Consider the following 69118-nt stretch of genomic DNA (forward strand, 5'->3'; position numbering starts at 1 on the left):
CTTCAGCCCAGGGTGGATCGAATACCATGTCAGGCTCCCTGCATGGAGCCTGCTTCTCTCTCTGCCTGTGTCTCTGTCTCTGTCTCTCTCTCTCATAAATAAATAAAATATTTAAAACAAAATAAATTTAAAAATAATAAAAAAATAAAACACAAGCTAAATTTGAATTTTGAAAAAGAATTTTCAGTATCAGTATATCCCATGTAACATGTGGGATATACTTATACTAGAAACAACTCATTGAACATCCAGAGAGGGGCATCCAGGAGGCCTTTGGCAACTCAAGCCTAGAATTCAGAGAGAAGGCTGTGTGATACGCAGAATCCTGACCCCCAAGAAATACCCACATCCTAATCCCTGGAACTCATGAATGTTATGCTCCGTGGCAAAAGAAAAAGAATGTGCGGCTATGTTTAAATTAAGGCTAGTGGATATGGAGAGATTTTTTTGGGATTATCTGCGTGGGTGGGCCCATTTCCACCACGATGGAGGCAGAGAGCATAGTTAAGCAGCCACAAGCAAGAGACCCCAAGGCCACCCCTGGAAGCTGGAAGCTGGAAAGCCTGCTGAAGAAGCAAAGAAAAGCCCTGTGGGCACTTCAGTTTTGAACTTCCTTTTTTTTTTTAAGATATTTATTTATTTGTTTGTTTGTTTATAAGAGGCACAGAGAGAGAGGCAGAGAGACAGAGGGAGAAGCAGGCTCCTTGCAGGGAGCCCAATGTGGGACTCAATCCCTGGACTAGGATCACACCCTGAGCCAAAGGCAGATGCTCAACCACTGAGCCATCCAGGCGTCCCTGGTTTTGAACTTCTAACCTCCAGAACCATGAGACAAGGCACTTCTTTTGTCTCAAACCAGCCGGTTTGTGGTACGTGGTGGTTACAGTAGCCCTAGAGAACCAATATGATAAGGAAACAAGGGTACAGGGTGGGGGGGTGATGAGGGAAGCAGAGGCCGGAGAGGAAGATGCCACCCTGCTGGCTTTGCAGGTGGAGAGACCACTGGCCAAGAAGGAAAGCAGGTGCCTCTGGAAGCTGGAACAGGTTAAGAGGTGCATTCTCCCCTGGGGCTTCCAGAAGCAACAAGGCCCTGGCAGCAGCTAAAATAAGCTCCCCACGACCCGTGACCGATTGCTATGCTCCCGAACTGTAATAATACCTATGCGTTGTTTTAAGCCGCCACATTTGTCACAGGAACCACGGGAAATGAACACAGCAGGCTGAGGACCAGGGTGCAGACAGGAAGGGGCAGGTATGAGAGAGAGAAGCGTAGGGGGGAGTGTCATCAGGCGGAAGGGTAAAGTGGCATCAGGGCCTGGTCCCAGGGCACTAGCCACAGAGGAGCCAAAGCAATCAGAGAGATAACACAGACATGAGGGATAAGACCCAGGGGGCTGACACCTGTCACTCATTAGGCAGCACAGAGCTCTCACTTCTCAAAGCCACCTCTGTGCCGATGGCTTCCCGTGGCGCTCTCCCGCCCAGCCCCGTCACCATCACCGTCACTGTCACTGTCACCAGAGCCCCAAATTCCATCAGGCCTTGGCTGCGCTTACACAGAAACCACAGGCTGCAGGTTCCAAAGGTATAACCGACCAGGAGACGTGAATGGAGAGGCAGGGGACACTGTGTCCCCCAGGATGATGTGATAAATGTGCTGGTTCGACTGTGAAAATGTAAAATCCACAAGACCAGCACTTGTCTGCTTAACTCACCCCTGGGTTCCTAGAGCCTAGAACCGTAGGTCTCAAACTGGGTGATCATTCCAGGACAAATTCGACAGTAAGAGCTTTCTGGTTGTGATGGTTGGGGTCAAGGGCAGGGCTACTGTCATCTAGTGGGTGGGGGCCAGGGATGATGCTTAGTACACACACACACACACACACACACACACGAGAATAACCCCGCAGAACAACAGCCCTATAGATGTCCGAGTCCTAGTCCCCAGAATTTAGGAATTTGTTAGGTGACACAGAGAAGTGCTTAAGGTCGCAGACAAAATGAAAGCCTGCTGAATCAACTGACCTTGGTACTGAGGTCATCCCGGACCACCCAAGGGTGCGCAGTACCCTCTCGAGGGCCTTCAGCTGCCGAGACCTAATGGGAAGAGGGAGAACCAGATGGGCAGCAGGAAAAGGTTCGAGCCCACTGTTGCTGCTTTGAGGATGTGGGAAGGTGCCACGGGCTGAGGAAAGCATGAGGCTTCTAGAACCTGGAAAAGACAAGGAGACAGATTCTCCACTAGAGGCCCCTCAGAAGGAATATAGCCCCACCGACACCTTGATCTTAGCTCATGAAGGCCCATTTTGGATTTCTGACCTTTACAAGTGGAAGGGAGGGGCACCCAGGTAGGTCAGTGGTTGAGCATCTGCCTTTGGCTCAGATCGTGATCCAGGGGGCATGGGATCGAGTCCACATCAGGCTCCCCACGGGGAGCCTGCTTCTCCCTCTGCCTGTGTCTCCGCCTCTCTCCCTGTGTCTCTCATGAATAAATAAATTTTTAAAATCTAAAAATAAATAAAAGTGGAAGAGAGGGGCACCTGGGTGGTTCAGATGGTTGGGCATCTGTCTTCAGCCCAGGTTATGATCTCCCGGTCCTGGGATTGAGCCCCACATCAGTCTCCCAGCTTAGTGGGGAGTCTGCTTCTCCCTCTCCCTCTGCCTCTCCTTGTGCTCATGTCCTCTCTCTCTCTCTTTCTCTCTCTATCCCTGTCTCAAATAAATAAATAAAATCTTTTTTAAAAAATAAAAATAAAAGTGGAAGAGAATAGAGTCACCACCCTCCATCTGTGGCAGACACATTCCAAGACAGCCCCCAGCGGATGCCAGAAAACACAGATAGTACTGAACCCCAGATATACTGTTTCTTCCTATCCATACATACCTGTAATCAAGTTTAACTTATGAATTAGACACAGTAAGAGATGAACAGCAATAAGTAACAATAAAGTAGGACAATTACAACAACATTCTGTAATAAGGGACGCCTGGGTGGCTCAGCAGTTGAGCGTCTGCCTTCGGCTCAAGGCCTGATCCGGAGTCCCGGAATCAATTCTCACATTAGGCTTCAGGCTTCCTGCATGGAGCCTGCTTCTCCCTCTGCCTGTGTCTCTGCCTCTCTCTGTGTGTTTCTCATGAATAAATAAATAAAATCTTTTTTTTAACTCTGTAATAAAAGTTATGCAAATGTGGTCTCTCTCAAAATATCTTTTTTTTTAAAGATTTTATTTATTCATGAAAGACAGAGAGAGGCAGAGACACAAGCAGAGGGAGAAGCAGGCTCTGCTTCTTATTGTACTGGACTTACTCTTCCTCTTTTGTGTGTGGGTGTTCCAATAAAAAAGTATTTGTGAACACTGAAGTTTGGATTTCATATAATTTTCTCATCACAGAATATTCTTCTGTTTTTTTCCGAGCACTTAAAAACAGATAACCATTCTTTGTTCCTGGGCAGTAAAAAAAACAGGCAGCAAGCCAGATTTGGCCTGTGAGCTATGGCTTTCTGACCCCTGACCTAGGATATTAAGTATCAAGAAGGCAGGAACCTCGCTCATTATATCTATTATTATTATTATTATTATTATTATTATTATTATTATTATTGGTTTTTTCAGGCGGGGGAGGAGCAGAAAGGGAGAATCTCAAGAAGGCTCCATGCCAAGCGTGGAGCCTGATGTGGAGCTCTATCTCATGATCCTGAGATCATAACTTGAGCTGGACACTTAACCGACTGAGCCACCCAGGCATCACTCCCCCATCCTTTAAGTTTTTTATTTTAATTCCAGTAGAGTTAACATACAGGGTTATATTAGTTTCAAAAGTATCACTCTTCCTCCTCTTGGGATGACGTGAGCCAATAAAATGTCCAGGTGATGAGACGAAGTGAAGGGGAATGAGCTAGGCACGTGATGTAATGTTAGGCTACTCTTGACCTCCGACAACACATCAGAAGGAGGATCATCTGCTTCTGGGTAAGAGGGGACTGCTGTAAACTGGTGTTGCTCCAAACCAGTGAATTTGTGGTCATTTGTCATAGCAGCCATAGGAAACTAATACAGGCCCCAAATGTCAACAGAGTCGGGAGTGAGAAAGTCTGTCCTAGAGTGGCACCCGGCACACAGAAAGATCCCCAAAGGCATGGATGATTGAAAGCTGGATCTGTACAAATGATTTCATTTTTGTGCCCAAATATGCTTCCCGGCTGGTCTTTTAGCCAATGGCTTGTCAGTAAGAGGTGCCACCCACCATAGTCACCCTGCTGGCATTTCATCTTTGACCTTGAGGCCAAGGACACCACAAAACTTGCCTCACACGTGTGCTACAGGGAGGGGTGTTTCATTATTGTGCGGTTTTGACAGGGACTAGAATTTATTCCTCCAGCTTGTAAGATTTAAGCCCTGATGGTATCATCACTAATCCAGTTATAATTAACTTGCCGCTCGCAGAAATGGTGGAGAAGCTCCTGGAATTAAGTAAAGAACCCCTGAGCTGTCCTCCCCCGCCCCCTGCCCCATTATCAGTTTATGTAAGGAAACATGAACTTATGTTAAAGCAGTTTCAGGTTCATTGTCAGGTTTTATGGAGATACAACTCGGGTCACTTGGGTGGCTCAGCGGTTGAGTGTCTGCCTTCAGCTGGGGGCGTGATCCCGGGGTCCTGGGATCGAGTCCCACATCGGGCTTCTTGCAGGGGGCCTGCTTCTCCCTGTGCCTGTGTCTCTGCCTCTCTCTGTGTGTCTCTCATGAATAAATAAATAAATAATATTTTTTAAAAAAGAGATACAACTCACATCCCGTACAACCCACCCTTTGAACATGTACTACTCGATGGTTTGGGGGTATACTCACTAAGTCGTGTAACCATCACAATCCATTTGAAAACATTTTTACCACCCCAAGCAGAAATGCCAAAGTATTCCAACAAAAACTGCAAATGTCCATGTTCTTAGAGGCATTATGCACGATGGCCAAAAGGTAGAAACAACTGAGATGTCCATCAATGGGTAAATATATAAATAAAGTGTGGTGCATTCACACAATGAAATATTATTAGGCCATAAAAAGGAGTGAGGCACTGCCACACGTGGCAAGTAGATGAATCTTGAAAACATTACACTAAGTGAAATAAGACATACACGGGGAGCCTGGGTGGCTCAGTCCGTTAAGTCTGCCTTCGGCTCAGGTCATGACCCCGGGGTCCTGGGGTACAAGCCCCACATTGGGCTCCCTGCTCAGCGAGAAGCCTGCTTCTCCCTCTCCCTCTGCCTGCCACTCCCCTTATTGTGTTCTCTCTCTCTCTCTCCCTCTGTCAAATAAATAAATAAAGTCTTAAAAAAAAAAAAAGAAAGAAAGAAGACAGACACAAAAGACCACGTAACACATTATTCCACCTACATGAAAAATCCAGAATAGGCAAATAATCCATAGAGACAGAGCACAAGTAAATTAGTGCTTGCTAAGGGCTGGGGGAGGTGGGATGGGATGTGACGACTTCGTGGGTACAGGGGTTTTGGGTAGGAGTGAAGAGAATGTTCTAGAATGAGATAACAGTGAAGGTCATCTCAAATTGTACTGAATGACACTGAACTTACGCTTTAAAATGGTTAAAATGGTACATTTTGTGTCCTGTCGGCCTTCCCACTATACAACAGAGAAACGCTGCAGTAATTAGCAGTCCCTCCCCCACTGACCCCCACGGGTCTCCCACAGTCCCAGCCAACCACTAATCTACTTCCTGTCTTAACAGCAGTTTCATTTTTAACCACAGGGCAGAGCCTGGCACTCGGTAAATTCTACATAAGCTGGGGCTGCAGTTCTTGCCATGATTTTCATTTGTATTCTAACCAAAGGCACTCCTTCGGGAAGCTTTCAGCACCCACAGTGGCTGGAGATGGGAGGAACCCTTCCCAACATGGGAACTGGCTTTTCAAATCCAGTCGGATCTAGGGTGTTCTGGTTTCCTGCCTTTGCCTGGAAATTCCAGTGCAGCCCCTACCAGAGGCTCCCCCTTCTAATGAAAAGCCACACATTGCAGCCTCATGCACCAGAGCTGGCCCACAGAGGGGTTTTCTTTGCCCATGCAGTGTTTTAATTTTTTTTTTTTAATTTCAAGATTGGGAGATGTCTCTAAAATGGGAAGACCTGCAACCTCCCAGTTAATTCAAGTACTCAGCTGGAGCAGCTGTAAACGAAACATGACTTCACTGTTAGCAAAATTGCTTCACTGTCTCCTGGCCTCTAGAAATCATCCCCCCTCCTTTTTTTAAGATTTTATTTATTATTCATGAGAGACACACAGAGAGAGACAGAAACACAGGCAGAGGGAGAAGCAGGCTCCCTGCAGGGAGCCTGGTGCAGGACCCAATCCCAGGATTCCAGGATCACAACCTGAGCCAAAGGCAGATGCTCAACCACTGAGCCACCTAGGTGCCCCTTACCGCCACTTTTTCTCCCCCTTCCCCACCCCGACATCCTTTTCTCGCTCTTGCTCCATCAGCCCTCCCAACACTGTTGTAATAAATTCCCTGTGTTAAATTCCCTCTGTTTGAAATACCTAGACTAGCTTCTGTTCAGATGCTGTGGCTCCACAGAACCCAGCTTCTGGGTGAGGATCTCTGTTCTGGGTGGCTGTTCTGATTGCCACAACCAAGGAAGAATTCTAGGCAAACAGGATGTTTATCTCAACCCTGCCCACTCAGGCTGATCTGGGACAACCTGGTTCCAGGCTGTGTAGGGGATGGCGGTGGAGGAGCTCTGAGCCCATAGGCAGAAGAAGGGGACCCAAGTCTTAGTCTTAGTAATAAAATACAATAGGCCAGGGGCCTTAGACAACAGATATTTATTTTCTCACCATTCTGGAAGCTGAGAAGTCTAAGATGTTGGCAAATTTGGTTCCCAGTGAGGTCTCGCTTCCTGGCTTACAGACGGCTGCCTTCTCACCATGTGCTGGGGGGGGGGGGGGTGTTAACCGTGGTGTCTCTTTCTCCTCTTATAAGGACACCAATCCCATCTGGGGATCCCTGCCCTCGTGACCTTATTTATACCAAATTACCTCCCAAAGGCCTCACCTCCAAATACCATCATGTTGGGAGTTAAGGCTTCAACCTATGAATTTGGGTAGAGTGGGAGGTGGGACACAAAACTTCAATCCATAACATTCAGGCAAATAGAAAGTAGTAATAATGATAATTATTGTTCAGTATGCCCAGACACTTCATGTATATGATCTCACTGATCACAGTCCTGAGTTGTGTGTCAGCGATCTCTTGCTATGTTACAAATCAGCCCGAGACTGGGCACTTCAGAGTAACAGCAGCAAGCATTTATTATATTTCTCAGAGTCTGTAGGCAGGAATTCAGAAGCAGCTCATTAAGGCAGATCCAGCTCAAGAGCTCTCACGAGGCTGCAGTCAGGTGGTGGCTCAGGCTAGGACTGTCTTGAAGCTTTCTTAATCCACCTATCTGGTGCCAGAGGCTCCCTGGCGTCTCTCTTCTGTTCCCCATGAGGTGTCTCCAGTATAGCAGGGCTCCGAAGGCATAAGTCCTGAGAGAGAGAGAGAGACCCAGGTGTGACTGTGTCACCTTCTCTAACCTAGCCTCAGAAATAGAGCAATCCTTTCTACTGCATTCTCTTTTTTAAAAAGATTTTATTTAAATGAGAGGGAGGGAGGGAGAATGAGGGCGGAGAGACACAGGGAGAGGGAGAAGCAGACTCCCCACTGAGCAGAGAGCCCAACACAGGGCTCGATCCCAGGAGCCCAGGATCACAACGTGAGCTGAAGGCAGCTGCTTAACTGATTGAGCCACCCAGGCATGCTCCCCAACACTGCATTCTATTCATGACAAACAAGTGAGTAGGGCCAGCCCATATTCAAGAGCATGGGGATCTTAGAGTCTGCCTTCTTATGAGAGGACTGTAAAGAATCTGTGAGCATGTTCTAAAATCCTCACAAAAAGGTACTATTTTATGCCCACTTTATAGATGAGCAAACTGAGGCCTAGAGAAGTTAAGTAACTTGCCCGATGTCACACAGCCCGGGATTCACATCATGAATCACACTGTGGCTCCAGATCCCACATTCTGTGGCATCTCACGTTATCTGGCACCTCTGCCTGTGGCCACGCTGAGCAGAGCTCTTCTAAGGAACAGTGAAGACAGTGAGGAATGACTGCATGGATATCTATAAACTGTTGAAAGAAAATGCTCAAAGGTCTGCCAGTAAAAGTGAGCTCCCCGGGCCTGCCTTTTTGCCTGTGATGCTAACAAGGAAATTCAGAAGGAGCTCTTTAAAATGCAAGACTCCAACTGTTACTAAAGGGAGAGCTACAAAGTGACTAAAAGGGTTCTTTTTAACAAAAATAATTTTTTAAATGTACAAAAGAGAGGGCACCTGGGTGGCTCAGTGGTTGAGCGTCTGCCTTCCGCTCAGGTCGAGATCCCAGGGCCCTGGGATCTAGTCCCGCATCCGGCTCCCCAAAGGGAGCCTGCTTCTCCCTCTGCCTGTGTCTCTGCCTCTCTCTGTGTGTTTCTCATGAATAAATAAATAAAATCTTTTTAAAAAAATAAAATAAAATGTAAAAGAGAAGTGAAGGTGTTCTGTGTTCCCTGCAGCTACACACGACATACTATCGTGCATAATCAATCTCTTCCAAAAAAAAAAAAAAATCTGCCTCCTAAAGTAACAAACTGAGGACATTCCCAGCAACACCCATCTTGTGTTCCCGTGCAGTCCTCGGGGCTCGCGTTCCTGGCACCAGCCTGGTCTGTTCATCTAAGACTGTCCTTTGAAAGGCCCATTTGAACAAGAGAGTCTGGGAGAGTCTCCTAGAAATTGTTGCTATCTCTTGAGAAAAATAACTCCCGGAGAAGCCCGCAATTCTGATTGGTTGTCCTCTTTGATCATTTGTTGCCATGGTGATAACATCATCTTTCTATTATTAAAAGGCATAGATGCTTGTCGGGCCTTCCCCGCCCCCCCTTTCTTTCTCTCTCTCAGTCGGAAGAGGATCGTTGCACGTTTCTCCCACAAACACAATGGAAATAAGAGCCTGCGACTCTGCTCGATTTCTTATTTTTAACAAAGAGGGTGAGAGCCCTGTGTCGTTTAAAGCAACCGAAGCCCTCAGTCCTGAGCACAGTCAGATCCGCACAAAAGGTGCGAGGAGCTGCGATCTTACCGTCGCCAGAGCGCCCACTGGTGGGAGATGAGAGAACGACAGGGCTGGCTCTCCCAGGACTGCGCTTCCCTCCCTTCCTCTCTGGGCGACTCGCCGCCGCCACCCACCTGGCCCGGCTTGGGGTGGAAGGAAGCCGGGGACAGAGATGCCTGGGAATTCTGCAGACAGTGGGGGAATATTCACTCCCTCTCCCAGCACACATTATGGACACGGACTGTATGGCGGGCACTGTGCTTTGCCCTCTACGCTGTTTCCATCCTCCAGAAACAAAGAGGTTGTCTCTTCTTGCCCAGGATCACACAGCCAGAAACTGGAGTTATTTAAACCCAGGTGTCTCTTGGGATGCCTTGGGTGGCTCAGCAGTTAAGCGTCTGCCTTCAGCTCAGAGTGTGATCCTGGAATCCTGGGATCGAATCCCACATCTGGCTACCTGCATGGAGCCTGCTTCTCCCTCTGCCTATGTCTCTGCCTCTCTCTCTCTCTCTCTCTCTCTCTGTCTCTCATGAATAAATAAAATCTTTAAAAATAAAAAAATAAAAATAAATAAAGCCAGGTGTCTCTAGGCAGAGAAATTTAGCATAAGCCAAGTGTGGGGGAACCCAGAAGTCTTCTAATCTTCTTTCAAGAGGGGACTATCCAGTACTGATTGGATTTATCAATCCAATATTTTATTTATTTATTATCAATCCAGTATTTTATTACTGATGGGGTTTATCAGCAAGAGACTCTCAACATCCAGCTATATCACAGTCAGGGTAAATCACGGTGAATAGTTACCGAGCTTTTTCCCCGTGTTCGTGGCCAAGCACTTTAGATGTATATCTCACTAAATCCTCTGGACAAGTTTAGGGAGAAAAATATTATAAATGTGTCAGTTTCACAGAGGAGGAGACAGAGAGTCAGAGAGGCCCTTTACATTGCCGAAGGTCTCACCACCAGAAAGTACTGGAACCAGGATTGTGAACTCCTGTCTTCCTGGCTGTAAAGTCTCTGCTTTTCTGCAAAATACTATTTAGGAAGAGAGGCAGGATATGAGGTTGGCCCTGACTCAGTGCAGAAAGTGTTTTCTGGGCCGGGGCAAGAGCTGTGCCATTTTCTGATGAAGCTACTTTGGGGGCTTTCTTCCCATCTGTTGCTGCATCACAATTCACCCCCAAAACCTGGTGGCTTATAACACCATTATTTATTTGACTCACAAATCTGCAATTTGGAGAAGTCAGTGATAGTTCTCTGCTCTGTGTGGTGTCAGCTGGAGAGCATCAGAATCCACTTCCCAGGGGTGTCTGGGTGGCTCAGTGGGTTAAGTGTCTGCCCTCAGCTCAGGTCATGACCTCAGAGTCCTAGGATGGAGCCCCACAGTGAGGGCTCTGCTCAGCAGGGAGCCTGCTTCTCCCTCTGCCCCTCCCCCTGCTTGTGCTTACTTTCTCGTGCTCACTCTCTCTCAAATAAATAAGATCTTTTTTTTTTAATTTTAAAAATAGAGACACCTGGGTGGCTCAGTGGTTGAGCATCTGCCTTCGTCTCAGGATATGATCCAGAGTCCAGGGATCGAGTCCCACATCGGGCTCCCAGCAAGGAGCCTGCTTCTCCCTCTCTGCCTGTATCTCTGCCTCTCTCTGTGTGTCTCTCATGAATAAATAAATAAAATCTCTTTTTTTAAGTTTTTAAAAAATAAAATCTTAAAAAATAAAAATCAAAATATTTTAAAAAATAAATAAAGGCAGCACTAGTTAGAGAGAAACTGACCACTCAGTTTCTCCTTACCCATTTTCTGGGAGGAGGATAGGAGGCTGAATCCCCTGCATAGCCTTGGCCTCAGAGCTCTAGGAATACAAAAATCTAAGAATTGTTTTGGGAACAGAAAGTATCATTTGGGGAGAGAGTATCTCTTTGGGGGAGGTATTTAAGGATCCATAGGCTGGACCAGCCTTTTATTGGGTGACTTACCAAAGATCTTGTTAACTCAGTGGGTAATTCTGGAGGCAGAATGACACAAACCCAAGCTCTCAGCCTTTGGGGCCAAACAGGCCAGTGTCCAAATCCCAGCTTTGTCACTATCTGTGTATCCTTGGTCCATTGCAATTGCAGATTCCTCATCTGTAAAGTGAGAATCAAAATAACATCCAGTGGGAGTCAGGTGATGCCTGCAGAGCCAGATGTATGGACCAGAGCAGGATCCGGAACAGGACACAGAATCAGTGTTGCTGGAAGATGCCTCAGGCCCACTGTGGCTGGCATCTATTTCCACTGGTGCCAGAGCCACTACCTACCCCTGTGGGCACACGAGCTACTACAACTGGGTCACCCAGGCTCACAGTCCCTGTCCCCATCAGAACTGCCCACAAGCTGGGACTGACACACTGTGAATGGTATAAACTACATTAGTGTAACCCAGAACAGCACACGCCCCAAGGTGGAACACACACAGTGAGCTCACAGAATACAAAGCCGATCTCTCCAGAGAGCTGGCATCTGTGACACCCTTTCTAGAAAGGAATAGGCAGGTAGCGGAAATCTGCACCACAGCCTCCTGGTCACAGACACCCATGGGGAGCCCTAGAGGCATCTTTGCTGACCACAGTCCCTGCCACCTGTGTGCGGGGAGAGGGTCATAAGGGGGTTGAGATGAGGTCGTCCTACATTTCTGGATGAAAAAGATATGATTGAGGGTTACAATTTATATAAAGTCAGAAAGGCACTAATGAGAGTCCTGACTTTGAAGAGCTCTGTATATTGGAGAACACTGTGGTTTAGACTGGCTGCTTCTGGAGTAGCAATCTGTACAAGAATGAAGTCATCTGAAGTTAGCAGATGAAGGTTTGGTGAGAACTGATATTTGCACAGGGTTGGAGCACCCTCACAGATGACTTATAAAGTACAAAAGGATAAAGAATAACTTTAAGCAGAGAAGCTCACCGTCATCAGTAACGAGACAAAGTGACATCAACTGCCTGCTGATAAGATACAGTGAGGACTGAGTTATTTCTAGGATATTCTTTTTTTAAAAATGTATCAGCTGAATCTGGTCCTGAGAAAACACCAGACAAACGCAAATTGATGGACAGGCTACAAAGTAACTGGTATAAGATTTTCAAAACTGTCAATTTCATAAAACACAACAAAAGATTGAAGAACTGCTCCAAACTAAGGCAATATGACAGTTAAATGGAACAAGTGATCCTGGCTGGAGAAGAAGAAGAAGAAAGGAAGAAGAAGAAGAAGAAGAAGAAGAAGAAGAAGAAGAAGAGAAGAAGAAGAAGGAGGGGGAGGAAGAGGAGGAGGAGGGGAGGGGGAGGGGAGGGGGAGGAGAGGAAGAAGGAGAAGAAGAAGAAAAAAGAAGAAGAAGAAGAAGAAGAAGAAGAAGAAGAAGAAGAAGAAGGAAGAAGAAGAAGAAGAAGAAGAAGAAGAAGAAGAAGAGAAGAAGAAGAAGGAGGGGGAGGAAGAGGAGGAGGAGGGGAGGGGGAGGGGGAGGGGAGGGGGAGGAGAGGAAGAAGGAGAAGAAGAAGAAAAAAGAAGAAGAAGAAGAAGAAGAAGAAGAAGAAGAAGAAGAAGAAGAAGAAGAAGAAGAAGAAGAAGAAGAAGAAGAAGAAGAAGAAGAAGAAGAAGAAGAAAGAAAGAAAGAAAGAAAGAAAGAAAGAAAGAAAGAAAGAAAGAAAGAAAGAAAGAAAGAAAGAAAGAGGGGCGCCTGGATGGCTCAGCGGTTTGGCGCCTGCCTTCAGCCCAGGTTGTGATCCTGGAGTCCCAGAATCGAGTCCGATATTGGGCTCCCTGCATGGAGCCTGCTTCTCCTTCTGCCTGTGTCTCTGCCTCTGTGTGTGTGTCTTTCATGAATAAATAAATTAATTTTTTTTAAAAAAAAAAAGGAAGATAGAAAGAAAGAATTCCTTTTCCTGTAAAGGACAGGGTTGGCACAGCTAGCAGACGTTGAATAGGCTTGTATGTTAGATTGTTATATCAGTGTTAAATTTTATGATTGTGATTATTGTACTGCCATTTGATAGGTGAATGTATTTGTTCTCAAGAAATTCATGTATAAGTACCTAGAGGTAACGTGGCCATGAGGTCTGCAACTTATTCGCAAATGATTCAGAAAACCTGATACGTCATCATATATATGGTTGATAGTGCCATATGTACTCAGTTCTCAGCTACTAGTTTTAGCATACCTGCTGGGGCAGAAATTATCCAACACTCATCAAATCTCACTTCCTCCCCCCCTTCTTTTTTTCTAAGATTTTATTTTTTTATTTGTCAGAGAGAGACAGAACAAGCAGGGGGAGGGACAGAGGGAAAGGGAAAAGCAGGCTCCCGGCTGAGCAAGGAGCCCCATGTGGGACTCTATCCCAGCACCCTGGAATCACAACCAGAGCCAAAGGCAGACACTTAACTGACTGAACCACCCAAGTGTCCCTCATTTCCTCTTCTTGGACAAACAGCTAGTTACATTCCCCAGCCTCTCTCACAGTTATAACTGGCCATGGAGCTGGGTTCTGGATTACAATCTGCAATTAAAATGCATGCTCAAAAAAACAAAACAAAACAAAACAAAACAAAAAAAAAAAAACGCATGCTCTACATCCAGACAATTCACCCACATGGTCCTCGGATGTTCTTTCTTCCCCCAGGTTCTCACTAGACCATGGATCCAGAAGAGAATTCTGAGTATGCGGGGGACCGCAGAACCACAAGAGAAAAGGAAACTGGATCCCCAAAGGCCATCTGTGTAAAAGGAACCACGAATAGACATTGTGTGAGTGAGATATGCACACTTCTTCGCTGTGGTAAGCCACGGAGATTGGGGAGCTTATTTGTTACAACAGCTCACATCACTTCTGTAAGTAGTGACAACAGTAAGTGTCCTTCTTCCTTACTTTCTTTTTTCTTTTTCTTTTTTAAAGATTTTTCTTGGGATGCCTGGGTGGCTCAGTGGTTGAGCGTCTGCCTTCAGTTCGGGGCGTGATCCTGGAGTTCTGGGATCGAGTCCTACGTTGGGCTCCCTGCATGGAGTCTGCTTCTCCCTCTGCTTGTGTCTGCCACTCTCTCTGTGTCTCTCATGAATAAATAAATTAAATATATTTTTTAAAGATTTTTATGTATTTATTCATGAGAGACACAGAGGAAGAGAGAGAGTCAGAGACAGAGGCAGAGGGAGAAGCAGGCTCCAAGCAGGAGCCTGATGTGGGACTCTATCCTGGGTCTCCAGGATCAGGCCCTGGGCTGAAGGCAGCGCTAAACTGCTGAGCCACCGGGCTGCCCTAAAATATTTTTTTAAAAAGATTTTTCTTATTTATTTGAGAGAAAGCATGAGTGGGAGGGGTAGAAGGGGAGGGAGAGGGAGAAGCAGACTCTACACGGAGTGTGTAGCCCGACTTAAGACAATCCCAGGACCCTAACATAATGACTTGGACCCTGGGATCATGACCTGAGCAGAAACCAAGAGTCAAAAGCTCAACTATCTGAGCCACCCAGGCACCCCTCGTGTTTGATCTGCCAGTGGGAAGTGGCTACAGCTGTAGCAGCTGCTTGGATGCGGACATGGAAACCACATGTGGAAGATGGCAGGGCCAAGCCACCAGCCCCGGATGACCTCCCTGAGCAATGCTGGTGCAGGATCTGCTGCAGGAAACGACTAGAAATCATTATAGGAGAAAGGTGAGGTTTGAGGAAACTGCTTTTCAAGAAAAACTTGGGAGAAAGAATAGAAATGTGAAAAGAGAAGGGGATTAAGAATGGTTTTCCAGGGATGCCTGGGTGGCTCAGCAGTTGAGCATCTTCCTTTGGCTCAGATCATGATCCCGGGGTCCTGGGATCAAGTCCCACATCTGGCTCCCTGCAGGGAGCCTGCTTCTCCCTCTACCTATGTCTCTATCTCTCTCAGTGCTCTCATGAATAAATAAATAAATAAATAAATAAATAAATAAATAAATAAATAAAATCTTGTTTAATAAATAAATAAATATAAATGATCTAAACACTCTGATTAAAATACAGAGATTGGGGATCCCTGGGTGGCGCACGGGATCCCTGGGTGGCGCAGCGGTTTGGCGCCTGCCTTTGGCCCAGGGCGCGATCCGGGAGACCCGGGATCGAATCCCACATCAGGCTCCCGGTGCATGGAGCCTGCTTCTCCCTCCGCCTGTGTCTCTGCCTCTCTCTCTCTCTCTCTGTGACTATCATAAATAAATAAAAATTAAAAAAAAAAAAAAAGAAAAAAAAATACAGAGATTGTCAGACAGGATAAAAGAGCAAGACCCAACTACATGCTGTCCATAAGAAACACACTCTAAATATAGAGTCACATCAAAAATAAAAGGGTATGGGCAGCCTGGGTGGCTCAGCAGTTTAGTGCCACCTTCAGCCCAGGGCCTGATCCTGAAGATCGGGGATCGAGTCCCACGTCAGGCTCCCTGCATGGAACCTTCTTCTCCCTCTGCCTCTGTCTCTGCCTCTCTCTTTCTGTGTGTGTCTCTCATGAATGAATAAATAAAATATTTTTTAAAAATAAAACAAAATGGTAGGGACGCCTGGGCACCCAATAAAAGCAGTTGAGCACCTGCCTTCGGCTCAGGTTGTGATCTCAGGATCCGGGATCGAGTCCCACATCGGGCTCCCTGTGAGGGGCCTGCTTCTCCCTCTGCTTGTGTCTCTGCCTTTCTCTCTCAGTCTGTGTCTCTCATGAATAAATAAATAAATCTTAAAAAATAATAAAAATTAAAAAATAAAAGGGTAGAAAAAAATATACCATGCAAGGAGAAAATAAGAACCTGGAGTGGAAAATAAGAACCTGAGTCAGACCAAGCAGACTTCAGAAAAAGGAATATTCCCCAAAATAAAGAGGGTCACTTCAATACTTATGAAATCATTTGTCAGGAAGACATAACAATCATAAATGTAGATGTAGATGTACCAAATAACAGAATTTCAAAATACATGCAGCAAAATTTGACAGGTCTAGATAGGAAAATAGACAAACTCACAATTACAATTGGAAATGTTAACACTGCTCTCTCAGTAGTTGTTAGAATAAGTAGGCAAGAAAACAATAAAGACATAGAAGACTTGAGCAACACTGTCACCCAATTTTACCTAATTGACATTTATAGACTACTCCACACAACCACATTCTTTTCAAGTGCTCATAGAATATTAACCAATATATGCCATATATTGGTGACCCATAAAACAAGCCTCAATAAAGTTCAAAGATTGAAGAGTATATTCTCTAATCATCATGGATTTTTTTAAAGATTTTATTTATTTATTTGAGAGAGAGAGACAGAGAGCACAAGTAGTGGGAGGGGCAGAGAGAGAGGGAGAAACAGATTCCCCTGCTGAGCAGGGAGCCTGATTAAGCCTGGCTTAATCCCAGGACCCTGGGATCACGATCTGAGCTGAAGGCAGACACTTAACCCACTGAGCCCCCAGGCGCCCGTCATCGTGGAATTAAATTAGAAATCAATAAAAGATACATGGGAAAACCCCAAATATCTGAAAATTACACGCAATAATAAATAATCTAGATATCAAAGAAGAAATCACAAGGGAAATTAGGAAGTGTCTTGAATTTGATAATACAACATGTATTAACATTTAAAATACAACATGCCAAAATTTGGAGGATGCAGCTAAAACAATGCTTAGAGGGAAATTTTATTTTATTTTTTAATTTTTATTTATTTACTCATGAGAGACACAGAGAGAGAGGCAGAGAGAGAAGCAGGCTCCATGCAGGGATCCTGATGCGGGACTCGATCCTGGGACTCCAGGATTACGCCCTGGGTGGAAGGCAGGCGCTAAACTGCTAAGCCATCCTGGGATCCTGAAATTTAATTTTAAATGCTTATCTTAAACAAAAACCTACCGTGGCTGGAAGTATAATGTAGTATTTATGAGCATGGAATCTGAAACCAAGCTCTCTGGTTCAAATACTGTTTATATTACTACCTAGCTGTATGACCTTAGGCAAATAACTCCTCTGTGCCTCTGTTCCTTCTTCTTTGGAATGGAGATTTTAATAGTACCTATCTCATAGGGTGAATATGTAGATTTAATTCATTTATATCTTCAGAGCAGTGCTAACAATGGAAATATAATGCAGCCACATGTGTTGTATTAAGTTTACTAGGAGTCACATTAAAAAGTAAAACAAGAGCACCTGAGTGGCTCAGTGGTTGAGTATGCCTTTGGCTCGGGTCATGATCCCAGGGTCCTGGGATCAAGTCCCATATCAGGCTCCCCATAGGGAAACTACTTCTCCCTCTGCCCCTCTCTCTGTGTCTCTCATGAATAAATAAAATCTTTTAAAAAAAAACCCAGTAAAACAAAATACATGAAAGTAAATATAACAATATATCTTATTTAACCTAGTATGTACAAAATAATATATTTTCATTATGTAGCACTAGCGCCATTTCAAGAGATCAGTGACAAGGTGTGGTTAGTGGCTACCATATTGGACCCAGAGCTCTAAAGTACTTGAATAATCCTGGGCACATTGGAAAAGCTTTGTGTTTGTTAAATAAATATCAAGAAAGATGGGGGCACCTGCCTGACTCAGTTGGAGAAGCATGGGACTCTTGTTCGTGGCGTTGTGAGTTCAAACCCCATGTTGAGTGTTAGAGATTACTTAAAAATAAGACCTTTAAAAAATAAATAAAAACTTGAGACGCCTAGTTGGCTCAGTGGTTGAGCATCTGCCTTCAGCTCAGGTCATGATCCTGAGGTCTCAGGATTGAGTCCCATATCAGGTCCCCTGCAAGGAGTCTGCTTCTCCCTCTGCTTCTCTCTCTCTGTGTCTCTCGTGAATAAATAAATAAAACCTTAAAAATAAGTAAATAAATAAATAAATACAAAAGTTCTCCTTCCTCTACATCTCAAAAAAAAATGAAAAATAAAGAATGGGACACCTGGGTGGCTCAGCAGTTGAGCACCTTCGGCTCAGGGCGTGATCCCAGGATCCAGGATTGAGTCCCACATGGAGCTCCCTGCAAGGGGCCTGCTTCTCCCTCTGCCTGTTTCTCTGCTTCTCTCTCTCTCTCTCTCTCTCTCTCTCTCTCATGAATAAATAAATAGATCTTAAAAAAAAAAGAGTAAGTTCTGCTTCTGAAATATTTGTTTCACTATTTATATTCGTATGTAAAATGCATATATTAAGTATACATACATATTAATTATATGGTGGGTTACTATGCCAATGTAGTTCTTATTGTGAACCTCATTCAAAAAAAGCCTGAAAATGGGGATCCCTGGGTGGCTCAGTGGTTTAGCATCTGCCTTCGGCCCAGGGTGTGGTCCTGGAGTCCTGGGATCGAGTCCCACATCAGGCTCCCTGCATGGAACCTGCTTCTCCCTCTGCCTGTGTCTCTGCCTCTCTCTCTCTGTGTGTCTCTCATGAATAAATAAATAAAATCTTAAAAAAAAAAAAAAAAAAAAGCCTGAAAGTGACTGATCAGGATACATTTAAGAGTAGAATTGCTAGGTTTTAGCAAATGTACATGTTTGGCTTCCCTGGAGAAATTGCCAAATGGTTCTGTGACCAAGACCATGGTGTGGTCATCAAATTCTGTTTCCTGTGTCTTCTTCTGGGGCACATGAGAAAATATACTTTCCTATCCCCCAACAGTGACATAGGAACATGTAGCTGGTTCTGGACAGTGACATGTGAGCTGAAATGAGAGGTGTCACTTCCAGACCAAGTAAGTCCATGAAAACTCCCTGGGAAATTCTCTGATCCCTTTCTTCCCCAACTGTGGCAACTCTTCTGAGGTTCCTCAGAAACCTTGGGATGAGACAAAAGAGCCCATTCTACTGAGTCACCACATGGAGGACCCACAGTAGAGTGGGTGAGTGAAAAAGAAACTTTAATTGTGTTAACTGAGATTTTTGCAGTTCTTACTGCACTGTAACCTAGTTACACCATAACCTAGTCTAACCTATACATTACACTCACTAAAATGATTCTATCAACCTATACTCCCACCAACAGTGTAGGAGAGTTTCCATCTCCTCCTTTTTTATTTATTCAAAACATATTTCTTGAGCATCTAATACTTCCTGGCTTTAGTTTGGACACTGCAGATAACAAGAGTGAACACAAAAGACAGGAAGAGGGCAGACTGGGTGGCTCAGTGGTTTAGCACCACCTTCAGCCCAGGGCGTGATCCCAGGTCTCTGGGATCCAGTCCCATGTGGGGCTCCCTGTAGGGAGCCTGCTTCCCCCTCTGCCTGTGTCTCTACCTCTCTCTGTGTGTCTCTCAAGAATAAATAAATAAAATCTTAAAAAAAAAAAAAAAGACAGGAAGATCTAACCTCATGGAGCTTATATTCCAGTGGAAGATTCAAACTATAAAAATAATAACATACCATATTTGAGAAGGTGGTCCCTCCTGTGTGAAAGCCATGAAGTCAGGTAAAAGGGATTGGGAGCACTGGGTTACAATATTAAATGGGACTATCAGGATCATGTCATTTGGGACACCTAGGTGGCTCAGTGGTTGAGTGTCTACCTTGGCCTCGGGTCATGATCTCGGGGTCCTGGGATCTTGTCCCGCATTAGGCTTCCTACAGGGAGCCTGCTTCTCCCTCTGCCTATGTCTCTGCCTCTCTGTGTCATAAATAAATAAATAAATAAATAAATAAATAAATAAATAAATAAATAAATAAACAAATAAAATCTTTTTTAAAAAAGAACGTGTCATTTACTAGAAAAAAAAACTTTTTTTTTTTTAGTCTCCATGCCGGGGGCGTGGGGTTTGGACTCAAGATCCTGAGATTAAGTGTCACATGCTCTACTGATGGAGCCAGCCAGGAGCCCCGAGAATGTGTCAAAGACTTGAACAAAGGAAGACTTTGAACAAATACTTGAAGCTAAGGAAGAGTTAATACCCTGTGGCTATTGTGAGATGAACATCTGAAGAAGAGGAAATAATACAAAAGCCCTGAAGGAGAAGCCAGACACAAGTGTTCAAGGAACAGCAAAGAGGCTAGTGTGGCTAGAACTGAGAGACTGAGGGGGAAAGCACAGGGAGGTGAAGTCAAAGAAATCACAATCGCCAACTTGTGGCATGGGTCCACTGGACTCAGTGTGAAAATCTTTTTTTTTTTTAAGATTTTATTTATCCATTCATGGGAGACACAGAGAGAGATACAGAGAGAGAGAGAGAGAGAGGCAGAGACACAGGCAGAGGGAGAAGCAGGCTCCATGCAGTGAGCCCAATGTGGGACTCCATCCCAGGTCTCCAGGATCAGGCCCCGGGCCGAGGGTGACGCTAAATGGCTGAGCCACCCGGGCTGCCCCTCAGTGTGAAAATCATTAAAAGAAAACCACACTTGATAGGATGAGCACTGGGTGTAATGCTATATGTTGGCAAACTGAATTTAAATAAAATATTAAATAAATTAAAAATGAAATGAAATGAAATGAAATGAAATAAAATAAAATAAAATAAGGTCCAGAGGCCAGAAGGGGGAGATCCTACTCCTTACCACTCTAATTGCGGACCTCATCAGAAAGTGAGTACTTTGCATTCCCAGCAGCCAGAAGCTTGTCTCACAACAGCAACCAGGAGAGGAAGAAAGATTCTCTCCTGCCCAGCAACAGCCCAGCCAATGAGAGCGCTCACACTCAGCTCATGAACAGCCTCTACACTTCAAACTCCTAGATTACTCCAATGGACTTTGAGGTTATAACAACCCCCCTCCCTCTATAAGAGAGTAGTCCTCTCTTTTGTTCACAGGATGTGCCAAAACCATTTTGCTGAAGCTCCTACCTGGTAGCAATGCTGTGTTATTCCCAAAGAAACCCATTTTTGCTGTTAAAATAGCTGACAGTTTTAAGGTTAACATGGCATTTGCCTAGATGATGGATGTGAACTGGTGTGTTTTGATTTTAATTTGACTTCCCCTGATAATAATGAGGTTGACCCTTGGTTTATTGATCATATTTTTTTTTTTATCATTACTTTTTTAAAAGATTTTATCCGTTTGTTTATATGAGAGAGTGAGAGGTGAGAGAGCACAAGCAGGGTGAGGGGCAGAGGGAGACTGAGAGGTAGGCTCTTCGCAGAGCAGGGAGCCCAATGCAGGGCTTGATCCCAGGACTCCAGGACCATGACCTAAGCCAAAGGCAGATGCTTAACCACCTGAGCCACCAGACACCCCTACTGATCATTCCTAAAGCTCAGGAGATTTGAAGCCATGACCCAGACAGTGTCTAGCCTGGCTGTAGCATAAGACAACCTGAGGCCTGGAAGCCAGGAAAATTCCTATAAAGTCACTAAGATCATTTACCAAGCCTGGAAAGGAGATGCTTTGAGACTAGGACCACCAAACTTATCAAACAGAAATACAGGATCCTTGGATGAATTTGAATTTCAAGTAAATAATAAAAAATATGCATTTTAGCCTAAGTATCTCCCATGCGACTTTTTTTTTTTTTTAAGATTTTGTTTATTTATTCATGAGAGACACAGAGAGAGAGGCAGAGACACAGGCAGAGGGAGAAGCAGGCTCCATGCAGGGAGCCTGACATGGGACTCCATCCCAGGTCTCCAGGATCACACCCTGGGCTGAAGGTGGCGCTAAACCACTGAGCCACCCGGGCTGCCCTCCCATGCAACTTTTGCTCGAAAACATTGCATTGAGCAAAAGAAGCCCAAGATTAAAAAAAAAAAAAAAAAAAAATTACATGCTATATGATTCCATTTCTATAAAACTCTAGAACAGGCAAAATTAATCTGTAATGACAGGAGCCAGAACAGTGGTTGCTTGAAGGGGACAGGGATTGACTGGGAAGGTCCACAAGGGAGCTAACTTCTGGGGTGATGGAAATGTTCTATAGTTTGTCTTGAGTAGTGGTTACTCATGTGTATGCAATTGTCAGAACTCATTGAACTAGTTCTTAAGATCTGTGGCATTTTATTGAACATAAATTATGCCATACATGAAAAAAAAAAAAAAGGTCACACAATCAGAGCTATCTGATTGGTTCAGAGGCAGGACAGTAGGACCCCCTGAGTGGCTTATGCCTGAATCACACTGTGGGCATTAGAGTCAGCTTCCACCAAAGCAAGGACAGTCACCTGGTGGAGGCGGAGGGGGCGCTGTAAGCAAGGGAGCATGGAGATGTGAGGCAACTGTGTGTTTGACTGCTGTAACAAAGTGACCCAAAATAACAGTGGTTTAAGTGATACAGAAGCTTATTTCTGGGGATCCGTGGGTGGCGCAGTGGTTTGGCGCCTGCCTTTGGCCCAGGCGCGATCCTGGAGACCCGGGATCGAATCCCACATCAGGCTCCCGGTGCATGGAGCCTGCTTCTCCCTCCGCCTGTGTCTCTGCCTCTCTCTCTCTCTGTGACTATCATAAATTAAAAAAAAAAAAAAAAAAGCTTATTTCTGTTTTATTTTTTTTTTTAAGATTTATTTATTTATCTATTTTATGATAGAGAGAGAGAGAGAGAGAGAGAGGCAGAGACACAGGAGGAGGGAGAAGCAGGCTCCATGTCGGGACTCCAGGATCGTGCCCTGGGCGGAAGGCAGGCGCCAAACCGCTGAGCCACCCAGGGATCCCTTTATTTCTGTTTTAAATAAAAGTCTGGCAGTGGGAAAAGAAGGATGAGCTCTGCTCCAGGAAATTATCAAGATCCCAGCTCACCATTGGTCTTGAGTTAAGGACAAAAGGGCTAGGGATCCCTGGGTGGCGCAGCGGTTTGGCGCCTGCCTTTGGCCCAGGGTGCGATCCTGGAGATCCCGGATCGAATCCCACGTCGGGCTCCCGGTGCATGGAGCCTGCTTCTTCTTCCGCCTGTGTCTCTGCCTCTCTCTCTCTGTGACTATCATAAATAAATAAAAATTAAAAAAAAAAAAAAAGGACAAAAGGGCTAGGTAGGGAGAGATAGGTAGGGGGCCAGGAAATCAGGCTCACAAAGATCCCAGAAATGCTGAGGTGTAAGGAAACCAGAGATAAGGGGTCAAGCCAGACCACCCTGCCCTAGGTGTGGGCGGGGAGGGTGTCTTTTTTATGATAGTCGTCTGTGACCAACAAAGAATAACCAGAATCCCAAAGAAGAAGTAAGCCATTGAAGGTGTTATCACTAGTCCTTACTCAACGGTGATATCAATAGATAATGTTAAAAGGATTTTGGTTCTCTGGCTAGCTTTCAATAAAAGACCAACCCTACAAGCCCCTAGTGGCAACCCTGTCCGGACCCCTCTACTCCTGAGAGCTTTCTCTGTATCTTTGCTTAATAAACTTCCATCACTTTACTCACTCTCCTTTGTCCCTGAGATTCATTCTTTGACTCTGAGACAAGAACCAAGCTGTCCCTTATCAGTATCTCATCTAACACCCACAATGGCTGCTCCACCAGAAGGCAAGAGAGAAGGAGGGCATGTGCCCTCCCTTTAAGAGTATACTCCAAAGTTGCATGCATCATTTCTGCTCACATCCTTTTTGGTCTTAATTCAATCAGATGACCACCCCTAAACGCAAGGAAGATTGGGAAATGCAGTTTTTATTTGGGGTGGCAATGTGCCCAGCTAAGCTTCTATTACTCTGGAAGAGAGGAAGCATGGATAATCGAAGACAAATACAATCTCTCCCACTGGTAGTGTAATAGTATTTAAGAGTGTGGGCTTTTCAACCAAATTGCTTGGGTTCAAATCCTGATTCTACATCCTCCTGTGTGACCACGGGCAAGCTACTTTAGTTCTGTTCTTGGTCAAGGCTTCATATTTCTCTGGCTTCTCATTTAATTTCTGTGGTAATAAAACAGTTTCATCAAGTCAAAAAATGGAAGTAACAAATCCATAGAGAGGCTGAGAATTAAATGAGCTAATGCACACAAAGTGCTTGGAATGGTGCGTGGAACAGAGTTAAGTGCTCAAGGTGTTAGTATTAGTTACTATATCATAACCCCAGGCAATTCAGGAGCTAAGATCTGCCAGGTAGAAATCCAGAGTCAAGAGACAGAGAGTCAGAGAAAAGGAGGAGAGAGCATGAACCTGCCTTCATTTTGCTTATTTATTCAGTAAATGTTGACTGAGGTCCTTGGCCTTCTGTTTCAGGGCCAGTGCTAATGACCAAGACAGAGTTTAGCCCAGCTCATATCCATCTGGAATTCTTTGGATGCGAGTGATAAAAATTGAACTCAAACTCCATTTGGGATAAGGGGGAAATTTTAATAGCTCATGTACTCGAAATCCTGACATGATGGTGTGCAGCTGGCCTCAAGAGTACTGGAACCAGGGAAGTAAATGTCAGCAGGACTCTCACCCCATCACTTATTTGCTTCTTCCTGGTGTCAGTTTTATTCTCTCCTCCAGGAATGGCAAAATAGCCACAGATAGCTCTGGACCTATTCCTTCAAAGCGTCACAACCTATAAAGAAAGACTTTTTTTTTAAGATTTTATTTTTTTAAGATCTTATTTATTTGAGAGAGAGAATATGAACTGGGAGGAGGCGCAGAGGGAGAGGAAGCAGACTTCCTGCTGAGCAGGGAGCTCTACATTGGGCTGGATCCCAGGACCCCAGGATCACGACCTGAGCCGAAGGCAAACGCTTAATCAACTGAGCCACCCAGTCACCCCTAAGATTTTGTTTTTAAGATTTTATTTATTTATTCATGAGAGACACAGAGAGACAGAGAGAGAGAGAGGCAGAGACACAGGCTAGCCAGATGCCCCCATAAGGAAAAGACTTCTTGCCCCAGACTCCAGATCCAAAAAACCCAGGGAAAGACTCTCACTGATTCAACCTACACCTAAAGGAACAGCAGCTCCAGGATCCCTGGGTGGCACAGCGGTTTGGCGCCTGCCTTTGGCCCAGGGCGCGATCCTGGAGACCCGGGATCGAATCCCACGTCAGGCTCCCGGTGCATGGAGCCTGCTTCTCCCTCTGCCTATGTCTCTGCCTCTCTTTCTCTCTGTGACTATCATAAATAAATAAAAAATTTAAAAAAAAAAAAAAAGGAACGGCAGCTCCTATTCTTTTTACTCATTTTTTACTTTTATTTATTTCTTTTTACTTATTTTTTACTTTTATTTATTTACGATAGTCACACAGAGAGAGGCTGAGACACAAGCAGAGGGAGAAGCAGGTTCCATGCACCGGGAGCCCGATGGGGGATTCGATCCCAGGTCTCCAGGATTGCGCCCTGGGTCAAAGGCAAGCGCTAAACCGCTGCGCCACCCAGGGATCCCGGCAGCTCCTATTCTAAACAAAATAAGCTTGTTTCTGAGCTCCAGTAAACAATTTTCACCTAACCTTCCTACTCTTTTTCTTCCTATGGCTGGAACCTGGGAACAAGAAGTGCAAGAATCAGGTGGGTCTAGGAGATACTAGGAGAATGGTTGGGAAGTATGGCCTCCCGAGCCCAGGCCAGCCCAGCCCAATACAGGTCCCTGCATACAGCAGGCGCCCCATTCATGCTTTTTGAATGAATGAGTGAATGAATGAATGAATGAATGAATGAGTGCCCTGTTCCCAGAGGCTGTCCTGTGACGGCCCCAATTGCACAGACTCTGAGCTGATCGAGCGTGAAGCGGGGACCGGAGTCCCGCACACCTGCGGAGTCTCTCAGGGCGCAGACACCCGCCTGGACAGGTGGAAACCTCCCTGGAGGAGCAGAACCTTGAAGACCCCGCCACCTCCTAGGGCCCAGTTGGGGGCGGGGCTTCCAGACCCCAGAATTTTGGATCGCACCATCTTCCATCTGTTAGAGGGGAGAGCCCGGATAGTCCTCCTGCATCTTCCGCCAGCCCTTTTACCACCCCCCGACCACCGAGACGATATATTTGCATCTCTAACAGCCACAAAGCGTCTCCCTTCGCCTCGTTACACCTCACGGCTTCTCGCAGCCACACACCTCGGGCTTCCCCACCACCACCACGCAGTGGCTCGCCCCAGTTTGACGCATTGCAGGGAAGGCCGGACCAATCGGCGCCGCGCTCTCATTTCCTCCGCGGCGCGGACCCAATAGCGGCGCGGCTCACACAGGGACGCGTCACGAGGCCGCCGAGAGGTGCCCCTCCGCCGGGGAGGCGAGTGGAGGGGACGCAGGGGGCGGGGCGCGCGGCGACGGAAAGTAGTCCCGCGGCGGGGACGCGCGCGCGCGGGAGGGAGGGACTGAGGGGGGCAGGGAAGGGGGGTGCGCGCGCGGCCGGAGGCAAAGCCCAGCCCCGCGTGGAGCGGGCGCGAGAGATCCGCGGGCCCGCCGGTGCGCAGCGGGGCGCGGAGGGATCCGCGGGACCGCAGTGCGGCGGCACGCGGGCAGGGCGGGGCGGGGCCGGGCGAGGCGGGGCGCGCGCGCGGCGGCCGTTGAAGGACCGTTGGGGCGGGCGGCGGCGGCGGCGGCGCGCGCTGCGGGCAGTGAGTGTGGAGGCGCGGACGCGCGGCGGAGCTCGAGCTGCTGCAGCTGCTGCCGCCGCCGGAGGAACCTTGATCCCCGCGCTCCGGACACCCCGGCCTCGCCATGGTGAGTGAGGCTGGGGGCCACCCAGGCTGGGGGCTCTGAGGCGGGCACGGCGGGCAGGACTCCCGAGAGGGCGAGCGGACCCGGCGTGGGGGTGTCGCGGCCCCGGCGAGCGCCCCCGGATCCCTCGCGGCCCCCCAGTCGGAGGGCAAGGCGTTCGAACCCAGAGCGGGACGTTTGGATCCCAGAAGAGGGTTAGGGGCTTCAAAAGCGACTTTTACTACCAGGTGGGGTGTCCAGACCCCAAAATGGGCACGCGAGCTCTCAGAGGGGGCATCTGAAGCCAGGATGGGGCATCGGGACCCTCAGAAAGGGCTTTTGGACGCAGGGTGGGGCGTTCGGTCTCTGAGGTGCGGTGTTTGCACCCCTTGAGAGGCGAGATAGGAAGCACTGGCCGGGGAAGGGGGTATTCGAGCCCTAATGAAGACTTTGGGTCCTAAAAGGATGCGGGGAATGGGGATCCGAGGGAGGCCAGGCTGCCGGGGAGCTCCCCAGAGGGCGCCGCGTGTAGCTGGACCTGGGTGGGGAGAGGGGCAGGGATGGGGGCGACTTCTGCAGATCAGACCCTGGAGAGGAGGGGGGGTGGTTCTCAGAAAGACCAGCATTGCAGAGGAAGGAGGAGGAGGGTGAGGTGCAAGCTCAGGGAGGAAAAGCCCGGGGTGGGTGGCAGTGGAGGTTAGAAGATGCTCTGGAAGCCTGCAGGGACTGAAAAGGATTGGGGTCGGGGAGGTGGTTAAGAGGGAAGGGCGAGACTGGTGTTCGCCAGTGGTGGGGGAACAGGAGGCCTCGTGGTTGATTTGGGGGGCAGCCAGAAAAGGTTCTGAGGTTACTAGTAGGGTTGAGGCTGTTGAACTAGGGAGGTTGGTTTTCGTGGGAGAGGGCTGGGACTGAGTGTGGTGTTGGGTCCATGAGAAGGTAGGGGTAGGAGAGGACTCACTGGCTTGGGTGGTGGGAGGTGAAGTGGAAGGAGGGGGGGTGGTTGTTGGAGAAAATGAATGGCAGCCAAGGTGGGCCTACATTTGGAGGTGGATGTGGGCAGCTCCCTGGAAGTCTCCAGGGAAAGGCTAGGACAAAGACTGTTCAGTCTAGATGGGGAGTGGGCTGCAGAGGCCGAAGGGAGTGGCCATATGGTCCCCCTTCCCCAGGAAGAATGGGGCTGGGCAGGAGGCACCCCAGCAGTGGGAGCAGGTGGGCGGAGTTGTCGAGGCCCCTATTGGGCACTGAAGCCGCATGAAATGGGGGGTGGGGGGGATCAAAGTTTGGGATGCATCAAATGAGCCAGCCTTTTAAGCCTCGAATCTCACCCCCTTGCTGCCCCTTTCAGACCAAGAGAGCGGCTTTTTCCAAACAGGAGTGCTGCTTTTCTTGTGGTTTCCAGCCCCGTGCAGTGTTCTGCATCTCCTCACTTGTGCCAAATGACAGTGCAGTACAGTGTGGCGTCGGTGACAATCGGACGCCTGTTCCTGTGGCCTCGGGGTGGGGGCTGCAGAGCTTGAACAGAGAGGACCTCCAAAGGTACCCCTTCATCTGCCTAAGGGCCACTTGTTCTGTTCAGGGCCCTCACTGAGTGCTTCTGTTAATTCACACAGCTGGAGCTTTGAGAGAAAACCAGCAGCCTAGTTCTTTCCTGCTCCCTGCCACCCACAACACCCACAGCCCCCCCAGGCTCAGCTTCGGAACCGTGCGCAGCCATCCTCCCTGGCAAGGCTGGGGAGAACAAGCAGCCGCTGCTGTGTATCAGATCTCATACTTGCTGACACAGACCTGGTGGCTCCTCTTGCCGCTACCCCATTTTCCCCCAGCAGGATCTCATTCAGGGGGCCCTGAAGTCCTGGCAGGGGCCAGGTGACCCCCCACTTCACAAATAGGACCTGAGCTTTGGCCCCAGTTAGTTTCTCTTCCCAGTTGTAATCAGCAAGGTATGGGTGGGACAAGTCACTGCGAACCGGACTTGGACTTTGGCCCTGAGCTCTGTGGCTCCTCCTTGGCCCGGGTGAGGGGCCCTGGCCTTGGTTTCTGATCTCATCTAACACTGCTCTCTGGCATTGGCTGGGGGCTGGGTCAGGGCCGAGAAATAATACCCTCTTCCCTCCCCCACCCCAGGGTTTTTTTTTCTTGTCCGGCCCCTTGCTGGAGCCTAAGATGAGGGATGAGGAAGCAGTAGCCCAGCTGGGTTATTTTGGAGACAATTTTTATGAAAGCTGAAAAATCTTCAGATTTGGAAAGAGAAGAAATCCTGAGAAGGGGTCCCCAGTGATGGTAGTTCCTGGGGTGATCAGTTCTGTGAGCCTCAGCCATGCCTTGAGATCTGTAGCTCGGAGCTGGAACCTTTCCTGCACCATGCCAGGGGAGAGGGTCTCCTAACCCGGAGGGAGAGTGTCTGACGGGCTCCCTAGGCAGAGCCACGCCTATTTGCAGCAGCTCTGTAACCCAGCGTGGCAGACCGCATCTGTGCCTGTCGGCGGGGAATGGCAGACACAGGCCTTCAGAGCCACTCCTGGACATGTGGGCCAGCTTGTCCAGCCCCTAACGTGTTGCCCAGAGGTGGGAAGCAGTGGGCTTCTTGCGGAGTGGTGTGGTAGGGGTGGGCAGGCCCCTGATTGGGCTAGCCTCTTCCATTCTAGGCCAGGGGAAGAGAATGGGAGAGAAGCAGATGGAATGGCAGCCCTCCTCCCCAGACCGTTACTCTGGGTCTCTCTTCCCTCTCCCCTGGCATGATGGCCTGGCCTTGGTAACCAGAAGCCCATCCCATCTTCTCACTTTCCCCCCGGCAGCTTCCTCGGGTGTCAGGAGCAGGCCGCCCCGTCCATGGGAGCCAAGGGAAGTGGCCAGAGCAGGGGGCTCCCCGGCTGAAGCCGACGGATTGGCATTTAGAGCCCAGCAGCCCCAAGTCTTTTTTGAAGGCAGTGCAGAAGTGTCTCCATTTGGCCTCCTCACCTTCCCTTTAGACTTTGGACTTTTCCAGAATATATGTGTGTGGTGTTTTTCTTTCTCTACTTTCCTTCTTCCCTCCTCCCTTAGCTGTCTCTCTGTCATCATCACTGATTTCCCCTCCCATTCTGCCTTTCTGGGGCTTGGGCTCAAGTTCCTTTTCCCTTAGATTAAAAAAAGGGGGGGGTAAAGGACATTTTAGATCAGTTCTTATGTGACCAGTTCTTAGTATTTGGGACGGAGTGGGGGTGGGAGGGTCATTGCTAGCTTCCATGGAAGCTCTGGAACCACTATGCAGATAGTTTGCACTAGTTTTGAGGGCTCCCAGCCTCAAGGCTAGAGCCTTTCTCCTGACTGTAGAAGGAAGTAAAGGAGGAGGCAGTCATCTGGGCACCAGGCAGGGTGGTGCCTTCTTGGCAGCATCTACCAAAACCTAAGAAAATTCATGTACTTGCTGCCTAATGCTAAACGTTGGGACGCAGCCCCCCCCCCCCCAGCTCCTCCAAAGGATCCCTATACCTGGCTGATTCCCAGCACACCGGTGCAGAAAAAGCTAGTCTTTGCCTCTCCTCTACCCCACCCCCAAACCCCGCATGCAGCAACGGCTGCCTGCCACCGACTGGCCAGTCCCCGGAGTGGCCAGGGCTGGACAGGGTTAAAAACTGCAGCGGCACCCAGGGAACCTCACTTCAGTCCTACAGCCTTTGCAGCCATTGGGCCATGGGCCATTGCTGCTGCCTCCTGCAGCCCTCTCCCCAGCATTGGCCCTTCCAGCCCAAAAGAAACAGAACAGAAGAGTACCCCATGGCTGCCTCTGGCCTGACCAGGGTTCTTTGAATTGGAGCATTCAGAGCTGCTGGTTAGGAGAATTTTTGCCAGTTGCATCCACTGTTGCCTGGACCTGGTGCCTCCAAATAGATGACACAGAAACTAGCAAAGAGCCCCAGACATCTTCCCTCTGTCCTACCCAAGGACTGGCCTGTTTCAGTTTGGAGCCTTCTAGAGCTGCTCGATTAGGCCTCTAGGGCAACTGCTCCCTTCACTCAGCCTCTGGGACTCCTGGTGGCAGCGTTGACACTGAGACGCGAACCCGTGCTGTGCCAGCACAGCTGGTTTGGGACTGGAGCAGGATGTCTCCCCACCCACTGTGGCTCCAAAGTACTGGGTTGGGATTGGAAGCCCTTGGGTCTGGGCAACTGAATCACCCTCGTGTCAGGCAAGCCTGGGTTGCCAGCCCATTTTAGTTCCCAAGCTTCCTGAATCACCAGACTTTATCCCAGAACCTGGCTCTCCTTCAGACCCTGACTCTGGCCTGCACCTCCTTTGCCCAGGTGCGTGGGATGCTATGTGAAACTGGCCTTACCAGCAGGGGGGCTGGGCTGAGCCTGCAGGATGTACTGACCACCGCTGGCTAGCCCAGTGACTGACTCTCTCCTTCTTGCTTTTCCAGGCTGACCAGCTGACTGAGGAGCAGATCGCAGGTGAGCCTGCCTATCCCACTCCTCCCCGCCCTGCTTGGGAAGGCCTCTGCATCCCCAGGCAAATCTTAACTCTGGCCGGGAGTAGCAGCTGACAGATGAGCACGTGTGCCGCCTCCACCACTTAATGCTGTGCCCTGTGCTTAGAATGTTGGGAACTGTGGATAAGAACACATTGCACCCCACTCACACCAAAAACCCCCATGGTCCTAATACAGGCATTTCCCAGATGCCAGAACTCTGTTCCTCTTCTGGCCATGGGTTATCTGGGGGCCTTTTATGAATCAGTGGCTGCAGGGTGAACCCAGCTCTGTCCCAGCTTCTGCCAGCTGGGCTCTGAAGGTGAGCCTCCCTGTGGGGCTGCTGAGCTCCTGTCCCACTTTCAGAGCCACCCAGGAGATGGCTTGTCACTACCACCTCTGCACTTGCCTATGCTTTGCACTCCCCTTTGCACGTGCTTACAGTCACTTTTCTCTGCCAGCAGCGACTCTCCCCAGCTCCTCCTCAGTCCTCTGGGCCTCCAGTCAGATGTCACCTTGAAGAGGCCTTTCCTGACTCCCGCTCTGTCCCGTCACTCTGTATCTCCTTTGTAGCCTTTCTCACTCTCTGGAATGGTTTTGTGTCTTCACATGCTGTCTTGAGCTCCTTGAGTCAGGGCTTGGTTTTTGCTGGTCCCTGCTGTATCTTCAGTGCCCAGAATGTATAGTAGGCACCCTATAAATTTTTGTTGGTCAAACACAGGAATTGTTCTCTATCCCCCAGTAAACTAAAAAAATCCTGAACTTGCACCTAGGTCATTTTTGTAGCCACCTGGCCCCTTAGCCCCAGAAAGGCCAACTGTGTGACTGAATGGGCTTTCTCGGTATTCCTCTCTCAAGATCTGGAGCTGCTAAGGATAGAACCCAGATCTTGGGGTATCTCCAGATCCACGGGCCAGCACAAAACAAACAGGAGAGAGGACTCGCAGAATGGGGCCCTGGGTCCTGGCAGCTACCCCAACCCCAGCTTTGCTGTCAGGTCTGACAGGCTCCACGATGAGTATCAAATGCCCATATCAGGGAGGAGGCAGGAGGGGACTTGCCTTCTCTCCTTTCCTCCACCGCCCCCCGACCCCCCCACACACAGTCACACTTTAAATTTCTAAACTTTGGCCCCCAGTGACTGTGGAAACCCACCAAGGAAAGCTGGAGAACTGCCTCATTTTCAGTGTTCATGAGCTCGGTACCCCCGTGACCCATGCCCTGCCCGCCACGAGAACAACAGGACCTCAGCCCAGGGAGTTGCTAGTATCCCCAAAGAGACTTGTCTCCCCATCTCCCCATGGCCCAGAGGCTCGGGGATACAGCTTCTCGGCTGTGTGTGTGTCTACTGCTGCACCTGCCACCCACGCCCCAACTCTGCCCTTATGTGACACAAACACACACTACGCTCTCCACCCCGTCCCCATTAGCAAACTGTCCACCACCTCACCCCCAGCCCACACTCTCTGGGAATAGGCTGCCAGGCATCTGTTCTCTGAGGGTTTTGGGGGGGAGGGAGCACCAGGTGCCAAAATGGGCCCAGTGGGAGGGCCACAGCCACGTGCTTCTCCTCCCCGCTCCTGATGCGTCCCCAGCTGTGGTCTGCCCACTCAGCGCCACTAGCTCTTCATCCTGGCCTGGCAGCCGTCCCCTCTCCCTCCATTCCCCCCCACCTACCCCAGGCTCTGCTACCTCCCACCCCTACGCCCCACCACACACGGGCCGCTCAGCTCCTCTCTTCTGGAAGCCAGTGGCTTGGGCACTCGGGGAACTGAGCTAGTAGTAGCAGCCAGGAGGGACATGGCCCCCGCCGAAGGCATTGTGCAGCCTCTTAACCCTTCCCAGCCAGTTGACCTGGGCTAGCATACTGCAGGTAGAGATTTCTCTTGGCTGTTGTCCACATCATGACATAAATGCCAGGGATCAACAAAAAATGTAGAATTATCTGAGGACAGCTGTCAGCCTGCTTCCCCTCGGTCCTCACCGAGCAAGGTTGGCTGAACAGGTAGCTTTACTTGACACAAAGTAGGTGCTTAATAAGTGTTGACAGAAGAAGGGGTCTGTCCCAAGCACCGATGTGAGGGGCTAATACTGGGGAGTCTTGTTCTGGCTTCTTCAGGAAGGACTCTGTCTGCCTTCTTGCACAGAGGGCTTTCCCTGTGGCCCTTGACCTCTGCATCATTTTCTCTCTTACTCCAGAGTTCAAGGAGGCCTTCTCCCTCTTTGACAAGGACGGAGATGGCACTATCACCACCAAGGAGTTGGGGACAGTGATGAGATCCCTGGGACAGAACCCCACTGAAGCAGAGCTCCAGGACATGATCAATGAGGTGGATGCAGATGGTGAGCCCCACGGAGTGGGTGGGCAGCCTCATTCTCCGTCGCTCCTCGCAGCCACTGGGAGCCCCCCTTGGGGCAATGGATGAGCCCAGATCTCCCGTGCCAGGGCTCCAGGGTGATCTCCCAGGGCCCAGGCCTCAAGCATTCCCAACTCCCTTCCCCGCCTTCTAGGAAATGGGACCATTGACTTCCCAGAGTTCCTGACCATGATGGCCAGAAAGATGAAGGATACAGACAGTGAGGAGGAGATCCGAGAGGCCTTCCGTGTCTTCGACAAGGTAAGCAGTCCTTTGCCAGACTGGCTCTGAGGCTCCAGCGAGGGATGGGACAGCTGCGGTCCCAGGTGCCCAGCATGACCAGAGCCGCTGAGTCACCACTTCCCACGAGGCCCAGGTCCCTGTGCCAGCTCCACTGCCAACTTGCCCCACAACCTCAGGAGGTCCCCTCCTCCGGACAGAGCCTCAGGCTCAGAGTCTTCCTCTGTCCCCGCACCCAGGATGGCAACGGCTACATCAGCGCTGCTGAACTGCGTCATGTAATGACGAACCTGGGTGAGAAGCTGACCGATGAGGAGGTGGATGAGATGATCAGAGAGGCTGACATCGATGGAGACGGCCAGGTCAATTATGAAGGTGAGCAGCCGCCAGGCCCCGTCTCTGGTGAGAGCCCCAGGTCCCTCGTGTCAGGGGCACTGCTGGCTCGGCCTGCCTGCCCCGCTGACCTGCTCTTCTCTCATTTCGCTTCACAGAGTTTGTACAGATGATGACTGCCAAGTGAAGGCCCCTGGGCAGCTGGTGATGCCCATTCTCGTGATCTCTCTTCTCGCGCGCGCGCTCTCTCTTCAACACTCCCCTGCGTTCCCCGGTTCTAGCAAACACCAGTTGATTGACTGAGAATCTGATAAAGCAACAAAAGATTTGTCCCAAGCTGCATGATTGCTCTTTCTCCCTCCTAAGTCTCCTCCCATGCCCCTCATCTCTTCCTTTTGCCCTCGCCCCTTCCGTTCACATCTTCCAAGGCCTGATGCATTCATAAGATGAAGCCCCATTCCCCTTAGGGGAGCCTCTGCCCTCCTCCAGCCCGGGTGGCTCTCCTGTTTTGATTTGTTTCCTTTCGTGTGTCATCTTATTTTGGGTGCTGGGGTGGCTGCCAGCCCTGTCCCAGGACCTGCTAGGGAGGGGATGAGGCCTCGCCCAGGCAGAAGAGCATGCCTTCTGCTGTTGCATGCAACCAGCCCTGTGATTCTGTGTGCATATCCCAGCAGCCTCTTGGGGCAAGGGTGCCGAGAGAGGCATTCCAGAAGGACTGGGGGGTGGGGGAGAATTGAGGAGTTATGGTGTTGACTGGATATGGTCCAGGACTGGGTCGAGGGGCAAGGGAGTCTTGGAAGTTGGCATTCTTTCTACCACTTGAGGGGGCTGACTCACAGAAGGGGACAGATAGAATGAACAACACTCAGATCCCATTGGCTGCTATTCTGAAACCATTCGATTGACTTCCTGAGGTTGGGCTGGGTGGGGGCTGCTCAGCTGGCCACTGCAAATTGTACCTGCCCATGTTTCTAAAAGCGATTTCCAGCTGTTCTGTAAATACCTGGTGCTAACGTCCCATGCCGCTCCGCCGTGATGCACCTGCCCACCCGCACGAAGGTCCCCTGTTGGAACAGATGTGGGGATATTGCTTTGTCATGTACAGGTTACCCTTTGGTTATTTTTTTCTTTATGCCCCTTGAAACTAATCCTGTCAAGAAACCATACCGGGCTAGCTGAAGGGTGGGGAGAGGGCAGATGAGCCCCACCATGCTCTGGAGAGAACATAACCTGCAATAAAACAGTCTAGAGGGCTAGCTGCCTGGGGGGTGGTGGCCAAGGACAGCTCTGCTCCCTGGTCAGCTGGCCCCTCCTGCTTCTCCGTGGTGATTTGGTTGGCTCCTTAACACCTGTGCTGTCTCTGTGCCCTCTCTCCCCGCGCCCACCTGCCTGCCCCCCATACTCCCCCAGCGGAGAGCATGATCCGTGACCTTGCTTCTGGTTTTCGCCTCTGGGACAAGTAAGTCAATGTGGGCAGTTCAGTCGTCTGGATTTTTCTTTTCCTTTTTCTGTTCATTTCATCTTGCCCTCCCCACCCCCGAACCCAGGTTGTGCAAGTGGCTTTTCCTGAGACTTGCCCAGCTTTGAGAATCTCCTCATCCGCCCTCTGGCACCCAGCCTCTGGGGGAAGGGAGGGGAGGGACGGGCGTAGTGGGAGACCTAGCTAAGAGCTGAGGGTAAGGGCAGGTAGGTGTGAGGCTGTGGACATTTTCGGAGTGTTTCGGTTTTGGTTTTGGTTTTTTGGTTTTTTGGTTTGTTTTCTTTTTTTTTTTTTAAACCGGGCAATATTGTGTTCAGTTCAAGCTGTGAAGAAAAATATATATCAATGTTTTCCAATAAAATACAGTGACTACCTGACATGGGTCTTCCCCTCTTGTCTCTGTTTCTGGGCCTGCTCCCTGCATGGGCCCTGCAGCCCTGCCCTGGTTGAGCCTGTCCTCCATGCTCCCTCAAGAGCCTTTTCCTTGCCATGGCAGCCGAGAGGACTTGTGACCCCAGCCAGGTTTCATGGTCACTGAGGGCATGATACTGATTGGCGATGCAGCCAATCAGCTTTGACGCTTGCCGTAGTTAAGAGGGGGTGCCCCTGGAAGACCAGTCCCAGCCCAGGTGTCAGTCACTTGAATGAGTGCATGATGAGGACTGGCCAGGCCTGGGGCCAGTCCAGGGCCACGAGAGCAGCCCATTGTGCCAAGACCTGAAGGCGAGCACTCCCTATAGTTGAGGGGAGGAGGAGTCACCCAAGGGAACAGCAAAGAAGCAGCTCCTGGGGGTGAGACCAGGTGGGGGATTCTCAGGGTGCTCTGGGGAAGGGGTGACATTCACTGAATGAGTCAGTGTCAGTCAAGCGGCCCACACGCCAGACGGTCCCAAGCTCACAGAGCTTTAGTCAACTCCCTATGAGGGCACGAGACAAGGAGATTTGAAACAAAAAGCCCCTTAACTTCCTTGCTACAAGTGCGGTTGTGAAGAAGAAAGGCCTGGGGTCCAGTGGTTCTGTAGTGGAGGCATTAAACAGAATCCTTAGGGGCTTTCCTCAAAGTATAGGCGCCCTGCCCCCAACTGCACATCCCACCTGCTTGCTGTTCAGGGGTGCAGTGAACGAACAGTTAACAGACACCATCTAACTTGTGACCTGTACCCTGACCACCACAGGGGCTAGGCAGGAGGGAATCAGAGCCCAAATCCAGTGGAATAAAAATAACCTTGCTTTGGCTTATCTTCACCTGGCCTTAGAAGGGCTGAGAAGCCCAGCCCCAGGGTTCTTCCTTGTGGTGGAGACCTAGGCCCAGGTTGGATCTTCCTGGTGTGGGCCAGTTGCTGAGCCCAGTTCTGTGGGTGGGGAAGTCCGGAGCAGCAGGCCATTTTTCCGGAACCCCAGCTCCTCTGTCCCCTTTTTCTGCCAGCTGATTGTGGCTTGCCTCTCGGTTGGTATAGCAGAAGTAGAGCGTAGGGACGAGAGCTGTGGGCCTGGCATGCCTGGCTGCCTCCGTGACCTCAGGCAGATGGCCCTGTCCATAAAATGGGAGTGGTAGCACTGGGGCTAGCTGAGGCCTGAGGGAGCCCACAGGAACTAGGCCTGGGGTCCGGCGAGTGCCGGCCATTCTTTACTCCGCAGACTCTCTTCTCAGCTCTGCCTCCATCTGGGGGAATCCTGCAGGCAACCATTTGGGCTGGAGGCGTGAATCCAGACTAGGAAACAGAGGCCTAGAAGAGTGAAGAGATTACTCCAAGACTATTGAGGCAAGCCTCAAATGGCAGAGCTGGAGTTTGAACCCAAGTCAACCCCAAAGAGTCCATGCTCTCAGCTTCCTGCCTTCAGAGTAGATGTATTTTTTTTTAAGATTTTATTTATTCATGAGAGACACAGAGAGGCGGAGACATAGGCAGAGAGAGAAGCAGGCTCCATGCAGGGAGTTTGATGCGGTACTCGATCCCAGAACCCCGGGATTATGACCTGAGCCAAAGGCAGACATTCAACCACTGAGCCCTCCAGGTGCTCCTAAATAGTCTTTTTTTTTTTTAATTTTTTTAATAGTAATTTTAAAACTGACTTCAGGCAAGCCAGAGCCAGCAGGAAGCCTAGGCTGAGTCTGGGGTCACAGTGGTAAAGTATAAGATGGGAGCTGCCCTCCTGGCTGCCAGGACACCTATGGAAAATTCTAGTCTCACAGTTGAGAGAAACACAAGTCTCGGTGACCCACAGAATTGGGCTCCAAGCCCAATGTGAGCACTTGCTCCAGCGAGTCTGTGCACTCCCTAAACTTCAAGGTCTGCTTCTGCCACTTCCTACTTTGACCTTGGGGTGGTGACTTTACTTCTCTGGGCCTCAGTTTACCCATCTGCAAAATGGGGAATAATAATGACACTGTTAGAGGAAGATCATAAAAATACCCACTTTGGAGGCTTGTGCCAACCACTTTCTAGATCTACTGCATTTGACTGGCACGCAGGCCAGATTGAATCCTAACAGGATGCAACCCCCCTGGAGGGTGCTCATAGGCATGGAATAATGATCAAGATCTGACACTAAAGAACTGGAAGCCCCGGGCAAATAAAGCCTCTTGCACCACACTTCTTGGAAGTGGCTGAGCTGAGTCTCAAAACCCCAGATCATTTGGATCCCAAACACCCATGCTTTCAACCGCTGCCTCACGTTGCCTGCACTGCTCTACCGCCTATCATTATTTCCCCGCCTTGGGCCCTATGTTTTGAAAGACTTTTACTCCCAGATAGGCTGCTTTATTAAATAATCATGACTTCTCTTTCCCGTTCTTTATTAATCAAAGATGCATAGATGGCACTCTGAGCTTTTAATGGACATGGGGCAGGCCCTGAGAGGGCTGACTCCAGCCCAGGGCAGGAGGCTGAGAGTGGGAATCACATCCAGTTCTGGCTCTCGGGTCCAATAGACCAGCTCACACCTCTCCTTAGCGGTTGACTAGCCCAGGGGCACAGCGGGAGGTGCACACCCAGGGCCCCTCACTTTCCCCAGAGTAGGGACCACTTCTAAATGCCACTCCCAGTGTGGCCAGCAGGTGGGGCAATGAGTACAGAAGGCCCGGAGAGCCAGAGACAGAGAGAGAGAGTGTGTGTGTGTGTGTGTGTGTGTGTGTGTGCCCGCGCTGGAGTCCCATCTGTGGGCCAGGCCCAGTTCTAGGAAGTCCAAAATGAATAGAATGAAGTTATAAATGAACAGGGGCTTCCTGATGCTCCGCCACACCGGGCAGGCCCCTGGGCTATGCTCTCTCCGCTCATCCTGGCTCACAAATCTTTTTTTCTGCTTACTGGAATATTTAGTTCTGTGATTATTAAGTTGTCATCCCGCTGGAATGTGAGTGAGATAGGGCCAAGGCAGTGTCAATCCCCGCTGTATCCCCAGCAGGCACAGAGCAGTCCAGGGCCCCGAGCAGATTCCAGGGACTCTGGAGTTAATGAAATGAACAAGAGGGTAAGAGGCCAGAGGCAGAACTGTGAGCACGACGGGAGCACCCCTCCATCCTGAGCTCACTTTCTTCCAGTCCTCAGGTCCAGCTCAGCCATCCCCTTCTCCAAGAAGCCCTCCCCTCTCAGGTGTCCCCTCTCAGCTCTGCCCGTTCTGGACTGTGAACCCCAGGAGAGCAGGGCCAGGGCTGTGTGTGTCACCGCCATGTCCCCAGCATCAATAAGAGCCTGCTGAGTGAGCAAATGTCTGTGCCAGGGCAGGCTGCAGGGAGCACCACCATGGAGCTCCAAAGTGCCTGAGATAAGTGAATAAATCTTTAAGGAGAAGGAATAGGGGCGCCCGCTGGCTCAATCAGTGGGTCAGGCGCCTTGATCTCAGGGCATAGCGATTACCTAAAAATATAATCTTTAAAGGAAAACTAAAGGAGAAGGAATAGTTTAAGTGGGACCTGAAAAGCTAGGGCACGCTTTTGACAAAAGAAGGGAAAACACTGCTCCAAGAGGGATGGGCTCAATGACCAAAGAGGTGGAAGCCCGACAGGTCATGCACAGGCCCTGAGAGAGATCTCGGCTGTCTGCTGTGGCTGAGCAGAGAGCGAGGGAGCTGGCCTCGGCCTCCAGGCGGTGGGACAGCTCCCAGCTTGGCAAGCAGGGGAGTGACCGCTTGGATCGGGCTCCGGAAGCGAGCAGGGAAGACAGTCAGGGGTCAAGACACCAGCTAGGAAAGGAGTTTCTAAATCCTCCCAAAGGGGCTGCAGACAGATAGATGGGGCAGGAAACGCTTGAGAGCCTCTGACCTGGAAGATAGTGTACACATCCAGGCCAGAGGTGGTGGGAGTCTGCAATGATACAGCGGGATGCAGAGGGTGGACGGATTCTTGAGATGTCAGGCCTGGTGGGTCACAGCCAGCGGAAAACCAGCTTGCGGGGCCCCTGAGTGGCTCAGTGGGTTAAGCATCTGCCTTCGACCCAGGTCATGATCCCAGGGTCCTGGGATCCAGCCCCACATCAGGCTCCCTGCTCAGTGGAGAGTCAGCTTCTTCCTCTCCCTCTGTACTCGCTTCCTCTCTCTCCCTCAAATAAATAAAAATCTGGAAGGAAGGAAGGAAGGAAGGAAGGAAGGAAGGAAGGAAGGAAGGAAGGAAGGAAGGGAAAAAAAAGAAAAGAAAAGAAAGAAAAGAAAAGAAAAGAAAGAAAAGAAAAGAAAAGAAAAGAAAAGAAAAGAAAAGAAAAGAAAAGAAAAGAAAAGAAGAGCAAGCTTCCGTACTGAATCCTCACTTCCCCTTCATCCAAATCTGCAAAATGGGAATGATAATAGCACCCACCCCAGGCTTGGATGGGGTAGGTTGGAATGCCCAGCCCTGTGCTGCCATAATTTAGCGAGCCCTAAGAGGCAAGATAGACAGACTGACCCACTTGCTGGGACAGCACAAACGGCGGAGGAGAGCGCCCCCTTGGGGGTCCTGCCTGGACAGGCAGGCAGGCTCCCTTTCTCATGCCTCCCACCCAAAAGGTCCCTCTGGGATCCCTCCACCCACCCATCCTTTTCCACTACCCTTGGGGCTGGGGGAGAGTCCCTCTGGATGGGTTCCCACTGAGGCCGGGCCAGGTTTGCTGACAAAGGCCGGACTCCACTTGCCCTGTTTGTTTTTTGTACAGGTCAGCTTATTTTTTATTACTAAATTCAACCAATATGTCACTCTGGCAAGAGTCATAAATGTCAAAAATGTCAAAAAAAATTCTAAACACCCTTAAATTTTTTTAGGATTACATATTTTTTTATTGTGGCAAAATACCCATAGCATAAAATTAACCATTTAAACGTGTATAATTCAGAGATATTTAGTATATCCACAATGTGATACAACACTGAGCACTATCGAGTTCCAGAACATTTGCATTACCCCAAAAGGAAACCAGTACCAACTAACTCAATCATCTTGACTATTTTTGACTCTCCCAGACACCCTCTTGTGCTGTAATATGATTTGATCATAGTGGTTGAAAAAACAAGGTAGCAAAATGTTGGTTTTTTTTCTCCAGCCCACCTTCGCCCAGCTAGCCACAGATAACAATAGCAAAGACAGGATGCAGTAACAGTAACATTTCTTGTGATATTTATTCCAGGCAGGCCCTCTACTCAGCTGCTTATCAGAGGGAATCAGTTAATAACCCCACACAACCCTGTAAACTGAATTCTAGATTATGATCGCCACTCTGCACAAAAGGAAGCCAAGGCACAAAGAGCCAAAGCCACTAGCCAAACAAGTGAGCAGGCTTCTGGAGACAGAACGTTCAGCTTCACCTACAGACTGCTGTGTGACTGAGGGCTGGCGATTACCCTCTCTGGACCTTGATTCTAGTTTCTGTGGAAAGTCTCCAATATGAGCAGGGCGGAGGACTCACTGATGTTAGCTGCTGTCATCTCTACAGAGGCCTCCCTACCCTGCCTGTTCCAGGGTGTACATTTACCCTTTTAACACTGGATCCCGTGCTTTTAACCCTAGAGCAAGTGTGAAGGGGAACTAGGTAGGGCTGGGGGTGGAGGGGATGGGCTTTCTCGTATCCCCTAAACACCACTTCCTTTCCTGCCAGTCAGCTCACTCTCAGAGCACTGCTAATCCTAGGCCTCTCTGAGGGCAGAGGATGGCACCCAGAGTCCCCAAGGCTGGAAATCACCTCTGTGGAGCCCAGGAGGGTGGGGCAGAGACTGGTCTGTGTCTCCAGCACCTGCAGAGTCAGTGCCTACCAGCTGTTGAATAAATGAATGAAATTTTTGTGAGGGCTCGGACAACATAGGTGGTTGAGGTCAGGCTTTGTAAGCAAGCGACAGCTACTCATCCAGGGACAGGCTCAGGACTTAGGGCTGTGTTCCCAGGTGGTCCCTGGGATCCGTAACTCCCATGCCTTTGGGAGGCCTGGACGCGGCCACTCCATCTCCCCCCACACCTGGGTCCCCACAGTCCACATCTTGCCGCCCACCGAGCCATGCAGATTCCCCGGCACATGTCCATCAGTGCCACCTACAACGTAGCAGTCTCTCCTTCATCTGTCCTCCCCCTGGGGGGCCAGGGCTTCCAAGTCTGATGGGAAATCAGGAGTGAAGGGAGGCAGGGAGCTTGTCCAAGAATCTCTGGCTCCCAGGAGGCCACTTTCGGAGTGGCCTGGGAGAGGTCAGGGCTGTCCCCTGGGGGCTTGGGGTAGGCAGCCAGGCACCCTGAATGAGTGCGGGTCAGAGCCAGAACCCGGACTAGAGCAGACCTGAGTGCACAGAAGCTTCTGGGAACTTTTCTGCCTTCTAAATATTTAGACAGTGAGATGGATGGGCAAGCGAGGGCCAGACTGGGCCGGCTGGGGCCCTGGTTATTTTGAGAGAACCGTTCTTTTTGGGATCCAGGATAAACGTTCCCTCTGTCCCGCCCTCTTCTCCCAGAGCCTGTCGTGGCCATCCTGAAAGAGGAGAAATAAGGAAATAGCAGCTGATCGCCCCCTGGCCCCTCATTCAGGGGGTAAAGATCCTGGCAGGCAAGGACTCCGGGACTCATCTCCGTTCGTCCTCCACCAGCCATGCCCCTGAGCATCTGGCTCCTGCACCCAGAAGACAGGACAGGAGATGATGGGCAGCCGATGTCAGCAGAGGGAGCAGGCTGCTGCAGACCCCACCTTGGATGATGCTCCCACAGTGCTGACCGATCGCTGTGCCTGGGGCAACGGTGCCCCCTGCCCCTCGCCCCAGACTGACAAAGGTACCCAGCTCCCCTCCATCCCCCCGAGAGCAGCGGGAGACCTTGAGTCCTTCCTGCCGGAGGCAAGCCTGGAGAGGGTTGTCTGCGAGTCACGGAGGGTAGGCCTGGGGCCCGGGCAGCAGAGCCAGAGCCGGAGCTTCTGGAAGACAGCCTTGCGGAAGAGGATGAAGACCCAGGGGTCCAGGATGGGGTTGAAGGCGTTGAATCGGAAGGCAAGGAGGTCCCCCATCTCACTGCTGTCCGGGGAGATGGCCTGCGTGAAGCCTCGGATCTGGGGGCAGGGTGGGGATGTCCAGGGGTTCCCTTGAGTCCCCTGCCCCCACCCCACATACACCCCAACCCTCCCTCCCCTCCTTGCACTTGATTACTGGCAGGAATGAGGGAGGGTGCCATTCAAAAGGGGAAGGAAATAAAGATGAGATGAAAAGTAAGTAAGAGATGCATCCGGGGAGCAGAGGGAGAGAAAGCCCCAGGAAACCACCAGCCTGGAGGGAGGGAGCAGAGGTCATGTGGGTAAGTCCTGGGGCTATGGCTGGGTGTCTCTCCACATTTCCAGTCTGTGAGTCATCTCTAATCCCCCCCAAAGCTTTGAGGAGCAGCCCTTGCATTTTACAAAAAGAGAAGCTGAGGCCCAAAATACAGGGCAGGGTGGGGGGTGGGGATGACCAGGTAGGTGCCACAGTACCGGGGACCAGGTGACCAACCCACTCCAGTTCCTGGGAGGCAGGCAGGAGCTCTGCAGCCAAGGGGCAAGGTCAGGCGAGTCCCAGGCAGAGGCGGGGTGCGGCTGGGGTGGGAAGTGATGGGGAAATCAGACTCTAGAGTCAGAGAAGCCTTTGGACCAGACCTGGCTCTGTAAGACCCATCACCCTTCATCTGTAAAAATAGCGACAGGACAGGAACTTCGTTCCTTTCCTTGCTGGTGCTTGTAGAATGGGTGCCTAAGGTCATTTAAAGATCACGCGAGAGAGAATTTGTAAAACCGCAGGGCAGAGGGTGGACACACAACAAGTGCTCAATGAATGGTGGATCTTATTATCGTTACAGGGGTAGGGGAAGGCTGGGGTGTGTTGCTGGGGTAGCTAGAGATAGAAAAGGTGGGGAGACCAAGGGGTCAGGAGGAGTCAAATGGGCCAGAAGCAAATGGGGAGAGACTTCCCCAGAAAGTCGGGGGCTGTTTGATGGTGGACAGAGCCTCTGACCTCTTCAGGCCTCAGCGTCCCCATCTGGGAGATAGGCACTGCCCCCCACCCCGCCCCAGCCGCAGGGGGGACTCACCGTGAGAGGCAGGGAGCACACGGCCATGATGCCCGTCATGAGGGCCAGCAGGATCAGATGGTCCACCTCGTCCTCTCCTGCCCGGGGGCCGGGGACCAGCGAACCCTGGTGGCGCCTCTGCTGGCGGTACATGCGGCAGAGGCTCAGGGTGACGGAGCTGTTGCACAGGACGATGGCGGCCACCAGCAGGGCCACGAGGCTGGCGTAGGCCAGCGAGAAGGCGCAGCCGGCCAGCTCGGCGGAGCGCATGCGGATGAAGCACCAGCTGCCCGGGCAGTACTGCTGGTGCTGGCCCAGGCCCAGCAGGGGCAGCGAGCAGAAGAGGGTGCAGAAGGCGTAGATGGCAGGCAGGGCCAGGCGGGCGCAGCGCGGCCCGTCCAGCTGGGCGTACAGGTAGGGGTGGCTGAGCGCCAGGCAGCGCTCCACGGCCATGGCAAAGAGGATGAGCGTGGAGGCCAGGCCGAAGAAGGTCATGGCGAAGGCGAAGGCGTCGCACAAGGCGGGCCGGCCCCGGGCCAGGCCCAGCAGCGAGCTGTTGCGGGCGTAGGCCACGAACACGGCCGGGCTCAGGAAGCAAGTGCCCAGCAGGTCGGTGACCGCCAGCCCGGTGACCAGCACGGCGAAGGCCGAGGGGCGTGACCGGCGCCGCGCCCCCAGGATGCCCAGTGCCAGCCCGTTGCCCACCACGCCCGCCACGAACATCAGGGTGCTGGTGGCCGGGCCTACCGAGTCCCGCACGTAGGTCAGGTTCCTGCAAGAGTCCGCCATCCGCACCCCCTGCCTCCGGGTGGGGTGCGGGCTGGACTAGAGGGGCCCGGGGTGGGGGGGCGAGCGGGGGTGGGGAGCCGGGCGCCCCTGAGGCCCACTCAGATGCCCACCGCCCTCCCCATGGTCACACCCCCTCCAGTTCTCGGGGCCTGCTGTCCGGCTGTCTCTCTCCTCTCCCTCTCTCCTTCGTCCTTCCCTCGCCCTAGTTCCCTAGTTCCCTAGTTCTGCACTTCTCCCCTCCTTGTCCACCCCGTCTCCCCCCTGCCTCACCCTCTCACTCCCCAGCACCCCTCCACCCCCTCCTCACCGCACCTCTGCCTCCTGTCCCTGTCCCCTGCTCTGTCCCCTGCTCTCCGCTCTGCTGGCTGAGCTGCTCTCTGCGCTGTGTCAGCCTCTCAGCCTCCTTCCCTCCCCCGCCCTCCCTCCTTCTCATCTAGCCCGCTCGCCCCGGCTTTTTCATTTCCTCCGGCTGCCCCGCCTTCCCTCCCCCTGCCAGCTCCAGAGCTGCCCCCCTCCCCTAGGGCTCCCTCCCCACTTCCCTGGCCTGCTCACTCCCTCCAGCTCCCCAGCCCAGTGCAGCCCAGTCTCCCCTCTGCCTCCCCTCCCTGCTTCCTCTCAAAGTCCCATCCCTGAGCCACCTGCCACTTCCCCACATGTAGGTCTCTCCCAGTGGCCCCACATGGGGATCACTGAGTCATCCCGCTCTGGAGCACACCAGGACGAGACCTGAGGGGCACGGCTGACCAGTCCGAGAAACTGTCTGGGGATGGCCTGTGAGATCTATTCTGGGCTCCAGGCCCTGGGGTTAGGACATTGCCCAGGGATTGAGAAATGACTAGGAAATTCCTCCCGGATGGAGTGTTTTACAAGCACTACTGAGATTTCTGTTCCCCCCAACACAATTCAGTCCTTCCAGAAGGCTGGGGAAGGAGGTGGCCAAGCTAGAGGGGAAAAAAATGCCTGTCCTTGTGTGCAAGCCCATCCACCCAGTGGGAGCGTTGGGAGGAGAGATTCCAGGGAGGATGGACTTGGTGTCCAAGAGTCTGTTGGGGACAGGCCCCAGGACTTCCAAGAGCATCAAAGGGGACTGCCCTCCCACCCTCCTGCTTCTCACTCCGACAGTCCCAGGCCCCAGGCCAAGCTCTGAAGACCTTGACTTCCAGGAATAATATTTTGGCCACGGACAGCAGTTCAAGACTCTAAGATCACTGTCACATCCATCTCTCCCACACCTCCCCAGACACACCCCCAGCCACCACCCTGGGGGCCAGTGCGGTCAGCCCACACGTCCCAGCTGCCGGCACAGCGGTCACCAGCCCCCGTTCCCACTGAGTCAGTGGCTTTCCATACAGCCTCCCCTCACCCATAACGGCCAGATGCCCTCTCAGCCACCTCTTATTTTTGAGGGAGGCAGTTTAAGCAGAGAAATTACAAACTCAGGGGCTCACTCATTTGACTCGAGTCCCTGTGCCCCCATTCCACCCCGTCTTTGTGGCACGACAACCTGGGTGAGAATGAGAAGCCAGTGTGCCTGTCAGTTTCTTCATCTGTACAATGGGGTAATCCCGGCCTCCTGGGCCTGGTGGCCATCCATGGCCACATGTTGTATCATGTTCCCAGTCCCAAGGGCTGGACAACACTGGGTAGCTGCAGACTTCCCCTCTCTGGACCCATGCCCCTCGGTGACCACAACTCCCTCACCCCTTCCCCCCTCTCCCTATCACCCAAGCTCAGCTGGCATCCCCAGCTTCCGGCCTCAGTTCCAGCCATACCGGGAGCTTAGAGAGGTGCCTGCAGCCCCGTGGGTCACAGGCCTCCTGGCTGAGTGGTCCCCCCACCGCCCTGCTCTGCAGTCCCCAGGCTGCAGAGGGAACTCAGGCCAGAGGGAACTCAGGAAGTTATATCATATTAATGAAGGATGATGCCTGGCGGGCTTATGTCCTGTGGCAGCATCAGGGGAGTTGTAGGGTGGGGTGGGTGGGGGGATAGCTTTGGTTCCTGAAGCCTCCTTCCTCTTGCCAGCCCCCCCCCCCAGGCTTCCTGTCCCTACCAGGGACTGACTGTTGAGCATTCAGGAAGTCCACTCTGCTCCCAGGCCCAATGTGGCCTTAGGCATCCTGCCCCCCTTCCAGACCTCAGTTTGCCCACCTATGCCACTGGGAGCCGGGAGCCCTTGCAACCCTGCTTCAGCTGTAGGCTCGGCACAATAATGGGAGGTCCTTGGGGCTGGGTCAGTGACCCACACCCTTCACCCCACTTTCTGGGAACCCTGTCATCCTGCCCAGCTGTGGCCACACCCACAGCCAGGGCCAGAAAGGGTTCCTCTTCCTTCAGGTGCCTTGGGTTGAGAGGTTGCCCCAGCTGGCCTATGAGGGGGTGGCCTCCAGGGTGGCAGAAGTTGGGAGAGGAATTGTTCCGGGTGGGGGCATCAGTCTTCCTCCTTTCCCACTGCTTGGACAGGACTCAGGTGTCCTCAGAAGGACCAGGGACTGGGGCAGAAGAGGGAGGACAGCTCAGAGATGATAGAAGCAGCCAGCCCATACCTGGGAGGGGAGGGACATGGGCTCTTGGGGGATTGGTGCGCAAGGCGCTGTGCTGACGTATGAACTTCATGTGTGGGTCTCTATGATATTGTGGGACCTGTGTCACCGAAGAGAGCATTGTTTTTTATTTTTATTTATGTATTTGTTTATTTGAGGCAGGGGAGGCGCAGAGGGAGAGGAACAAGCAGACTCCCTGCTGAGGCTGAGTGCAGACCCCGAGATCCTGACCTGAGTGAGCCAAAACCAAGATCAGATGCCCAACGGACTGAGCCACCCAGGCGGCCCAGAAGTGAGCATGTTACCGTGAGGGGGTGCGTGCGCGCTGTCGCAGCAGGTGGGCATTATTTGCGCTCCAGCCTGTTTGTACATCTGTGTCTATTCACGCATCTTGTGTGTCTGTGCATGTCTGTTTATTGTGGGCTCATGTGCTTCTTTATGGCTGTGTCTACCCGTGGGTGTCCACTCGCGGACGGGCTGCCCAGCGCCGTGGGAAGAGAGCGGAACCTCCCCTCCAGCCCCCTGCCAGTCGCTCACCCACTGTGTGACCCTAGAAAATGCCTTCCCCTAGCTCAGCCTTGATGTCCTTCATCAAGTGGCTGCCATGCCCGTCCTGGGGTGTGGTGTGCGGATCAGACACAGAATCCCCCCTGCCTGCCCTCCAGGAAGCCCTCAAATACTGTTATCATTATTATTCGTTCAACAAACTGTCACCCCCTTACTGTGTGCCGGGGGCGAGGGGCGCAGAGGGGCTCGGAGGGCACCATCTGATGGAGGCATGTCCCCAAGTGGCATGCCACAACGATGGGAGAGGAAGGTCAGGGCCGGAGCCTGGGCAGCCAGGTCGTCCGCTGAGTCATCCACAGCCCTGGGTCTGTCCCACGCCCGCCGGCTGGCCTGTGTCTCCAGCTGCCTGCCCGGGCCTGCATCTGACGTGCTGCTGAGCAAAGGCCTCACTTTGCCCGGTCCCGACCCTCTCCTGACTCCCTGCTGTCCATCCTCCTGACCCTGCCCTGGGAAGAGGCTGGCCCCACCTTGTACACACACACTGGCCCCTCCCCATACACACACACACACACACACACACACACTGGCACACACCCCATCAGCAGCTCATACCCGCTGAGCCTATCTGTCCACCCATGCCCTCCTGCTGCTGCAAGAAGTTGCCTTGTGTCCATCCTGACCTGTCCCTCATTGGCAGGTGCCAACGCCTTCAATCAGGGGCCATTTTTGTGGTGCCTACCACCCTTTCCTGAACCCCAAATGGGCCCTTGCCTACCTACCTTTCTGCTTCTCATCCCTGCTCACAAGGGCTTGGCCCTGTCATCCCTCCCCTGCCTTTGGGCCTGTGCTCGTCACCTGGGATACCCTCACTTCTGTCCTTCCGGCCCCCCAACACCTCCAGCCCCCCACAACACTCATCCATTGGCCCACTCCAACCTCAAGCCCCAGCTGGCCAGGTGATGTCATTTCCCTGTACCTGATTCCATGTCTGTAAAATGGGGATAAACAGAGTCCTTTTGGGGGTTATCTGAAAATTAAGCGAGGTGGGGCTTCAGAAAGACTCCAATAAGTGATAGTCATAGCTGTGGCTCGGGGAGGGGGGGGCGCTGCCCCTCCCCTAGGCCCCCTGGGCAGAGCCAAGCACTGCTAGGAGCAGGTGGGGTCCAGAGGGAAGACAGCATGGGAGGGCCAGCCAATGGGCCCTCAGCGTTTGGGGATGCTGGGAGGGGACTGCTAGCAGCAAACACTTCCTCAGGCGGTCACCCCTTTTGCCTCTTGGCCTGGCTCTGACCCCAGAGCTGACCTCACAGCTGAGGCTGGCCGGAAGGAATAGCAGGTAACCAGAAGCTGGTGCACTACAGAGTCATACCCGCTAACAAGATTATCCAGGTTTGCATGCATGGATGCTGGCCACCCAGGACCTGCCCTGTCTAGCTCATCTAGCACTGCCCTTTCCCACCTCCCTGCCCCACCTCCTCCAGGTGAACCTCCTTCCTGCCCACCCTCCCTTCCCCACACAGGGTCAGCCAGTCCCCTTGCTTCTCCTGACTTCCATCCCCCAAGACCAGGAATGTGAAGGAAGTTGGATCTACACTACACAGCCCAAAGATTTCAGGGCTAAAAGGACATCCCAACAATTGAGGCTCAAGAAATCCTTACACTCTCGAAGTGCAGAGCTCTGGATCCTCACTGGACAAAAGAACAGGATTCTGGCCCCATAAAGCTGAAAGACTCCAGAATTCCAGCCTTCTGAGGTCCTGTGATTCTAGATTGATGCCTATGCATTTCAGGTTCTAAGATGCAAGGATGCTGGGTCTGAGAATTCCAGAATCCTCTGGCAACTTCCCTCCCAGCATCCATCCTCCCCAGCCCCCCAGCTCATCCTTGGCTCTCTCTGTCCCCAGTCTCCCCCGGGGCTCCCACAGACATGATGCAACTAGGCTGGAGCCGGCTGAGAGGGGTGGGAGGCAGGAGGGAGATGTAATTACAGCTGCTCCTGCCTCAACCCAACAGGAAGCTCAGAGTTGGGGCCCAGGGGACCCTAATCCAATGTGAATAATGGAGCACTCGCCAGAAGCACACATGGCCCGGTGAGCCGGCTCCATCCAGATCCAGGGGCCCAGCCCCTGCTAGCCCCAAGCTGGGGAGCACAGGTTTTAGTCTGGAGGAAAGAGGAATTTGGGGTGAGGAGATGGGAGGGGGGGTCTCTAACTGGGTGGCCCTCCAGCCAACCAGGTAAGATGATTGACCAAACCCACAGCTCACTCAGTCTGCATCCCTCTCTCTCTCTCTCTCTCTCTCTCTCTCTTTAAGATTCTATTCATTCATTTATGAGAGACACAGAGAGGCAGAGACGTAGGCAGAGGGAGAAGCAGGCTCCATGCAGGGAGCCTGATGTGGGATTCAATCTCAGGACCCTGGGATCACGACACAAGCCAAAGGCAGACGCTCAACCACATAGCCACCCAGGCGTCCCTGCATCTCATTTTCAACAGACATTCAAGAACATTACACGTTCCACTGTAAGAAGCCCCTGACACAACCTCCATGGTAAATAACAACTGGCACCCAGTCTTCTTAGCCAGGAGACAATAGGGCACGGTGGAGACTTTAGTGAGCTAGAAAGCCCAGATCCCATCTCCCAGCCTATGGTCACCCAGAGGGATAGATGGGCTTGAGGTCACCCAAACTTCCAATTTGGGAGAAGCTGCAAATAAAGACTTTTAAATGAAGTACTCCTGTTTTTCCGTTTGGGAGCCAAGTCAAGAATATTTTTAAACATTATGTAGGCCAAAAGTAGAGAACCCAAAAAAATAAATAAATAAAAGACAAAATAAAATAAATAGAACTGCAGGCTATAAATGTCCTGCGGGGCACCAATGTGTGAAGTGAGAAACATAGGGCAGGAGCCAGAGCTGTCACAGTCACCCTTGTGTCCCCAGAACAAAGAAATTACTATTGAAGGAAAGAACGGTGCACATTAACCTGTCTCCTCTCTCTAGCCACATTTCTCTCTCCTCCTGGTCCCCAAATTTTATTACCACTGTCCCAGCTCAGATGTACCCTCCTCCAGGAAGCCCTCCCTGACCCCCTAGGCTGAGTCAAGAGCATCCTCTGAACTCCCACACCCCAGCCCAGCCCACTCTGTGTCATCATTATCTGGGGATAGGTCTGTCTCTCCTACTGGATACTGAGCCCCAAGAGGGCAAGGTCAGGGCTGTCTCCGTGACAATTATGTGCCCAGCTTCACTCAGCAGGGGGCTGGTCAAGAGCAACCAGAACAACAGAGATCAGTGCTAAGGACAGAGGTAAGCAAGCCTGTGGCAGGGCGTGGAGTCATTCAGGGGGTGAGAAAGGCGGGATGAGCACAGAGGCTCCTAAAAATCCACAACCCAAGAGAGGAGAGAGGCCAGTTCAGGGGTTTCGGGGTTTCAGTGCTGGATGCCACAGTCTTCACCCCATTCCCTCCTAGCTGTGTGGCTTGGAGTAAGGGAACTCCTTTGGCTGTTTCCTCATTTGCAAAATGGATACTATACTAGCAGCCCAGCTGCGGAGCTACTGGAATGATTAACAAATTCAAGATCGTGGCGGGCTCAGTGGAGGTCGGAGCCCAGAAGGCTCATTTCCCCTCCCTCGCCCCCTCTGCATCCACACCGCACACCCTACACACTCCTGCACACCCTCACCTCCCAGCACGCTCCACACACACACACTCAGAAGGGATGAGAAGGGACACAGGTTCCCCCACGATGCCCCAAGCTCCGGGCGTGCCTCAGTTTCCCAGAAAGCACAGGCACTACCACAGTCACCACGTTTATTGGATTCATACTTCGGCCCCGGGAGGGTAAGCTGTCGGGAAGACTCAGAGCAGGACGCAAAAGAGGCGCTTGTCGCGGAAGGGGTTCTCTGCGGCCGGCACCGGCGTCACCAGCGGGTCGTCTTTGGCGTGCGTCTCGCAGAAGGCCAGGAGCTCGGCCGCCGCCTGCGACACCTGCGGGCGCCCGCGCGGAGTCCGTCCTCGCCCGAGGCCCCGCCCCTCCCGACCACGCCCCCACCGAGCCCCGCCCCCGGGTCCACCCAGCTGGGAAAGGAATCTTCCCAGCAGCGCGGGGTGCGGTCCCCCGCCCCGGAGCCCCCGCCTTCCACCCCACCGCGTCCCCGCACCTTCATGCGGTCGAGGTTCACCTCCAGCTTCAGCTGTTCCACCGTCTTGCGGGCCTCCGCGATCTTGGCCATGTTGTTGGACATGGCTAAGGGTGGGAAGAGCTTAGAAGCCGGCGGGAGTGGGGGGCTGAGAGCGTTAGGCTCGGGCAAGCCTGAGGCCCCAGGTGAGGGTGGCTGCGGTAGTGGGGCCCGCGACGGGGATGGGGATGCAGAGCGTACGGAGGGGGTGCCCAGAGGTGGAGGGAGGGACAGGAAAACAGAGGGGGGGGGAAGAAGGAATGAAGAGACACGCACAGACGGGGGGGGGGGGGGGGCAGAGGCACGCCAAGCAGGACGTGTGGGAGGAGAGGGGTAAGACCGGATGGTGGAGGGTGCCTAGGATGGGGTACCCAGGGCCAGGTGCAGGGAGGGACAGGAGGGGCCAGGGGAGGCAGGAGGGAAGCACCGATGCGAGGCCGCCCCGCAGGTGGAGGGAGGGACCCAACGAGGCCACAGGTGCTGGATCAGGATCCAGGTGTCCTGGGCCCCCCGGGGACCGAGCAGGAGCCAGGAGGGGGGCCTCCCCAGGCCAATTAGCGGTGGCTCCGGGGAGAACAAGGAATTAAGATCGCGGCGGGAAAGGCGCAGAGGGGGCCTCATTAGGGCCTTGGCAGCAGCTGCCCCCTCCGGCCCCCTCGGGGCGCTCCCCCACCCCAGCCCTGGCCACCTCAAAGGCTCCTCTGCTCATTAGCAGCCGGAGAGAGGGCTGGGGGGTGGGGGGCGGGTAACCCAGCCAGGACCGGGGAGACGGGCAGGGAGGATGGAGGGATGAAGCAATGGAAGGAGTAGAGGGAGGGGAGGACAAATTGAGGCATAAAGAAAGGGATGGAGTGATCCAGGGGGACAGAGATACAGAGGGGACGGTGGGGGGACAGAAAGGGGAGGGGGGGTCCGGGAGGGATGGAGTGAGGGGGTGGGAAAGGAGAGAGGGACGATGGGAGCGGCAGAGAGAGGCACCGCGGGAATAAGGGGACAGAGGAGAGGAGGGCTGGGGGACAGGGAGAGGGAGGTGGAGGGGCGGGGGCAGAGACAGGCTGATGGAGACGCCAAGTAGAAAGTCATTCATTCGCTCACTCATTCATTCATTCCCAGGCGGACAGACCATGGCTGCGATCTGGGGCAGAGGGATTAGCTGCGCGGTGGGGAGACCCGAGCCTCCTACCTGTTGCAGCTCCGGCCGGGCTGGCGGGCAGGTGGCGGCGGCTGGGAGACCGCGTCTGGGTGTCCCCGCTCCCAGGCCCGCCCCGCCCCCTCCCCCGGGGCGCAGCCCCTGAGGCCCGCCTCCTCCCGCTGCCACCGCGCCGGCCCGCACCCTGGCCCCCTCCCGATGTCCTTCCCCTTTGTCTTTCTGTGTCTCTGTCTCTCCCTTTCTCTCTTTGTCTCTGTCCCTCCGGAACACGCACGCACACTCACTCACAGGTGTGCCCCACACCCCACACTTAGGCCAGGTCACACACACCCCTCCTGTGAGGCCCCTGCTGCTTGTCCCCCCATCACACGTGCTCTCCCACCCTGTCACAGCTGCCCCCCCCGGGGTCACCCCACCACAGACAGCCCCCCTCACATGCAGGTGCCCGCCACCTCACTGTCTCACAACACCCTTGTGTTCCCCACACAGTGTCCTACAGTGCCACAGTCACGCGGCCCCTCAAAATGTCACACACGGCCCTCACAATGTCTCAGATGTCACGTCATCCCCAATGCCACCTGGCACAAGCACAGATACACTATTTTAGATTATCAAAGGTGCAAACGGAGGTTCGCCCCGTGTCACACACAGTCTCTCAATGTGTGTCCATCACACACATTCACTGTGTCAGGGTCTCACACTGGGACATGGAATTACTCACACGACATCTTTGTTGAGCACTGTCACACAACAGCGCATGGTGTTACACGGTGACACGCAGTCCCACGTCCAGGGATCCCGACATACACACTCATGCTCACTCTTGCACAGTCTCCTGGTGTCACACACAATCTTACACCGACCCTCACAGAGTGTCCCCCCCACACACACCCCGTCATGCAAACGAGCTCCTGCTGAGCCCCTCACAGTCCCTGTCACCCTCAGCTGTCACCGCCCTCACCCAGCAGTCTCGTGTATTGCACACTTACATGGGCACAAGGTCTCTCACTCATCTTCTCATCTGCTTGTGCCCTGCATGGTCACACAACCCCTGGAGGGCTGTCACAACGCTGTGAGTGTCTCACTAACCCACACGATCTGTGTCACACAGAGTCACACGGCTTCTCACAGTTCACCAGTGTGGTTGACATATGCTCACACTCACACGGTCCCTCTGTCACACCTATTCCCCCTGGGGCCTGTCACACCGACTTCCCACGCCCCTTCTGGGTGTGTCATACTCATTCTGTCTCACCCTCTGTCACACACGTTTGCCCGCATGACACACACAGGCCCTCATGTCTCCCCACGTTGCACACTGTGCCACACAATCTCTCGCTCCTACACAGTCTCGATGTCACCACCAACCCCCCGAATAGTGTCTCAGGCAGAGCCAGCCTCTCAGGGTCCCACGCAGTCACCTGCATGTGATCTTTCCCATCTCACAGGTACAGCCGCACACAACCTTTCGGCGTAACACGTGGTTTCAGTCACACCCTGTGTCTGGTGGTCACAAAATCTCCCCAGGTCACACAGCCACACAACAACCTCTAGCGTCACGCACAATCCCAAGGTAGTACACGCTCATACTATCTCTCGGCGTCTCACGCCATTCCCCGGTGTCACCCAGGGACACTCAGTGTCTCTCCTTGCCCTCGCACACCCCTGTGGGCGCCCACACTCAACCCTCCGGGCCTTCTCGCGACAGCCCCAGGATGACCACACGGGGGCGCTCGCGGCCCGCCGCCGCCGGAGCCGTAGGCGGAGGGATATTAGGGCGGGCGGGAGAAGCACCCCCGGGAGGGAGACCCGGTCGCAGCAGGGCGCAGGGGGCTGGAGGCCAGGGCGAGAGACTGAAGCTGGGCTGGGACAAGAGAAATTCAAAGAGAGGTGGGGAGAGGCAGAGAGAGTGGCAGAGAGAGACGCAGAGACAGAAATGTGGAGAGATAGAGACCTAGGGACTAGGTGAGACAGAGACAGGGGGTTGCAGAGACAGAGACGTGCCGGGTATAGGAGAGACACACAGGAACGTAGAGAGCCAGAGACAGCCAGAGACACAGAGGCGGACAGACCGGCTCGCACACCGAGCAGCCCACAGGGGCTGGTGGCGGAGGCGGGGCCTCGGGGCGGGGGCGGGGCCGAGGGCGGGGTTCCGAAGGGGCGCGTCCGGGGCGTACCATTGGGGGCGTGGGCCGGAGGAGGCGTGCCCCGGGGGGCGGGGTTGGGGAGAGCCGGAGGTGCTGCAAGGAGCGTCTCCACGCAGTCAGCCGGTCCCAATTCGCTTTTTATCGCCTGGACGAGGAAGCGAGAGGGGCGGGGAGGGGACAGCGGGCCGGGTGCCTGGTAGCGATTCCATCTGAGAGTATCGGACCCTGACTCCCCCGCCGCCAACCCCGCAGGAGACACGGGGCCAGGTGGGGGAAGGGAACCGGGCTCACATCTGGAAAGCATCAGGCGCGCCGGACGTGCCAGGGCCCCGGGCCCGGCTGCGGAAGAGGGGGAGGGGAGCTGGGGCGCCCTCGTCCCCCCCCTTAGCGGGGTCTGCCGGCGCCGGGGAGGGGCCTGGGCTTGCGCCGAGCCTCTGCGCCTCCCGCAGCTGGTTTCCATCAGCAGTTTTTTGGCCCGGGCCGCCCCCAAGGAGGAAACCCAGCTTAGAGTGGGGGAAGACAGGGTGACGACCCAGGCTCCTATTCCCCTCCCAGACGGCAGCCAGACGCTGGGGGACGGGGGAGAACCGACGGACGCTGCTTGAAGCGTACACAACCTGCATTTCTCGCCGGAGCTGCAGACCCCAGCCGTCTCTCCCCCACGCATGACTTTAGTTTCCAGGTGTGCAGTGCGGTGTTGTACTGCAAAAGAATCGCCCCAGCCTCGTGACAGCCTAGAATCAGTGGTATTATTGTGACCATTTTTTGGAGGGGGAGACTGAGACCCTGGACTCGGCTTCAGTTCTGGCTTGAATTATTCAAGAAATGTGCAGTGAACGCCAACAGTAGGGTCAACTACCCAATCGCCTGCTGTATATTCCCAGCTGGATGTCTGGTGGGTCTCACACGGCACCGACACTGAGCTCCATCGGTTGCACCCGCCAAACCCTCTTCTGCAGCTTCAGCCATCTGAGAGTATCTTTGGGGTCATTCTTGACTTCCCTCCCTCCCTGGCACCCCTAACTGACATAGTAACAAATGCCATTAACTCCGGCTTGGGACTGTCCCCGGTGCCCAGTCACTTCTCACCTCCTCTGCTGCTCGCAGGCTGGTCCAGCCACATTCCTCACTGGCTTCCCTCATCCTGGTCCCCACAAAGCAACCAGAGGGACCCTGCTTGAAATAATGTCCCCAGATAATAGCAAGTGATAGCAAGGAGGTGAAGTTGGAACCCTCACATACCCGTGGTGGGAAGTAAAATGGTGCAGCCACTGTGGCAAGCTGCCTGGCAGTTCCTCAAAAGGTTAAGCTCACCATGTGGCCCAGCAATTCCTTCCCAAGGTATCTACCTAAAAGAAACGAAAACATACGTCCACCCAAAAACTTGTACGTGAACGTTCATAGCAGCATTATTCATAACAGCTCCCAAGAGGAAAAAGCCCAAGTATCTATCACCTGATGAGTGGAAAGGCTAAATGTGGTCTGTCCAGACCATGGGATAGCTTTGGCAATAAAAAGAAACGAAGCAGAGACGTGCTGCCTCGGAATAAACTTGGAAAACATCATGCTAAGTGAAAGAAGGCGGTCACAAAAGGCCACATATTGCATGATTCCATTGATATGAAATGTCCAGAATGGGCCAATATATAAGGACAGGGAGTCAGACTAGTGGTTTCCAGGGCCAGGGGATAGTGGAGGATTGATCATGCTGAGAGTTGCACAACTCTGTGAATCTACTAAAAGCCACTGAACTCTATACTTTTTTTTTTTTAAGATTTTATTTATTTATTCATGAAAGACAGAAAGAGAGGCAGAGACATAGGCAGAGGAAGAAGTAGGCTCCCTGTGGGGAGCCCAATGTGGGACTCGATCCCAGGACCCTGGGATCACCCCCTGAGCCAAAAGCAGATGCTCAATCACCGGAAGCATCCCTGAACTCTATATGGGTGAAGTCTATGGTAGGTGAATTATATCTCAGTAGAGCTGTTAACCTTTTCACCTCCCTCCCTGCCCACCCCCCAAACCTAAGTCCCTCTCATACTCAGCATTCTCCCTCAAAGTAAAAATCGAAATCCTCGCCAAGGCCCATGTGGCCCCACACAATGTGATGGACCCTACCATTCTCGGGCCCCCACTCTAGCTACTCCCACCACTGTTGTCCGACCCCCAAGACCTTCACAAGCTTCACTCCCCACATCCTTCAGATCTCTTTTCAAATGACACTTTCTCAATTAGACCATCCCAATCACTCTACGTAAAATCACAGACTCCTCTGCTCCCCCATCCCACCCAATTCCCTCATATCTCTGCTCAGTATTTCCCCATAGTCCTTACCACCTTCAATAAATCATAGAATTTATTTATTTATGTCAACACCCCTGCCCCCCTCCCCAGCTCCCATCCCTGTAAACAGTTCCTTTTGCACCCTTCTAGGGATAATCCGTGTAGTGAATAGGCTATGCAGGTCAGTGCTTAAGAACATGGATGGGGATCCCTGGGTGGCCAGCGGTTTGGCGCCTGCCTTTGGCCCAGGGCGTGATCCGGGAGACCCGGGATCGAATCCCACGTCGGGCTCCTGGTGCATGGAGCCTGCTTCTCCCTCTGCCTGTGTCTCTGCCTCTCTCTCTCTCTCTGTGACTATCATAAATAAACAAAAATTTAAAAATTTTTTTTAAAAAAAGAACATGGATGGACCCTTAGACAACCTGAACTTAAATCTGGCTTTGCTACTTACTGATTTACTTCAGGCAAGTTACTTACCACCTCTGTGCCTCAGTTTTTCCATCTGTAAAATGGGCATAATAGTATCTGTATATCTTTTTTTAAATTTTTTATTTATTTATGATAGTCACAGAGAGAGAGAGAGAGGCAGAGACACAGGCAGAGGGAGAAGCAGGCTCCATGCACCGGGAGCCCGATGTGGGATTTGATCCCGGGTCTCCAGGATCGCGCCCTGGGCCAAAGGCAGGCGCCAAACCGCTGTGCCACCCAGGGATCCCCAGTATCTATATATCTATCTAATATGTTGTCCACGTCGTGAGGATTAAATTAGTCACTGAGATTACACTCTGGCATGCAATAAATGCTCAATTTATTGGGACGCTAGGGTGGCTCAGTGGCTGAACATCTGCCTCTGGCTCAGGTCCTGGGGTCCTGGGATGGAATCCCACATCGGGCTTCCTTCAGGGAGCCTGCTCCTCCCTCTGCCTCTGTCTCTACCTCTCTCTCTGTGTCTCTCATGAATAAATAAATAAAACCTTTTTTTAAAAAATGCTCAGCTCAATTTATTGTTAGCTTTTTTGTTTTATTTATTTATTTATTTTTAAAGATTTATTTATTTATGATAGACACAGAGAGAGAGAGAGAGAGAGAGAGAGGCAGAGACACAGGCAGAGGGAGAAGCAGACTCCATGCAAGGAGCCCGATGCGGGACTTGATCCCTGGACCCCAGGATCATGCCCTGAGCCAAAGGGAGGCACTCAACCACTGAGGCACTCAGTCGTCCCTGTTTTATTATTTATTTATTTTTATTTATTTTAAGATTTTATTTATTTATTCAAGACAGACACAGAGAGAAAGAGAGACAGAGACACAGGCAGAGGGAGAAGCAGGCTCCATGCAGGGAGCCTGACGTAGGACTCGATCCCGGGTCTCCAGGATCACACCCTGGGCCGAAGTTGGCGCCAAACCGCTGGGCCATCGTTGCTGCCCCAACTGTTTTATTTTGTTTTGTTTTGTTTTATTTTTAAAAGTAGGCTCCAAAAAACCCCCCCCAAAAAAAAAATAGGCTCCATGTCCAACGTAGGACTTGAACTCCCCACCCTGAGATTGAGTCACATGCTTTACAGACTGAGCCAGCCAGGTGTCCTTATTTTTTAATGAGTAAAAAATTGCTACCTTATTTTTTAATGAGTAAGCACTAAAATCTTAAAAAAGAAGGAAGATCATCCTTTTGTAATTCAACTATTTTGGCTGAGTGGCCCAGTAGCCTTACACAAGTCCCTCCCCCTTTCTGAGTACAGTTGCCTCCCTTATGGAACGGAGATGGGGCAAATATTCCCAAAGGCCTGACAAGCAATCACTTTTCCTGGCAAATGTTCAAAACTGACTTCTATTGATTGGTACTCTACAGGAACTTTTTGTTTTGTTTTGTTTTGTTCCTTGCTATTTCCCCACTGCCTCCGTGGGCACTAGACATGCAGGTGAGCATAGCAGGTCTGCTCTCTGCTCTCTGAGTTCAAAGCTACAGAGAGGTGGACCCACCCGTGTAGACACAAAGGTCAAAGAAGCACAAATACCATTCTTCAGACTGTAGTGTCAGGAGGAGTTTGGGTCCTAGCCTTAGCTCCCTCCTCCTTGCTGTATGATCAGGGTTCTAATGGACCCTCCCCAAACTTCTACTTACCCATCCATGAAATCGGCATGATTACTGAACTTAGCCAATAGAAATATGGGCAAAGGGTGTGAACAGGCAATTCATAGAATTAAAAGTGGTTCAATAAACATACAAAAGTATGTGTTGCCTCAAGAAAACGGGGAGTGAAGGGCACCTGGGCGGCTCAGTGTTGAGTGTCTGCCTTTGGCTCAGGTCGGATCCTGGGATCCTGGGATCGAGTCCCACATAGGGCTCCACTCAAGGAGCCCACTTCTCCCTCTGCCTGTGTCTGCCTCTGTGTGTCTCTCATGAATAAATAAATAAAATCTAAAAAAAAAAAAAAAACAGAGGAGACATGCTAATTAAAACAACACAATTTTCCCCCATAAGATTGGCACAAATGTTTGGTAAACAGGTGGGAAAATGGGCATCGGAGGGGCGCCTGGGTGGTTCAGTCTGATTAAGCGTCTGCCTTCAACTCAGGTCCTGATCTCAGGGTCCTGGGATTAAGACCAAGTTGGGCTCCTTGTTCAGTTGGGAGCCTGCTTCTCCCTCTCCCTTTCCTGCTCCCCCTGATCATCCTTGTATTTATTTGACATCCTTGTCAAATAAATAAAATCTTCAAAAGAAAGAAAGAAATGCCCATTTTTTCTTTCTTTTTCTTTCTTTCTTTCTTTCTTCCTTCCTTCCTTCCTTCCTTCCTTCCTTCCTTCCTTCCTTCCTTCCTTCCTTCCTTCCTTCCTTTCTTTTCAGAGACTTCAGAAATTGCTGTTGGAAATGTCAATTGAGGGCCCTCTTAGTGGAAGGAAGTGTGGCAGTGTCAATTAAATGTTCTTAAATAGGGGCACCTGGGTGGCTCAGTCAATTAAGCATCTGCCTTCAGCTCAGGTCATGATCCCAGGGCCCTAGGATGGAGTCCCACATCAAGCTCCCTGCTTGGCAAAGAGCCTGCTTCTTCCCCTCCCTCTGTTGCTCTTCTTGCTTGTACTCTCTCTCTCTGTCAAATAAATAAACAAAATATTTTTAAAAAATAAAAGTTTTTAAATGAGCATACTCTAATGACCAAGCAATTCTATTTCTAGGAGTGGAGCCTCTGGAAATGCATACATATATACACAGAAGTATGTACAAGGACATTATTGCAGCAAAATCCTTAACAGCAAAAGAATTGGGAGAGCTGAGATTCTCACAGTGGATTCCTATGGAGCTATTGATAATACCGTGATGGGAGCACCTGGCTGGCTCTATTGGTAGAGTACATGACTCTTAATCTCAGAGTTATGAGTTTAGGCCCCATGATAGGGGCAGAGATTACTTAAAAATAAAATTTTAAAAAAGTGGCAGGAAAATATGTCATCTAAATTTAGATGAAATGGACAAATTCCTAGACAAATATAACTTAGTAAAAACTGACACAGGAAGAAATTGAAAAGCTAAATAGTGCTATAACCATCAAAGAACTCCATTTTTTTTTTCTTTTGAGAGAGAGAGATAGAACAGGAGTGGGGGTGGAGGGGAGGCAGAGGGAGAGAGAGAGAGAGAGAGAGAGAATCTTTTTTTTTAAATTTTTATTTATTTATGATAGTCACAGAGAGAGAGAGAGAGAGAGAGAGAGAGAGAGAGAGAGGCAGAGGGAGAAGCAGGCTCCATGCACCGGGAGCCCGACGTGGGATTCGATCCCAGGTCTCCAGGATCGCGCCCTGGGCCAAAGGCAGGCGCCAAACCGCTGCACCACCCAGGGATTCCCGAGAGAGAGAATCTTAAGCAGGCTCCATGCCCAGTGTGGAGCCCAACTCCGGGCTCAATCTCACAACACTGAGATCATGATCTGAGGTGAAATCAAGAGTCAGACAGTTAACCAACTGAGCCACCTAGGTGCCCCTAAAAAATCCAATTCTTGATCAAAATCCTTCCCATTAAGAAATCTCTGGACACAGATGACTTAATCCCACCAAAAACAGTGATAAACAATGTAAATATATAACTCAATTTATGTAAATATATATGGTAGAACTATACACATAAGTATTTAATGGTTAAATATTCATAGAGTTATTCAGATTCATATATGTAGGCAAACAGATAAACATAATCAACCTGATGATGAGGACTTTGAGAGAAGGAGTTTGGGGTTGTCCCTTCACCTATATTTTTATGAAACCATGTTTATACTCAAACACAACTGAATCAAAGGTCAGATTCGTTGTAGTAAAATAGCCGGTGGTAAGAAAATGAGGTTGAGACCCACCCTGAGATCCGCCGTCTGGTTTTGGACACTACTATATTCAAAGCAAACAGGAGTCACTCACTTAATGTTAGTCCAAAGGAAAACCACATCTCTCATTTTACCACAGAAGAAGAGCCCACCACATATGTAACACTGTGCATTTATTTACAAAGAGGTTAGAGAAACACACAGAGTCTGGCCCCCCTGTGCACTGGGGAGTCACCATCGTCATAATAAATACAGTAAGTTTAAAAAAGAAAAAAAATACTGGATTGGAACAGCTGAGGGTCTTCCTGGGCTCCCCCACTCCCTCTCAGCAGGGGAGAAAGGGGGGGCACCGAGATAGAAGCCATCTTCCTTCCCCCTCTCCTACCTCCTAATCCCCTACAATTGTCCAGGGATAGAGGTGAAAGAGTCTTTCTTTCCAGGTGTTACCACCTCCTACTTGACCCTCAAAACCCCAAAGTCAGTGCTCCTTCCTTTTCCAGGGCACTCTGCAGGCACCACCCGGGTCAGACACGGAGTCTCTGACCATGGTGCCAAGGGGATATCCCAAGAATCCAGGGACGTGGACGGGGGCACTTTGTGAATGGGGGGTTGGGGGAGGGACACCGCATCTGGGCATGGAGAGGAGGAATAAGAGGGTTCAGTGACAGAAGTGAACGGGAACAAACGGACTAAGCGTCTAAACTAAAACGGGGAAATTCAAACTGAATTGCCCCTTCTGCATACCATAGTACACCCATTGTACAGATGAGGAAAGTGAGGCCCAGACAAAGGGAACTTTCTTGCCCAAGGGCTGCAGAGCCAGCAGCTGACTGTGTCAAACAGGGCTCCTCCCCCATTCCTCCCTATGGTGGAGGGGGAGCCTTTTCAACCAAGACTGCAGTGGATGGGGGGCAGTGAGGAAGGGTCTTTGGAAGCAGAGAAGATGGTGGTCTTTGGAAGGGAGGTACGGAAGGGCCAGTGACTGGGAGCGTGGTGGTGCAGAGGCCATGAGGGGGGAGCCCAAGCGAACTCCCAAACTCACACCGTAGTCATGACCTTGAGAGAACCCGAACGGAAACGCAGTATCTTTTTCTTGAGTGCGTGAGAAGCCTTGATCTTCACGAAGACTTTGGCGGGGCCCGCGGGCGCCCCTCCACCTGCGCCACCCCCGGGCCCGGAGGCGGCGGTGGCCGCCACCAGCTGCTGCGGCCACACCAGGCCACCGCTGCCGTCCGAGTCGCTGGACGCGGAGCTGAAGGCCGGCGACTCCCCCTCGCTGGCGCTCGACTCGCTCTCCCCGTAGCCGCCGCCAACGCCGCCCGCGGGCCCCCGGCGTCCCAGGGGCCCCAGGCGCCCCGCGGAGCACTCGGAGTCGCTGCCCGCGCAGCCGTAGAGGAGGCGGCGCGGAGGGGCTGACGGCGACGGGCCGGGCCCCGGGCCGCGGGCCGCGGGGGCTCGGGGCCGGCCGCGGCGCCCGTCCGCCGCGTCGATCTCGGCCGTGGAGCGCCAGCGGCGGCAGGACCCCGCGGCCTGAGCCGCGAGCGTGGGCGCGGGGCCGCGGCGGGGCCTCGGCGGCCGGGGCTCTTCCCGTTCGGCCGTGGGGTACTTGGGGGGCCCCGGGGGCGCCGCGGCCGCGCGGCCCAGCAGGCTGGTCTCGGACTGAGAGCGCGCGGCCTTGCGCGCCCTGGGCGAGCCCCTGCGGCCGGAGGCCTCCGTCACGCGTCCGCGGCGGCCGGCGGCCCGGGGACGCTCCCGGGGCGGGGACTGCTCCACGCTGCGGCCGCGGGTCAGTGGCGGCGCTTTGCGGCGCGCCGCGCGCCCGGGGAGGCCGCGGGTGGCGGCCTGCGCGCCCGGGATGTACTGCGCCTTCACCAGGCGACCCTCGGCCGGGCTGTCGGGGGGCGACGGAGCGGCGGGCGGCGCGGCGGGCTCGGGCGCCGGCTCCGACTCCCACGGCGGGGCCCAGCCGCGGCCCAGGGCGGCCGGGCTGGCGGGGCGGCCCCCCGCGCGCTCCACCGGGGGCTCGGGCGCGGGCCGCGCGCCTCCGGGGGGCGGGGACACGTCGGGCGGCCTCTGGCGCACGCTGTTCTGGCGCCGCGGGCCCCCGTCCGCGCCCCCGGGACTGGTCCGGGGCTGGCCCGCCCCCCGGCGGCGGCGCCTGCGCAGGAGCGCCGAGATGTAGCCGTCCAGGGGCCGCCCCGCGCCCGACGGGTCCGGAGAGTCCGCCGGGGGCCGGGCGCAGGGCCGCGGGCTGCGCAGCGCCACGGCGTGCAGGGGGCTGGGCGTCAGGAAGGGCCCCGCGCGGGCCCGCCGCTCCGCGGAGGAGCAGGCCTCGGGGCCCGCGGAGCCCGCCGCCGTCGGGTAGGGCGCCGAGTACGATCGCGGCACGGCGGCCCGAGCGCTCACCGCCTCCGGAGCGCTGGGGCTGGCGTCTCCTGGGGAAGGAGGCAAAAAAAAAAAAAAGAAGAAGGAAGAGAGTGGAGGGACTCGAAGCCCTTGCTCCATGAGCCTAGGAGGGTCAAGTGGCCAACCCCCGTCCTCTTCTGCTGTCAACCAAACCTCTGCTCTCCCTCTCCCCCTTATACCAGGTTCATGACAGAATCTTCCCGAGGCCCTGAGTGGTCCGTCCTGTCTCTGCCGCTTGCCCTCCATCTCTAACCCCTCTTTTCCATAATTATGGGCCTTCAGTGCCACTGACCTCCTGGAAGCACCTGCCGGTCACGTTCCAGCCTCACGGGCCTTTGCACTTGCTGTGCCGGCTCCCTGAACACTCTTTCCCGAGGATATGTTTGGCCCCCTCCCTCACGTACTTTAGGGCACCACTCAGGTGTCACACTCTCAGTGACGCCCCTAGCCATGTCTCCTAAAATTGCATCTTCGTCCCCCGCTCAAAAGGGGACCCCCGGTTGCCTGGGAGGCTCAGCGGTTGAGCATCTGCCTTCGGCTCAGGTCGTGATCCTAGGGTCCTGGGATCGAGTCCTCCATCAGGCTCCCCGTGGGGAACCTGCTTCTCTCCCTTTGCCTGTGTCTGTATCTCTCATGAATAAATAAAATCTTTTTTTTAATGAGGGGTGCCCTCCCTAGCCCCCTTCCCTAACTTTCCTCTCATCCTACACTTCTATATCTTATTTATCTTGTAGATTATTTGTTTCTCCCACTGGGAAGTCAGGTTTATGAGGACAAAGGTGTTTTTTTTTTTTTTTCCTTTTCCACTGTGGTATCCCTCACAGTGCTAAGCTGGCACAGAGTGGGAACTCAGAAACTTACTTGCACACATGAACAACAGCAGTTTCTGCTTACCGAGGGGCTACCATGTGCCAAGTCCAATGGCAATAAGGGCTGAGGCTCCCTGAATATGCAAAACTTCCCTCTGAGGTAGGTGCTGTTATTAATCCCATTTTAACAGATGGAGAAACAGAGGCCCAGAAAGATGCAACATGCTCAAAATCACACAGAGAGGGAATGTCACAGCCAGAATTTGAATCCAGGTCAGCCTGACTCAGAAGCGTGTGCTCAGAACCATTCTCTTACTGTCCATTCCCTGGCTCTCGGGGCCCAACCCCACCCACCTTACCTAGGGACTTGGGCCTCTCGCTGGCATAGATGCCCCGGGGTTCAGAGGGACCCAGGCGTCCATAGGAGCCAGATCCAGAGAAGCCACTGTCCCCACAGAAGGTTGAGGGTGGTGAGTCTGGACCTCCTGTGGAGCTGGGGTCTTCATAGAAGCCTGGATTCCAAGGAGAGGAGGAGAGAGAATCAGGGGCCTGGGTGGGGAAGCCAGTGGTGTAGAAAGAGGCAGAGACGGGAGCCTAGGTAGGGGACAGTAGGAAGGGTGGGGGTGTCCCAGGCAGACCCTGCTCCCTCTGCACCAGCTCACCTGAGCTGCGCCCGCTCTCCTGTTCCAGGCCCCCAGACTCCAGGCTCAGGTCTCCAAGCTGCTGGCCCAGGTCCCAGATGAGCCCGGGCAAGGCCTCCTGAGGGCATGAGGAGAGCAGGATGGTCACAATGCCCCCCATCCTCTGCCGACTGGTCCCCCACATCTCCCCACCGATGGGCAGAGCTTCACTTTGACAAATGAGGCTCTGATTTCCAAAGTGTAAAAGGAACACTACCCGAGTCCCAGGACCCCCCCTCAAGATCTCTGTCCCTTCATCCCCTAAGAGGTCCTTCTGACTGTCTAACTCGAGCCCTTCGTGCTGCAGCAGCTACATCCTCCTTTCTTAGGCATGATAAGTTTCCGGAGGCCCCACCCCTTGCCCCCTCTCTGTCAGGTGTTCCTTCCATTTGTGCCCAGGGCCCCTTAACTCTGGTGAGCCTAAGTTCCGAAGGTCTTGCAGTAAGGGCAGTTTGCTGCTAAAAGTCGGTATCCAGGACCTAACAGATCCCTTAGCCATTGGCCTGCGTCCTCCCAGTCCTTGGCCTTCTCCTCTCCCTTATCATCAGCAAGTCCTTCTGCAAGTCTTCCTTGAGTCCTTCCTGCTGCAGACGGATCCTTTCCCTCACAAGGATATAGTAGGCTGACCACGACTCATATTAACTCTTTGCTCCTGCCCTCAGGAAGAAACCACTGCCCCCTCCCATGCCTATTGGAAAGTCCTTCTGCAAGTCTAGCCTGTCTTGGTACTACACCAACAAGCACCAGCAGGTTGTTTTGCCCCAGGAACCACATCTTCCTCTTGCCTTTGCTTCTTTCCCACCCCGAGGCCCCCAGCGTCTGCCCTCTGCATCCCCATGAGAAATTTCTGTTGAGTCTATCCTGGATCCTTCTTGCTGCAGGGAATGACCATTTCGTATCAAGTGAGAATAAATGAAGGTGAAAACCCTTTAAGGGGAGCAGCAGTGACTAGGGATGGGGGCGTGCGGCTAGGAGCTAGAATAACACCGTGGGGCCTCCCAGACCCTAGGATTTGGAAAACCCCGTTTTGGAAAACAGGGCCAGATCCAGGAAGAGTCTCACATGGGTCTGGGTGAGGCCAGAGGTGGCAGCAGCCACAGGCTGACGGTTGACCCTCAGACAAAAGCGGTTTGTCTGGACGGCGGGAGGGAGGAGGGAGGGAGGGAGGAGGGGCTGAGGGGCCAGGCGCCCAGCCCTGCCTATTTAGGGCAGAAAGACTGGCCGGCTCCCCCGCAGACGCCCCCCCTCCCCTGGCTTCCTACTCTGTGGCTGCTCTGCCCATGCTCACCCCTCCCCCCCAGAACAGAAGCCCCCATCTGGGCTTGTTTATGGGAGGAAAGTCAACAAATCATTCCACTTTGGGCTCCTGCCCTGAGTGCGCAGAGATGCTCAGGGTCGCGTCATCTTTGAGCAGAACCCAGGAAAGCAGGAGAAATGTGCAGTTTCGGGTGGCCAAAAAAATTCACAGACCGCCCATATGCCCCGTGTCAGGTCCCCCACTAATCGCCCCCTGGCCGGCCCACTCTGCTTTAGCCCCACTGGTCTCTGTGCTGTTCCCCAGAACACTGCCTGGCCTGCTCCTGGCCCAGTCTGGATGCGCCGCCCCTGCATTTCTTCCTGGCTCACTCCCTGGCTTCATTCAGATCTTTGCTTACCCGAGCCCTCCTCTGACCAGACTTTCCAAAATAGCTCCCCTGTCACTTGGCACCCGTTGACCTGCTTTGTCTCCGCCTCTGCCACACAGCGGTAATGACCTCCCAGCTCAAAACGATGCATCAGGTTGTCATTTGGTTATGGTCTGTCTCACTAAATGTCATCCCTGGAAGGCTGAGATTTTTGTCTGCTTTGTTCATTGAAGTTTCCTTCTCCCAACCCCACCCCACCCCACCCCCAGGGTGCATAGCACAGTGCCTGGCACAAGGCAGGTGCTAATGCAAAGTTTGATGAAAATGAATGTAGACGGCAGAATACTATACAGTTGTCAAAAAGGAAGGAGGCAATTTCTGTCATCACTAAGAGGGACGCCTGGGTGGCTCAGTGGTTGAGCATCTGCCTTTGGTTCAGGTCGTGATCCTGAGATCCTGGGATCGAGTCCCGCATCAGGTTCCTTGTAGGGAGCCTGCTTCTCCCTCTGCCTACGTCTCTCCCTCTCTGTGTGTCTCTCATGAATAAATAAATAAAAGTCTTTAAAAAAAAAAAAAAGAATCATCACTAAGATACAGCATTGAGCAGAAAAAGAAAAAAGTGCATAGTTCGAGCAGGAGTCAGAATTACCTGAAGGGCCTGGGGTCCACCTCCAGAGCTTCTGATTCCTGTCTGAAGCTCATGTTTTATAAATTCTCATGTGATGCTGCTTAGTCCAGCAGCCGCATTTGGAGAAACCACTGGCATTATCGCTGAGATCTCACCCAAGCAACTGGAATTTGCAAAAAGCAAAGCCAAACTCTACATTTCTTGGTATGTAAACTGCATTGGTAGAGGTAGATGCATTGGTAGAGGTCTGGAAGGATTTACACCAAGGTGACGGCAGCGGTGATCTCTGACGAGACCCCTGTCCCTGTGTGACCTTGAGCAGGTTACCCCAGCTCTCTGGGCCCTGGTTTCCTCATCTGTAACATGGCATCATTCAACTCTCTCTCTTACAGGGCATTGTGAGGATTCTATGATTTAAAACAGCAGCTCCTTTTAAGCTCTTAATAAATGCTAGGTTCTATCATTACATGAAAACTATGACTTTCTAACAAGGAAAATATAAAGTCATGTTTCGCTTGTGTAAATAAAAATAAATATAAAAGGATAGATGGGGGGGTGCCGGTGTCTCAGCGGTTAAGGGTCTCCCTTCAGCTCAAGGCCTGATCCTGGAGTCCCGGGATCGATTCTCACATCAGGCTTCCTGCATGGAGCCTGCTTCTCCCTCTGCCTGTGTCTCTGCCTCTCTCTCTGTGTGTCTCTCATGAATAAATAAATAAATAAAATATTTTAAAAAGGGGAGGGGATAGATTGTGGGGGGTAAGTTCTGCAGGTCTAATTTCAGTTCTTGTTCTGTAAGGGAAGAGCAAGGGTGAAGGGAACAGACAGAAGAGGCCTCCTCTTCCCCCATGCCTGGACCATCCAACACGGCCCCAGTCTACACACTCCCATTGTGTGTAAGTTTGACCCCGTCCCTTCCAGGTGCAAAGCAATGACTCTTCAAAAGACCAGAAGGACCTTGGCCTGAATCTGGCTCCCTGTGTACCCACAATGCTCCTCATCCCTTTCTTTTCTTTCCTTTCCTTTTCTTTTTTTCTTTTCTTTTCTCTCTTTCTCTTTCTTTCTTTCGCAAGCCCTTCTGCTGGTGGCCACCCAGTTCAGGCAGGTTTAACATCCAT

At 52.1% G+C, this 69118-nt stretch overlaps 4 protein-coding genes across 4 annotated transcripts in view; 1 reads left to right on the forward strand and 3 right to left on the reverse strand.

Moving 5' to 3' along the window:
• The first annotated feature begins 26345 nt into the window (after positions 1-26345).
• On the forward strand, positions 26346-35860 carry CALM3 (calmodulin 3). Its single transcript, XM_026013712.2, has 6 exons — positions 26346-26647; positions 31026-31056; positions 33273-33416; positions 33585-33691; positions 33910-34045; positions 34162-35860. The coding sequence occupies exons 1-6, from the start codon at positions 26645-26647 to the stop codon at positions 34188-34190; spliced, it is 450 nt and encodes a 149-aa protein (XP_025869497.1). The 5' UTR covers positions 26346-26644; the 3' UTR covers positions 34191-35860.
• Positions 35861-40703: 4843 nt separating this feature from the next.
• PTGIR (prostaglandin I2 receptor) lies at positions 40704-45140 on the reverse strand. The gene is made up of 2 exons (XM_026014145.2): positions 43972-45140; positions 40704-42964 (listed from the first exon to the last, which is right to left on the reverse strand). The coding sequence occupies exons 1-2, from the start codon at positions 44737-44739 to the stop codon at positions 42578-42580; spliced, it is 1155 nt and encodes a 384-aa protein (XP_025869930.2). The 5' UTR covers positions 44740-45140; the 3' UTR covers positions 40704-42577.
• Positions 45141-51586: 6446 nt separating this feature from the next.
• Positions 51587-52234, reverse strand: GNG8 (G protein subunit gamma 8). Its single transcript, XM_026013939.2, has 2 exons — positions 51951-52234; positions 51587-51777 (listed from the first exon to the last, which is right to left on the reverse strand). Exons 1-2 carry the CDS (start codon positions 52032-52034, stop codon positions 51649-51651), a joined length of 213 nt encoding a protein of 70 aa, XP_025869724.1. The 5' UTR covers positions 52035-52234; the 3' UTR covers positions 51587-51648.
• A 9777-nt stretch (positions 52235-62011) lies between these two features.
• The window catches only part of DACT3 (dishevelled binding antagonist of beta catenin 3), a 9540-nt gene continuing 2433 nt past the window's right edge, over positions 62012-69118 (reverse strand). Inside the window, exons 2-4 of the mRNA XM_072755416.1 lie at positions 65733-65829; positions 65430-65582; positions 62012-64290 (exon numbers count right to left, since the gene is read on the reverse strand). Of these exons, the coding sequence (XP_072611517.1) occupies positions 62894-64290; positions 65430-65582; positions 65733-65829 (1647 nt within the window). The 3' untranslated portion in view covers positions 62012-62893. The remainder of the gene's footprint in view (positions 64291-65429; positions 65583-65732; positions 65830-69118) is intronic.

The sequence above is a fragment of the Vulpes vulpes genome, chromosome 1 (genome assembly GCF_048418805.1).
Source record: "Vulpes vulpes isolate BD-2025 chromosome 1, VulVul3, whole genome shotgun sequence".
NCBI lineage: Eukaryota > Metazoa > Chordata > Mammalia > Carnivora > Canidae > Vulpes > Vulpes vulpes.

Bases quoted from the DNA above. Each gene is read 5' to 3' on its own strand.
- GNG8 (XM_026013939.2), bottom strand. From the start codon at position 52,034: ATGTCCAACAACATGGCCAAGATCGCGGAGGCCCGCAAGACGGTGGAA. The intron at 51,778-51,950 runs GTGCGGGGACGC...GGGCGCCCGCAG, and splicing joins TGAACCTCGACCGCATGAAG to GTGTCGCAGGCGGCGGCCGA.
- PTGIR (XM_026014145.2), bottom strand. From the start codon at position 44,739: ATGGCGGACTCTTGCAGGAACCTGACCTACGTGCGGGACTCGGTAGGC. The intron at 42,965-43,971 runs GTGAGTCCCCCC...CCCTGCCCCCAG, and splicing joins TGTGCTCCCTGCCTCTCACG to ATCCGAGGCTTCACGCAGGC.
- CALM3 (XM_026013712.2), top strand. The intron at 33,417-33,584 runs GTGAGCCCCACG...CCCGCCTTCTAG, and splicing joins CAATGAGGTGGATGCAGATG to GAAATGGGACCATTGACTTC. The intron at 33,692-33,909 runs GTAAGCAGTCCT...CCCCGCACCCAG, and splicing joins CCTTCCGTGTCTTCGACAAG to GATGGCAACGGCTACATCAG.